We start from the raw sequence: 55,106 nt of genomic DNA, 5'->3' as shown, positions 1-55,106 counted from the left end.
ACTTTCCTTTTCCAGTGCACGTACACATAGACACACTCATATATAAGATTGTTTTTCTATTTAGTGAAATGTGCTAAATCATTCATTGGAGTTCAAACTCTGTATTATCTTCTCAGGGATGGCTATCCTGCCCAACTACCCAACTACAAGAGGGGCAGTTTTTCTTTGGAGATATGTTTATATGATATTAATCACCACAAGGTTTAGCCACTTCATAATCTGTGCTTTTGGGGGGTAAGAACTTTGCCTCACTTACTGTGCATCAGACTTTGCAATAGGACATAGGATTTTTACTGGATGAGTAAATAAGTTAATGTGATCAATGTATATACTTAAGACACAGAACAAAAACCTTTTACCTCTAGATGGAGAAAATGATTAAAAAAAACACACACACACTAGATTGAGTTAAAGAAAAATAAAGGACAATTATTTGAACAATGTGAATGTGATTTAATACATGCATCTGGGTTTATAAGAGAGCTATAATACAGTGACTGTCTTGTATAAGGGGCAGAAACAAGACAATGGTGAATGTGCTAGTTTTCAAGAGGTTAATGAGAAATCATGACCTACAGTTAAGTGGTCATAGTTCAACTACTACTTGAATGTATCTAAGCCCCCAATTCTCCAGGCTCTAGCGAATTGCATTTTCAACCAGAAACAATGCTCATTAGCGACAAAAGAGCTTATGAAAATACCAGATTTTTTACCCAAATAAAAATTCGATTTAAAAAGTAAGGCACTAAATTTAAAAAAATGCATGTATCCTCAGTACTTGTATTTTTCTATTTTCAAAATGCTTGTGGTCACTTTTTAGGGAAAAAGCAAGAACATTTAGGCAGAAATGTATAAAACTGGAAAGAAGAAAAATAGTCACAAGGTTAAAAAGTTAGAAAAAAGCTGAAGGGAAACCAACACAGCTGCCTAGAAGCATGGAGAAAAGCCTTTTGGGAATCTATAATAAATGAACATAGGTGATTAAATTTAATTCAGTAGTTGATGGTTCCTAGGGGCCAAGCCTGCCTCTCAGTACATAAAATATATAACACTATGTTGGCTTAAACATCCGCTGCCAGGCTATAAGAAACACACTTAATTCCACCTCTAACCATCTTTCACATGAGAAGTAATTTATTAAAGTCCTTGCCCTTTCCTTTGCTATACAGCTTGGGTTGCCTGTTTCTCCTCTATCATAATGATATCATTTTCCCCTAGAAATGGTGGTTTTCTCAAAGAGATTTCCATGGGCAAAGAATGAGGCAGAATGCTTTATCATTCTTTTATTACTGTGGCCTTCAGCATATTCGTTAAAATTACATAAAAATGAGAACTATCATTATTTCACTCAGTCAACAGTTTTTGAGTCCCTACTATGTGCCAGGCCATAAGGACATAGAATTGGAGAGTTGAATAAGGCAATAACTGGACCCTGGGCGAGTTTACATTTTAGAGGGAAGAGTGATATGAAAAAAAAAAAAAGAAAAAAATAGTATAACTCTAATGAGAGGAGAAATTCTGTCTTTGTGTGCTGGATTCTGAATGATCAACCACAAAAATACCTAGAGAATTTTTTGGCTGGTTTCATGTTGTAGCTGTTTGTCCGTTTTTCTTCAGAAAAGTGGAGAGAAATGGGTGAGGATTTTACACTGCCTAGATAATTAGAAAACCTAAATCCAAAGGACATAACCTAGTTACTGTTACTGCAAGACAAAGATGCTTCTCGAACAACTGATTTGCATGTTATGAAGAGAGGGACTCTGCTTCCTCATGACATGGCATATAGAATCACAATGGGTTTCTTAGATTTTAAACAGTTCTTATCAGTAGTTATCCCGGCCCGCGGGATCGTCGAAGCAGGCCCTGGAGGGGGGAGTGGGAATTTGGGGGACAAGAGACACGAGAAATGGAGACAAGACAGTGCTCTGATCAAGTCTCGTTTAATGGCGGTAATGCAATGCCTTATATACACTTGGAGGGGAAGGGGTTGGGCCAGAGGCGGAGATGATCTCCTCGCGGAGGGTGTGGCTAGGTAGGTATTGGTTTCTCTGGTCGGAGGTCATGTTGCGCCTGCGCTGTCAGTTGGAAACTTTCCCAGGCGCGGGATGGCGCCTGCGCTACAAAGTAACAATTTTCGCCGGCGCGGGGAAAAATAGGTGAAGAAGAAGCAGGAAGAGCGCCATCTTGTGCTGGCATATGAGACAGCAGATCAGGGAAAAAGGTAAATCTAGGGAGGAGGTAGAAGGTGGAAATGAATAGAGCTCAGGCGTTTTTTAATTGTCAGTTATTATTCGCTATGGCCGGGGCACGCAGCTCCGGACAAATAGTAGGGCACAACTAGCTAGACCCTGGTGAATGGCTGATTGATTGATAACTGCCCCAAACCTATCCATATACCTCAACCTTGGATCACCTTTTTATTTTAAAGAACTGGGTTTAGAATTTCCAAAATGAATTGTCGGTCTATAAGTAATGTTTTTAACATAGTCAAGAAAACTGCAATATTAATTGCAAATATCTGGATATAAAACAAGTTTAGTTTATCTGAATGTATCAAAAGGGCTACATGTTTAGAATTATACAGTTTAAATTCCCTTCTCCCTTGCCTTGTGGCCATTTATTGGAGAGATTGCTTAAATTTTCTTTGAATCTTATGCATTTTGGCAATATTATAGGCTCACCTCAAAAGAGCAGTCTGTGTCTTTGAGTACACACGTTGTCAGCCGTGTCTACAGCACCTGCATTTATATATTAAATAGAAAATATTATTTTAAGATGCAATTTAACAGTGTAAATTCCCATAGATTTAAGATTTTTAAAAAAGCAATTATTATCAAACTCTTAAAATCTCTTAAAACCTGGGGATGTTAATTTTAAGCATTGCTATCACAGCTTATTTAATTTCCCACCCAACTATCTTTACAGAGCAATAGATTACATTTTTATATTTGTACGTGGAATTGTCATATCAGTATAAGATTTTAGCTCAATACTGTCTCGTATTCCTGTTACTTAGCTTAGTGCTGTGTTTCATAAAATCTCTTCCCCTTATAAAAGGATAAAAGGTAAAACATAAATGTCCTTCAAACATGATTCAATATTTTATCCTAAAATCTTTCCTGTCAACTCTTTCTATCCTTGACACTGCAATTAATTCCATTGTCCATTTTTGGATTTACAAAGATACTGATACACTTTTGTTATAAAAAAGATCCTCAAGAGGCTCAATATTGAATGATGAATGGCAGATCTTACTGCTGTACAAGCTGCCCAATGCAGAACAGAGTTGGGACTATGGAAAATAAGGTTGATGAGAAGAGACTTTGAACTGTACCATTTTAGAAAAGGAACAATTTCTCAAGCTTTATCTTTATGAACAATTGATAATATTGTTAAAAAATCTCTGAGTATTAGCTAGTGATATCTGGACTTGTGCACAGGTAATCACCGAGCTGTCTGGAGGTTGTCTGGAACACACGTGGGGTACCCACCTGTGATTATGGCATCCAGCTACCTAAATTGACATATTAAGATAGGTCTCTTTCTTTGATATAAAATGAATAAAATAAAATGTTTAATTGACTATAAATATTCTTTGTTGTTCATAACATTTTGTTGCATTTATTCTATGAACAAAATAAGAGGTGTATTACCATAATTATAAGAATTTAAGAAAAATGATTTATTTTAGTTCCTAACTCTTAGTTCGAAGGTAAAACAATTCAATGTGAGTGTCTATAAGCCATCTTAACAGGAATCTCCTTACAGCCACAATCTTGAGTATGGAAGAAATCAGATATTTCTATTACTTTTTATCCCCCCTTAAATTAAATTAAATGTAGAATGCTTTGTTGTTAGATCACCAGTTGTATTAGTCTGTTCTCACACTGCCACAAAGGTACTACCCCAAACTTGGTAATTTATGAAAAATAAAGGAGGTTTAATTGACTCACAGTTCCACGTGGCTAGGGAGGCCTCAGGAGACTTACAATCATGGTGGAAGGGGACGCAGGCATATCTTTTATGGCAGCAGGTTAGACAGAAGTGATAGCAGGTGAGAGAGAAGAGAAGTGACTACCATGTATCAAATCATCAGATCTCATGAGAATTCACTCATTATCATGAGAACAGCATGGGGGAAACCACTCACATAATCCGATCACCTCCCTCCCTTGACACATAGGGATTGCAATTCCAGATGAGAGTTGTGTAGGAACACAGAGCCAAACCATATCACCAGGATTTTGCAACCTCAATCTTTATGAATGATTGATATATTGTTGACATATCTCAACACTACTGACATGTGGCCAGTATTTTTTGTGTGTGGTGGTGGCTTTCTTGTGCACTGTATGATATTTCACAGCATGCTTGGTCTCTACAACTAAACACCTGTAACAATACCCCACCCCCATTTGCCACAACAAAAAATGTTTTCAGAGAATGCCAAATGTCTGCTGGCAACAAAAGCATTTTGAATTGAAGAAAACTGCGCTAGGCTGATAGAAATGTCAGGTCCCTATCATAATCTGATTTCCCTTGCATCTCCTGTAGTGTTATGGAAAGGCCACCAAAACGTACAAGAGTACGCCATTTGGAAAGATATCCATAGTCTTGGATGGTTATCTCTAAGACATTTGCATGACCCCCCAAAAGTTAAATGACTCCTTTTAGGCCATGCTGGGGACACAGTAAGCCCTGCCACAGCTGGAAAACCCCATGGTTAGGGCCATTCTCCCCAGTCTTATTCCACAACTATTACCCTCTGATCATTGCACCTTCCCAGGTCTCTGCCACAAAGCAGACAAGGAACCTATTAGTTGAGTAAACTGCTAACCTCCTCATTCACAAAAATCTCTTTCTTCTCATCCATCTCTCAAAGACCTGACCTTCTTCTCCTACCTCTTCCTAAACACTTTGCTTGCCTAATCTTGGCAATAAATATAGACTTAGAAATTAGGGATAAGGGCAACTGAAAGCAAGCACCTTCATTTTACATAGTGCTGACGATCTTGGAGCAATAAATTACGAGGGACATGATCATTGCTTTAGAGTGGAAATGAGGGAAAAATACAAAGAACATAATATGTATAACTGGTAACTTTGAAGGAGGAGCAGATACTTGTGATTCCAGAGGCCATATGTGGTCCTGAGGAAACTGTTGATTTCATATTTCTGAATGTTCCATCTCTGTCCTTGGAGACAAGCAAGCTACCTCCCTCCTGCCCAACAATGGGTTTTAAGAAAGACAAGCTTCCTGTAACATCCTGGTGAGCAATATGAAGAGAGTAGACTCCTCAGCCCAGTTAGAAATTGCCATTTTAAAAAAATGTGAAGTAGGTATTGAAAACCCTGCTGTGAATGAGGTGAGAAAGCAAGGTGTTTGGGTATGCGCTTTGGAGATGTCAACACCCAGTTGTTTCTCATGCAATTTCGTTGATTTCTCTGGGACTCAGTTTCCTCCAACATACTGATAAAATGTCCTACTTTATAAGGTGGTTTGGCACTTAAATAAGCACGGAAAGCTTCGAGTGGTGTTTTCCCTAGAGTCAGCACTCCATAAATTACGTCATTACTCTATTGTTTCCCTGATAAAAAGGATTAAATCCTCTTACAATGCATCAAGCCATCAGATAGGACTAGAGAAAAGGCAGAGACGAGTAAACCCAGAGTGATATGGAATAATGATCTTAGTGAGAATTTTGAATCTATTCAGGCCTCTGCCCAAATCTTTTCCTGACCTATTAAGTCAAAGCCTGGCTTATGTCTGTGTCTAATCTGCCACTCCTGACCGCTCAAGGCCTAATTTGTCAGAGGCAAAATGCACCTGATAACACAGCATCTAGTTTAGCTTCAGTGTGGGCTGACCTCAGATAATCCCAATACCTGCTTTCTAATACCTACTTCTACCTGATCCCAGCCCAAGCATATGTTGACACCGGCTATTCCCTGAGCCTTTGGGCCAGTAGCCAAGAAGCCAGGGACAGCTAATGCTTAGCACCTGGTTATAGATGCCTTGGAAGAAAGAAAGCTTTTAACTTCATTTTGCTCAGATTTTTCAAATCTTATCTCACCAATGAATCGTTTTTGCATTTTCCATCTATATTCTGTGGAACTGTGGTTCTAAGGTATATAGTTAGAAATATGCCATCTTATGGTACCCTTTCATTTTGATTAAAATCGCTCTGTTCTCTAGTCACTCTTGTGAATCTTAACTTTGCAAAATCTATAGGTTACTTTTTCATTTGTCTTTTGCCAACCTGTGCTAATTATGACTTGATTTCAGTATATGTCTTAAGTCTGTTTTCTGTTTATAATAGCATACCTGTAACCAGAAATTTATAAATGAAAGTAATTTATTTCTCATAGTTATGGATGCTCAGAAGTTCAAAGTCTAGTGATTGCATTTGGTGAGGGACTTCTTGATGGTGGGGACTCTTTGCAGAGTCCCAAGGCAACACAGGGCATCACACGGCAAGGAGGCTTAGCTTGTTAGCTCAGGCCTGTCTTCCTCCTCTTATAAGGCCACCAGTTTCACTCCATGAAAACGCATTAATTCATTAACTCATTAGTCGATTCATTCATTAATCCATTCATACAGTAATCCCTAGGACCAGAGCCCTCATGATCCAGTCACCTTTTTTATTTTGTTATTATCATTTTTATTTTTTTGAGACAGAGTGCCGCTCTGTCACCCAGCCTGGAGTGCAGGGGCACAATCTTGGCTCACTGCAAGCTCCGCCTCCCAAGTTCATGCCATTCTCCCACTTCAGCCTCCTGAGTAGCTGGGCCTACAAGCACCCACCACCACACTCGGTTAAGTTTTTGTATTTTTAGTAGAGACAGAGTTTCACCGTGTCAGCCAGGATGATCTTGATCTCCTGACCTTGTGATCCACCCTCCTCAGCCTCCCAAAGCGCTGAGCCACTGCACGCAGCCAATCCAGTCACCTTTTAAAGGCCCCCACCTTACAGTACTGCCAAATTGGGTACTAAGTTTCACATGAGATTTGAAGGGGGCAAACATTCAAACCATAGCACCACACACTCATTAAGTTGTCTGCATTGGTTCCATGGATTACAGTAATATTCAGTCTCATCATTGTTTTTCCAGATGAGCACCCTAACTCAGAACAAGTGCTGGTTTACATGCCACGCACTTACACCATCTCTCTTTAGCTAATTTTTTAATTTTTTTGCCTATTCGTATCTCACTTGTATCTAACTCTGAGATGAAGGAGAGTTGGAGGCAATTAGTGCTTCATTACTTAATCACTTTGGCTTTAGTAATGGTTAACCAGGAAAGGTTCACATTAAAACACAGTTAATTACTAAGTGCTTTTCTGAGATGAATGAGCTACTTGTGCCTCAAGAAAAGAAAAAGCAAATACTGTTGGTTTTGTGAAAGAATTTTCAGCAGTTTCAGAATTTATTATTTATGAATCAGACAGAAATAGCTAAAATGTACTCATTTATTAGATATTTCCGGATGCAAGATTTTTCTCTCTCCTAATCTAAGTTCATTTGGTTTAGATGGGGTAGCTACTTGGACATGTAACACAGCTCTCCAAAACAAAACATTTATACCCTCCCAACCTCACAATTACACTAGTGTGTACTGGAATTTTTTTTTGGTTTGTTTTGTTTTTGAGACATAGTCTTGCTCTGTCACCCAGGCTTGAGTACAGTGGTGTAACCTCAGCTCGCTGTAACCTCCACCTCCCAGGTTCAAGTAATCCCCTGCCTCAGCCTCCCAAGTAGCTGAGATTACAGGCACCCACCACCATGTTCTGCTAATTTTTTTTTTTTTTTTTTTGTATTTTTAGTAGAGATGGAGTTTCACCATGTTGACCAGGCTTTTAAACCCATGACCTTAAGTGATCTGTCTGCCTTGGCCTCCCAAAGTGCTACGGTTATTGGCGTGAGTCACCACGCCCAGCCTGAAATGGTTAAAAATGTTGCAAGCTGATATGGTTATCTGTGTCCCCACCCAAATCTCATCTTGAATTCCCATGTGTTGTTGGGGGGACCTCGTGGGAGGTAATTGAATCATGGGGCAGGTCTTTTCAATGTTGTTCCCTTATAGTGAATAAGTCTTATGAGATCAGATGATTTTATAAGAAGGAGTCTCCCTGCACAAGCTCTGTCTTTGCCTACTGCCATCCATGTCAAATACGACTTGCTCTTCCTTGCTTTCCACCATGATTGTGAGGCCTTCCCAACCACATGGACTGTAAGTCCATTAAACCTCTCTTTATTTTGTAAATCACCCAGTTTCAGATATGTCTTTATCAGCAGTGTGAAACAGACTAATACAGTAAATTGGTACCAGTAGAGTGAGGCACTACTGTAAAGATACCTGCAAATATGGAAGCAACTTTGGAACTGGGTAACAGGCAGAGGTAGGAACAGTTTGAAGGACTCAGAAGAAGACTTGAAAATACGGGAAAGTTTGGTACTCCCTGGAGACTTGCTGAATGGCTTTGACCAAAATCATTATTATATGTGCAATGAAATCCAGGCTGAGATGTTCTCAGATGGAAATGAAGAACTTGTTGGGAACTGGAGCAAAGGTGATCCTTATTATGTTTTAACACAGAGACTGGTAGCATTTTGCCCATGTACTAGGGATTTGTGGAACTTTGAACTTGAGAGAGATGATTCCCGGTATATGGAGGAAAAAATCTCTAAGCAGCAAAGCATTCAAGAGGTGACTTGGGTGCTGTTAAAGGCATTCAGTTTTATAAGGGAAGTAGAGCATAGAAGTTCAGAAAATTTGCAGCCTGACAGTGTGATAGAGAAGAAAATCCCATTTTCTGAGGAGAAATTCAAGCAGGCTGCAGAAATTTGCATAAGTAATGAGGATGTTAATTTCCAAGACAACAGGAAAAATGTCTCCAGGGCATGTTAGAGGTCTTCATGGCAGCCCTTCCCATCACAAACCAGAGGCCCAGGAGGAAAAAATGGTTTTGTGGGCTGGACCCAGTGTCCCTGTGCTGTGTGCAGCCTAGGAACTTGGCGCCTTGTCTCCCAGCAACTTCACCTGTGACTAAAGGGGCCAAAGCACAGCTTGGGTTCTTGCTTCAGAGGGTGCAAGCACCAAGTCTTGGAAGCTTCCATGTGGTATTGAGCTTGCAGGTGCATGGAAGTCAAGAATTGAGGTTTGGGAACCTCTGCCTAGATTTCAAAGGATGTATGGATATGCCTGGGTGCAGAGGCAGAAGTTTGCTGCAATGGCAGGGCCCTCATGGAGAACCTCTGCTAGGGCAGTGCAGAAGGGAAATGTGAGATCAGAGTCTCCACACAGAGTCCCTACTTGAGTACCACTTAGTGGAGCTGTGAGAAGAGGGCCACTGTCCTCCAGACCCTGGAATGGTAGATCCACCTACAGCTTACACTCTCTGCCTGGAAAGCCACAGACACTCAACACTGGCCCATGAAAGCAGCTGGGAGGGAGGCTGTACCCTGAAGAGCCACAGACGCAGAGCTGCCCAAGACCATGGGAGCTCACCTCTTACATCAGCATGACCTGGGTATGATACATAGAGTCAAAGGAGATCATTTTGGAGCTTTAAGATTTGACTGTTCTGCTGGATTTAGGACTTGCAAGGGACCAGTAGTCCCTTAATGTTGGCCAATTTCTCCCATTTGGAATGATTGTATTTTCCCAATGCCTGTATCCCCATTGTATCTACTAAGTAAATAACTTGCTTTTGATTTTACAGACTCATTAATGAAAGGGATTTGCCTTGTCTCAGATGAGATGTTGGACTGTGGACTTCTGAGTGAATACTGAAATGAGTTAAGACTTTGGGGTACTGTTGGGAAGGCATAATTGGTTTTGAAATGTGAGAACATAAAATTTGTGGGGCCAGGGTGGAATCATATAGTTTGGCTGTGTCCCCACCCCTGAATCTCATCTTGAATTCCCACATGTTGTGGGAGGGACCTGGTGGGAGGTAATAGAATCATGGGGGCAGGTCTTTCCCATGCTGTTCTCATGAGAGTGAATAAGTCTCACAAGATCTGATGGTTTTATAAGGGAAAGTTTCCCTGCACAATCTCTCTCTTTGCCTGCTGCCACCCATGTGACTTGCTCCTCCTTGCCTTCCACCACGATTGTGAGGCCTCTCCAACCACACGGACTGTAAGTCCATTAAACCTCTTTCTTCTGTAAATTGCCCAGCTTCAGGTATGTATTTAGCAGCACCATGAAAATGAACTAATACGGAAGCTATACCAATGAGTGTCAGCCCAGCCCTGGGATTTTGCTAGGAACTGTTTCAAAATAAATGCTCTCTCTTGTTGGAGTTGCTCAAATGAGAGACATACGTAAAGAACAGTGCTTGAATTGACACCATGAGAGAGCCTGCACCAACACAAAGACAATCTTGGGCAGAGGGTATAGCCAGACCGAGTTTCAAAGATGTTGTCTGAACCTCTGTATCATGCCATACCTCACAAGAGTTACCTTCCTTCGGCCTTCAACTAATTGCTTTTGTCAATCATGAATAAAAGTGCCTAGCTGTACAACTGCTAATGTGTACATTTAGAAAAAACCACTTGAAATACAAAGCACAGGATAGTGAGGCAAAACGTTTTAAAACAGGAAAACTAGCAATACATACATGTAAAGTAACTTCTAAATAGTCCTTTTAGAGTTCTTACCTTTTATATCAGAGTTCTTGGATTATGTTACCCATCATCATATACATGCCATTAGAAAATGTGTATGTTTTGATAAGCAAGGACTCTTGCATATCTTTGAGACTCTCCTTTAGGCATCAAAATGATTGTGCTGGATATTATAGCCAGAAGATAACTTTTTTGAATGGTCAATAGAATGCTATGAATTAAGTGATGGGAGTTATCCAATTAAATTTGTCATTTTGGACACATTTTAGAGAGGACAATACTCATATAATGAGCAGTGGCATTTCAAAAATGAAAACATTAAAATTGGACATTTGTAAGCATTTTGTTCAAATTTAGGTTGATATATCCTATTTATTATTGTATTATTTTATTATCACTTAACTTGTTAAATTTTGCATTTCTTTAGAAAAATGATAAATTATCATCAAACTTGCTGTATAACTCTCTTTGCTACCTATCACATAAATCTACAGTCATTAAAAATATTCTACTCTGGAGAAAGTTAATTTAATGTACTTCATATTGTTGTCTTTTGAAGGAAAATACTTACTGTCACTCAAATGTGTAAAACAATCTGCTTCAATTGTGAGCCAAATATGAGACCCAAACTTCCCTGTACTATTTGTATGCATGAGCCACCAGTACTATAAATATATGTTAAGTTTGTTTTCCATGGGAATTTCTGATTATAAAGATGTGGACCAAATAGCAGGTGTAGATGGATAACTCATAAAATGCCAGAGAAGTGTTTAGGTTGGAGACAGGAAGTTATGTGATAATTGTGGGAGGAAGTTATAATTTAAAAGATGTATTGCTTATACTACACCAATAATTTAAAGATAGTCTTAAAGAAGCAGAATTTAAATTAGATAGAATATCATAGAGAGAACTATACAAAGCTAGGCAGAGCCGCAGGTAATAGCAAAGAGATCCACACGCCCACGCCCACACATCTACAAGTGAGCAAAAATCACAATTCATTCTGTTTCCTATTTTAACTTCCTTTATTCCTGCTCATTTTGCACACTGATAAAAAATGAAATACAAATGATATTCCAATGCCTGAGTTCAATTGTGTTAAAAAAAATTCTGAAATATATTAAAAGGAAAACACCCAACTCTTGAGAAACTACATCAAGGCATGAGTTCCATTGTCATTGTCATCCTCACTGTCACCATCATTATCATCATTGCTGTCATCATCATGATCAATCATCATCAGTCATCTTGCTCAATGAATATGTATTTGGCTACATGACAAATGTCAGATGCTTAAGGTTGCTAAATGGGAATAAAAATGCAGCAAGGTAAAGGGATTACAGAAGCATTTTTTTCTTGAATTAATTTTACCTAATATTAATCTAAAATAATATATGCTAATGGACATCATTGACTTAGGCTTTGTCAGACATTAAAAAGGCATAATTTACAGACTTTTCTTTGTCATTGTCTTTTGTAAGAGTCACACCCCTAAACATAATAACTTCACAACTGTTATATGCAAGATGTTTCTCCCTCTCTACTAGTCAAATATACACAAACTAAACAACACTGGAATTTATTTTAGGTGGACAGGCATCAGCATCAAGTTGACAGCAGTGTTGGAAAGACTTGATGGAACACACATTTTCATTTACTATTTGTATGAGTATAAATGTCTACCTTTTCTGAATAGAAATCTGAAATTATTTATCAATGTTACAACGGCCATACTCATTGATCTAGCAATTCCACTTCTAGAAAAAGATAAAAGCATAAAGGGTACGTGCAAGAAATTTATTGCATAATTTTTTGTGACTGAAAAGAAAAGAAAGAAAACACAATCTCTATGTTACTAAATCCAATGAATATCATTATGTGCTCATCATACTTGATTCCTCAGAGGTGTTTGATGGTGTTGTCATCAGAATGATTACTCTAATTGTGTGTTATGCCACCACCCTCTTTGGCTACTCTTTCTGTCTCCTTTGAGGGTAATCTTTATCCAGTTTAGAGGCTCTGGAGCCAGACTATCTGCTCTTCTGCTTTCTAGACACATGACCTTCTGAGGCATAATTTCTACATTGCCAAAAGTGTACAGAAGTGCCTGTCTTCATAAATATAAGCTATATTATCAGTATTTTAAATATTAAGGTGTCCAAACTTTCTAAGAAAATTTTAGGCCTTTTTCTCTTTGTATACTTTACCTCCTGTAAAATCTCATAATATGTATGGATTCAGCTTTTGTATATTTGAACTATTTCTATCTCTTGGCTTCACCTGTCTGGAAAACTTTAAACTCATTGATATAATTTGGCTGACACGTGTCCCCACCCAAATCTCATCTTGATTTCCCACAAGTTATAGAAGGGACTTGAAGGGAGGTAATTGAGTCGTGGAGGGAGATCTTCCCTGTGCTGTTTCCATGATAATGAATAAGTCTCAGGAGACCTGATGGTTTTATAAGGGGGAGTTTCCCTGCACAAGCTCTCTGCCTGCTGCTATCCATGTAAAATGTGACTTGCTCGTCCTTGCCTTCCACCATGATTGTGAGGCCTCCCCAGTCACAGGTATGTCTTTATCAGCAGAATGAAAAGAGACTAATGTACTCATGTATCCAACCTCCTACTTAATGTTTCCACCTCTTTGTTGGTATGATACTTCAAGGGCTACCTATCCAATCTGAGCAAATCTATTCTCTGCCCTGAGCCAGCCCTTCCCATATATGATTCTCTTCTAGGTTAATCTATCACAGTGCATATGATCACCATTTGGGTGAGAGATACTTGAATTCACTACATGCAATAGTGAAAAAGGGGCTAAGCACTTGGATTAGATTTGAAATTCATACATGGAATTGATGGCATCCTCAGAGAGAGTAAATTGAAGATAATTCAAGGTGAAACTATTTACAATGAATTGGCCATAGACTGGGATAATGTAATTCCCAGACCTAGTATATCACCCCTAGGCCTAAAGGGGGTAATAGAAAAGAGCATGTGCCTGATTCAGAAGAAGGGAAGGGGAGCGGGCCACCAATAGGCATTATGATGTTTGGTTAAGTGATGCAATCAGTTCACAATGACTCACGGGGAGAAAGCTGAGTAAAACGCAAACAAGAAGAATGAATATGAAGGAAATATAGTGAATATAATGAAAATAAATTATAAAAGGAAACAAATGAATGCTCTGGCCTCACTCTCTTCCCTCCCTCCAGCCCCTTGCCAGTGCTTCTCATTGGTTAAATTCAAATCAAAACAAGAGGACAGGAGAATTTATCTCTGTAGTCTCTATAGAACAACCTCCAGGGGAGGAAGGGAGAGAGAGGGTGGAAATTGATATAGAAAAAGTATATGTTTTTAGCACAATCCTCATTGTCCCTATTACCCAGCACACTTCCTAAAACATCTTCAGTTGAATGAGTAAAAGAAGTAGCACATTCTTTATGGACACTGATTTTCTTTTTTAAAATCTCCATTACTGCATCTTTTACTCTTTGTTCAAGATACTGTCTTCTTTGTCCTAGATTATTTCACATGCTTCCTAACAGATCTTTCTGCTGTTTCTGCACATACTCGAGAATTCTTTCTTTCTTCACTCTGTCTCTGTCTCTCTCTGTCTCTCTCTCTCTCCATTTCCCCAGAGAGTGACATTTTCAAAATGCAAATCAAATTTTGACACTGCTTTGTCTAATATTTTCCATTACCTTTAGTTTTCTATTACTGCAGGCAATTACCAAAAACTTTATGACTTAAAATGACATCAATTTATTATCTTAGAGTTTTGTAGGTCAGTAGTCCAAGTAGACTCAACTGAGTTTTCTGCTCAGTGTCTCAGGAGGCTAAAACAAAGGAGTCTTCCGGCTAGAATCTTATCTGGAGACTCTGGGAAAGAATTCATTTCCAGGCTCATTTCTGTTTTGGGCAGAATTTCATTTCATCAGGTTTAGGACTACAGTCCCTGCTGCTTTGCTGGCTGTCAGCCAGGGGTTGCTTTTCGCTTCCAGAGACCACCTAGACTCTAGGATGAGGACCCATTCACCTTCAAAAGAAGGAATGATTCATTGAGTCGCTTGCATGCTGCACATCTCTCTGGCTTTTATTTCTACCAGCTAGAAAAAACTCTAAAAGCCCTAATGTGATTAAATGTGATTCACCTTTTTGCCAAGTTAAGTAACATAATTATGGTGAAATGATATCTCATCATGTTTAGAGGGTCTTCAGACACTCAAGTGAGAGAAAATTCACAACAGAGAGGGTCATTTAATGTCATTCCTAGGATTCATTTACAACATTGCTCTCATGATAAAGACCAAAGTTCTTACCTCCTTTGTGATCTTCCCTTGTCCATCTCTCCAACCTCATTTCACGTCATATTTTCCGTTTTTTATGTGTATTTGACACACATGCCAGCTTTCTCAAGGTGTCTGCTGGCTCTTAGCCTCTCAAATATTAATTCCATGGGACAGCAATTGCTAATACCTCCCCATTGTTCAAACTTCCTCACCTCCAAACTCCACAGAATACAGTCAATAATGCTGAAATATACGTACCTGGTGTTTGTACATAGAAAGTGGTTTAGAATAATATGTTCAAAAATATTAGAGATTATCTGTGTAGTGGGTTTGTTCACAATTTATAATTTGAGTTCCAAGCTTCCCACATGTCTGATATGTGTTATAAGTTACCTTTATCATCAGTTAAAGTTCATTTTATTTTAAAGTTTATGACAATCATGGAACACACAACAAATATTTCAAAGGTATTGTCTACATCTGAATCAGCAGTAATTAGATATATACTATGACATTATTATTATTTATATTTCTCAACTATTATAAAGTTCAATGACATGCACAGAATAAAAGTAAGTTAATGGTGATAAGCCATACAAATTCCAGTCACTCTAAGTAAATGGTAGAAATGTTTTTCCTTCATAATATTAACTACAAAATCATCCCTTTATAATTTCTGACCTAAATTTTAAACTTAAATATTAACTTAAATCAGTTAAGTTCACACTATCTTAAAACTCATTACAAATGTAAACAGATACTTGAAATTTCAGTTAGGTCTGTTTCATGGTTTTATGTACTTATGTGGAACTTACTATAGATGATGACATAAATATTAACTGGCATAGAACATTTAAAATTAAGTAAAACCTATAGATATTCAGTCATATCACATTAGATTCAACAAAGTTTTCTGGTTGCAGTGAAAAGGGAACACTTTTACACTGCTGGTTAGAATGTAAACTAGTACAACCACTATGGAAAACAGTGTGGAGATTCCTTAAAGAACTAAAAGTTAGAACTATCATTTGATCCAGCGATCCTACTATTGTGTGCCTACCCAGAGGAAAAGAACTCATTATACAAAGAAAGACACTTATGCACACGATTATAGCAGCATAATTCACAGTTGCAAAAACATGCAACCAGCCCAAATGCCCATCAATCAATGAGTGGATAAAGAAATTGTAAAATATATATCTATATTTCATATATATATATATATATATATGTGAAATTATGGCATTCACTGCAACCTGGATGAATTGGAGACCATTATTCTAAGTGAAGTAACTCAGTCATGGAAAACCAAATATTGTATGTTCTCACTCATAAGCGGGAGCTAAGCAATTAGGATGCAAAAGCATAAAAATGATACAATGGACCTTGGGAACTTGGGGGAAAGGTTGGGAGGGGGGTGAGGGGTAAAAGACTACAAATTAGGTACAGTGAATACTGCTCGGGTGATTTTGGTGCACCAAAATCTCACAAATCACCACTAAAGAGCTTACTCATGTGACCAAACACCACCTGTTCCCCAAAAACCAAAGTAAATTTTAAAAAATAATAAAAAATTCCTCTTAAGTTACTGCATAATTAATACACAGATAACTTTTTCCTTTGAAGGATTATATTATACACAGAAGGCCTTCCTCAGAGCATGAGAAAAAGAAATGAGGGGCAGGAGGCAAAAGCAACAATTTTAGTTTCTCATTTCTTTGTTAGACACATTACATATCCATAATAGAAAACTGCAGCACGAGCAAAATGTATCTCAACTGCTGGATCTAATGTGAAAGAACTCAGAGCGAAAACAAATGAAATTTTAAATACTCAGTAAAATGTGATGGATTCCTGACATGTGTGACATGTGAAGTTTGAATAATGTTTGATTTAAAAGGACAATGAATTGTTACTACTTTGTATTTTTACCCTAAATAACACCCCACCCCCACCTCTTTCTCTCTCTCTCACTCTTTCTCTCTCAAACACATACACACACACACACACACTCTAAAGGTGAAGGCAGGAGAAAAGAAAGAAAACGGGATAACTCACCTTAATGTCCTCTTCTCAGATTTCAAATTAAGGAAACATTTATCAAGTGCCTCCAATGTACTAGAAATTGAGCTAGTCCCTGGATATGCCATGGTGATCGCAATGCTCATAGAGGTAATAGACTAGTGCTCAGCACTTGCATGTACATAAGTCATATTTAATCATCATGACAACACGATCAGGTAAATTGTCTTCCTATTCCAAAGATGAATAACCAGTCAAAGGTCACTTTAGCAATTGTCAGTGGTTTTCCAATTCAAATACTCCTAAAGATACACGTTTTGAAGTTCACTTTTTTCCTGTTGATTTATTTATCATCTCAGACATGATTAACTTAAGCAAAATTGTTTTAAAGTTTGAAAACATTCTGCTGGTTCATTCTTTTAATATGTTGTAGAGAAAATCTTTTTATTCAAAAGTCTATAGCATGACATTTGCTTTTATTCATTCATTTGTTTATTCTTCTTTTATGAGGCGCTTATCTGGGGCAGGCTTCATAGCAAGCCTAAAGGAATTATAAGGTAAGTTTCTAAAGTTTAGAAGATTACCATGCAGAAAGTGGGAAGTGAAATACACATAACCCAGATGTCAATCAGTTTCTAAAGTCTGAACCAAAGTGAGATCTGTTTAAACTTTATAGTGGAACATTGCTAGTTTTGTTTGTTTGTTTGTTTTCTTACTTTTTTTTCTTTTGTTTTTGTTTTGGCCATAAAATATTTATAACCCCTCTTTTGTACATAATATCCCAATATCTTCTCAAGATTCATCATCTTTTCTCAGTTGTTTTAATGTCAAATGACTGTGTCTCTAGCTTTTATTGTGAACATACAGCTCAGGTCAGGCCTATCAAAACATCCTCTTCATGTACACATCTTTTTGTCCAGAGATAATAAGCATGCAATTCAATAGAAACCAAAGCACTTCAGTGAAACGTCTCTGGACCTGCTGCAACGGAATGGATAAGCTTCTCTGCTCATACTGTAGGTAAGAAATGCAACACAGCCTATACCCATTTTGCAACGTTGAGAATAGAGCAAGTTCGGAAGAAATGGAAAGAGAGAAATAAGGTTCTGATTTTAGTTGTGTTAAAGTCAGAACTACACATGATTTCTTAATTATCACTTTATGCCAGACTTTGCCATCGTCCCTCCTACAATATAATTTTATGTTAACCCTTTTCCTCATCAAACCACTTATCCAAGCTTTACGTAGTGGCCTTTTAAAGGAATGTGAGTCTAAAATTGAGAAGGCATATATCATGGCACCATATACCATTTGATTTAAAACTGTACAGTAAACCTCATTGTTTTGTGTGTTTGTGTGTTTTTTAATTTTTACGTCCTGCATGGCCTACTACCATGTATTTTCTTCTTCACTAACTTATCTTTCTCCTACCTACATTTCAATGCAGATGAAGTTGTCAGATAATTAAAGGGTGTTGGGTAAAATGTGAATTTAAATAAATAACAGATAAGTTTGCAGTTAAAGCATGTCCAAGTTATTACATGGAACATACTTGTGTGATAACATTTATTTACTTAAAATTCTAATGAATTGAGAACCCTCTATTTTTATCTTTTAAGTACCACAACCCTAAGAGTGGAGTTATTTGCTGTCTCCACCCAACACTTGCCCTGAGGATCTCACTTACCAAGTATTTGTTTCAACTTTTTCTCTTCTTATATTATTAAAGAAATATGTATTCAAATCTCTCATTTAATTATAGAAGTAGTTATTATAATTTATGCATAGTAATTTAAGGTTTTATTTTTCTCTACATCCTGGCACAAAAGAGCACATTATAAATCAGTGAAGTAGATGAACTCTACAAGTAAGTTCTCTTTTCTATTTCTCCATCCTTTGAGGCTGCTTACATGCTGCATTCCCTTTTGTTCACCACACTCTCTCTAACTGTCCTAAATACTGCACACACATTCATTCTTCATTCAGCCAACTTGTCCAGTGTTTTTCCAACTGCTTCCTTTTTTATTATTAAAAAACAAACAAACAAACAAACAAAAAAAAACCCCGCAAAACCTAGCAAAGTCACAACGAAAAAAAGAAAACTACAGGCCAACATCCCTGAAGAACATAGATGCAAAAATTTTTAACCAAATACTATTAAACCAAATCAAGCAGCACATCAACAAGTTAATTTACCGCGATCAAGTAGGCTTCATTCCTGGAAAGCAAGGTTGATTCAACATACACAAATCAATAAATATGATTTACCATATAAACAGATTTAAAGACAAAAACGATATGATCATCTCAATATACAAAGAGAAAGCTTTCAATCACATTTATTCATGATAAAAACCCTCAATAAACTAGGCATCAAAGGGACATACCTAAAAATAATGAGAGTCTTCCATACAAACCCACAGCCAATTTTATACTGAATGACAGAAGCTAGAAGCATTCCCCCTGAGAACTGGAAAAAAACAAGGATATCACTCTTACTTCTCCTATTCAGCATAGTACTGGAAGTCCCAGCCACAGCAATCTGGCAAGAGAAATAAATAAAAGGCATTAACATAGGAAAAATTAAAATTAAAAAAAAAAAATCACTCTCTTCACTCTCCGAGTCTAGACCTAGAAAATCCTACAGACTCCAGCAAAAGCCTCCTGGAACTGATAAACAACTTCAGTAAAGTGTCAGGACACAAAATCAAGGTACAAAAATCAGTATCATTTCTATACACCAATAACATTCAAGCTGAGAGTGAAATCAAGAATGCAATCCCATTTACAATAGACACACACACATACACACACACCTAGGAATACAGTTAACAAAGGAGGTGAAAGATCTCTAAAAGAAGAACTACAGAACGCTGCTGAAAGAAATAATAGAAAACAGAAACAGATGAGAAAACATTACATGCTCATGGACTGGAAGAATCAATATCATTAACATGACCATGCTACTCAAAGCTATCTATAGATTCAGTACAATTTCTATCAAACTACCAATGTCTTTTTTTTTTCACAGAATTAGAAAAACTATTTTAAAATTCACATGGAACCAATGAAGAGCCTGAATAGCCAAAACGATCCTAAGCAAAAACAAAACCAGAGGCATCATGTTGCCTGACTTCAAACTAAACCACATGGCTACAATAACCAAAACAGGATGGTACTGATACAAAAACAAATAGAGAAATGAAACAGGTTAGAGAACATAGAAATAAAGCTGTGCACCTATAGCCATTTGATCTTTGACAAAGTCAGCAAAAATAAACAGTAAGAAAAGGATTCCCTATTCAATAAATTGTGCTGGGAGAGCTGACTAACCATATACAAAACAATGAAATTGTACCCCAACTTTTCACCACATATAAAAATTAACTAAAGAAGGATTAGAGATTTAATCAAATCATAAATATCCTTGAAGGAAACATAGGAAACACCATTCTAGATATCTGCCTTGGGAAAATTTTTGACTAAGTCTTCAAAAGCAATTGCAACAAAAACAAAAATTGACAACTGGGACTCAAATTAAAGAGCTTCTGCACAGCAAAAGAAACTCAACAGAGTAAATGTACAACCTACAGAATGACAGACAAACTATGCATCCAACAAAGGTCTAATATCCAGAATCTATAAGAAACTTTAGTTCAACAAGCAAAGACATTTCTCTAAAGAAGACATACAAGCAACCAACAAACATATGAAAAACAACGATCAACATCATTAACCATTAGATAAATGCAAGTTAAAGTCTCAATGTGATATCATCACACACGAGTCAGAATGGCTAGTACTAAAAAGGAAAAAACAATAGATGCTGGGAAGGCTGTGGAGAGGAGGGAATGCTTATATACTGTTGGTGGAAATGTAAATTACTTCAGCCACTGTAGAGAGCATTTTGGAGATTTCTCAAAGAACATAAAACAGATCTACCATTCAACCCAGCAATCCCATTCCTGGAGGTGTATCAAAAGATAATATATCATGCTACCAAATAGACACATGCATTCATATGCTCAACCCTGCTCCATTCACAATAAGAAAGCCATAGAATCAATCTAGGCGCCCATCAATGGTGGATTGGAGAAGAAAATGTGGTACTTATACACCATGAAATACAACGCAGCCATAAAAAAAGAATGAAATCACATCCTTTACAGCAATATGGATGCAACTGGGGGCCATTATCCTAAGCAAATAAATGCAGGAGCAGAAAACCACATACCACATGTTGTCACTTATAAGCGGGAGCTAAACATTGGGTCTTTATGAACATAAACATAGCAACAATAGATACTGAGGACTTCTAGAGGGGGACAGGAGGGAGGAAAGGGTTAAAAAATCTTTTGGATACTATGCTCACTACCTCAGTAGCAGGATCAGTCGTACCCCGAACCTCAGTATTTTGTAATGTACTCATGTAACAAACCTGCATACGTACCCCCTGCTGAATATAAAACAAAAATTGAAATTATTAAGAGAAAAAAACACCTCTTCTTAGGAACAAGATTTTTTTTACTAATTTCAATCAAAATAAGATTCTACTGTTTTGATACTTGGATCTGAAATTTCTCCAGAAATTATTTTTATCTTGCTATATGAATAGTGTTTATTTAAACCTGTGGAAGTCATCTGTTATTTTTAATAGGTCCATAAGTTTGAGAGTTTTCTTTCTGTCTAGCTTAGATTGAAAAGGTTTTAATTATCTTTGCCTATTCTGGGAAAGGAATTTGCCAGTCTCCTTATTTCAACATCTCACACATAGAAAGTCTACTTACTTATACACCTTTTATCACCACTTGTAAATCTAATCCTTCCCAGCAGTTAAAAAAACAAACAATAAGCAAACAAAAATTTCTGATCCATCATATCTCACATATTTCAATTTTTTAAATTCTGCAAGTTAAGTTGTTAGTCCAGAGGTAGATATTTTGCATATTTCATCTTTATACTGATGAGTGTGCTCTATAAGACATTAATGAAGGTTTTCAGAAAATTATTATTGCAATCTCATACACCATGCAATTTAGGGGAAGAATTTCACTTAGATATCATGGCTTTCATGACTCACACTTCTCTAATGCCATTCTTTTGATGTGCTTGTAGCAATACACAAGTTTCTTTCTTAAGAGCTAAACATTACTAGGAGCTAGGCAGGAAAAAGGTATTAAAGATCAATATCTGTCTTAAAGAAAGAGTTTAGAATCTTCAAGTGAGACACCCATTCACAAGTATTTATATGATTATACATTTTAGGTGAATAGATGTGTCTAGAGAATGTTTGACAGTTGGAAAATTTTAAGTAACTCATCGTTTCCTGTAGACCATTTCCCATACATATTTCTTTAATATTTCCCCCCTTAAATCTCAAGGCTGTTTTGTTAAGTTTGTTCTAAGGCTTTTAGATTTTGTTCATTTCTGGTGACTCAATAATAAATGTTCACTGAGTGTACAGAAAGTAGTAATCCTCTCCCTGAGACTTTGTGGAGGAAGATTCTTCCTGTCAAAAATAAAGGCAGTTTGTTCTGAAAATAAATTACTATTTTGTCTGCCAACTTTGGGTGGTCTGCTGTTATTAAAGACCAGATTATCAGGATTCATTTTAGATGCTTCGAGAGCTCACAAGTGGATTTCTCTGGGGCTTGTGAATACAAGGAGCAGTTTGTTATGTCTAGGGGACCAGAGCCCTGAATCTGGGAGGTAGCTTTGATTGACAGCTTTATGTTTTTTAATTCTGTGGGAAAAAACAAAATCCTAGTTTCAGCATGGTTTCTGTTGTTACATTTGTTTCTTTTATAAAGTATTTTGACACCAGGTAAAACTGACACATTAAATATCGATACAATCATTTGATATTTACTTCCATAAAAGCCTTCTAGATCATTCTGAAGTAGGCAAAACTATCAAATTATCTAGCATTTAGAACCTTCTTTCTTTCCCACCTGTGCCGGTTCACCATTATTCCCTGCAGTGGACTGAAAGTTTGTGTTTCCCCAAATTCATATGTTGAAGTGCTAATCCCCAATGTGACAGTATTTTGAGGTGGGTCTTTAAGAAAGTAATTAGGTCATGATGGTAGACCCTTATGCATGGGATTAGTACCCTTTAAAAAAAAGATGCAAGAGAGATAATTTTGCCACCATGTGAGGATACAACAAGGTTTTCCTCTGCAAACCAGAAAGAGGGCCCTGCCCAGAAACTGAATTATCTGGCACCTTGATTTTGTACTTCCCAGTCTTCAGAACTGTAGTGAATAAATGTTTGTTGTTTACTTCTACAGTACTTTTTGTTATAACTGCCGAAACTAAGACATCTCCCAATTTTAGAAGCCCATAGATTATTTTAGATTCTCCTTTGACCAAAAACTCCTCTTTGAACAGCATGCTAGGAACATTTAGCTTAATAATACCATAGATATTTATTGAACACCTACTATGTGAGAGTAGTGCCGGGAAATACCTCTTGTATTTGAAAACAACATGGCTTAAAGTACAACATTTTTTGTAACAATTTGCACTTAAATTGCTGCATTTTAGGAACTCACACACCGTTTAAAAAACATGCTTTATGTGCAAGTACTACTATGGTTATTGATTCAGAAATCATATCAATTGTGAGGCAGGGGAGTTTGAAAACCAATCTATGAATGCACCTACGCAGCATTAAGATAAATCCTGCAAGATCAACCCAGGTAAGTCTCAACACTCATACTGAAACCCAAATGAAGAGGTACGAGTTTTTTCTACATTCTCTTTTGCCCATCCATTCTCAGAGAAATGTCTGTACTTTGATCATATTATCGTACCATTCTTCTCTGCACGATTTAAGTTCTAACCAGATCATCTTTGTATCATTGAGAGATATTGGATAAAGAGTAACACACCTTAAATTTCATATGAACCCTTACTAAAATAAAAATTTTACAGAATTTTTTTTATTTTCCATTTTTGTAACATTTTCAACAAATACAAACTGACTTTATAGCATTTACCATGTATCAGGCACTATTCTATGCCCTCAGTACATAACGTAAAGAAGACAAAGCTCATGCTTTTTGGCACAAACTTTCTAGAGAAGTCAGAAAATGAAGTTTTCAAACATATGTGAATTTGGCAATATAAAAGATACTTTAAGAAAAAGAGATCATGCTGATGATGTTATTTACTAGACACATATTTATTTAGTGTATATTACCCCAGACATGGTTCCATACTAAAAGGGTAAGAATTGCATCTTTGAATCTTTCATGTCTGGTATACATACTTTTACTTACTAGGCATTTAATGAATATCTTAGGAAATAAATTTTATTCAGTTTGAAATAAAAGGAAAAAATCTTACTTTGCTTTTTTGGTTGAGAGATTACTTCTTTCAACAAACACCGAGTAGTTTCCATTCATTTATTAAGTCATTCATTTAGTAAATATTAATCACTTAATATTCAGAGAAAAAGAAGTGGTAAACTATTTCAAGTGCTACTGAGAGAGTTGAAGATTGAAATATGTCTATTTTATGTAACACTTTAGAGGCTAATGGTAATCATTACAGAAAGGAAATAACTTGTCTTGCGGAGATTGGAACCACATTGGAATAACATGTTTTGAGGACCAATGAGATATCATTACACATCTATCAGATTGGAAAAGAAATGTAAAGAAAAGAAAATCAAATATTGATGAAGATATAGACACACTGGAATTTTCCTGCACTGATATCAGGAGTATAAATTAGAACAATTAATGAGAAATTGTATACTATCTAATCTGGTTAATGCTATGCATGTTTTTAAGTTCAAACATTCTACCTCAGAATAAAAATTGTGGAAAGCTCTTAAACTTGTACACAAGGAGACATACAAACAAATTTATTGAAGAAATTTTAGTATACAGATATTAAGAAAAATACATCTTAAAACATGCTATTGACTATAAAAGGCAAGATGCAGAGTTTTATTTTATATAAAGTTTTAAAAATACACAAAATTGGTGCATATATAGTAAAAGCTTAAAAAGATTAATAAATGTAGTAATATTAAGAGAGGGAAGAAAGAGGATATCTGAGAGGAGAATCTAAGGAACAAAAGATTTTACTATCTGCAATGTTTTATTTCAAAAGAAAGAATGAAAAAAGAAGGACAGAAAGAAGGAAGGCAGGAAGGAAAGAGGGAAGGGCAGGGGAGAGGAGGGGAGGTGAGAGGAGGAGGGAAGGGAGGAAGAGAAAGAAAGAAAGAGAGAAAGAGAGAGAGAAAGAAAGAAGAAAGAAAGAAAGAAAGAAAAAAGAAAGAAAGAAAGAAAGAAAGAGAAAGAAAAGGAAAGAAAAAAGAAAGGAAGGAAGAAAGAAAGATAAAGGAAGGAAGGAAGAAAGAGAGAGAAAGACAAGAAAGAAAAACAAGAAAAGGACGAGAGAGGAAAGGAGCAAGAAAGAGGAAGAGAGAAATGGAGGAAGAAAGAAAAAATAAAAAATGTTGAGCCGGGAAAAATAGATATTTACGTACCTGAAGTTCTGTTTATTTTTAATATATAATTCTACTATGCTCTACTTTTATTGTATATTTGAAAATAATTCATTATGAAAGAAAGATTAGGGTAAAATAACTTGACACATGTGTAGGCCGTTCCTTTCAGCTTCCTTGAAGAGATTGGTCTGGTGACAGAAAAGATGGTAGCATTAGAAGAGGAAGACTTTTGTGTTGAATGGGGAGAATAAATGCTTTGTAGTGAGAAATCAGCACCTGAGAAAATACCCCTTCCCCAATTATGAGATACACAGAGTTTGGGGGTGGGGTGGGGACAAAAAGCAGTCCCCAGCAGGGGAAACAGCCATGTTAGGGGATGGCTGTTACAGGTAAAGCAAAAATATAGAACAAATATTCAAAGAAAAGACTGTCAATATGGAGTGAGTCACACGCAAGTGAATACAATTTCTCTTTTGAGGATGCATCCATTGAAAGCACTCAAGTCAGAGGTGTTCACAAAACACAACATTTTTCCAGGACGAACTTTGAGAAAATAGTTGAGAGACTAGGATGCAAGGCAAGGCAAAACAAAGCAAAACAGCAAAAGACACAGAGAGTCAGAAATGCTTTCTTTTCTTATATAATCTTGAATATTAAAATTAATGTATAGAATATGAGTGTTCTTGGACAATTAATAGACAACCACAGACAGTAGGATCAGCCCCCTGCAGCACATCTTTTATCACTGTTAAAAGGCCATTGGAAGCAAGCTGTACCATTTTTGTCTTTGTTTCTCCTATCTTGAAAGGAAAACACACCAGGTAAAGCATATGCTGAAACAACCTCCATGAACGTGAAATACGTGTTAATTTTTTACATGACTACAAGTTGAGCATAAACAATACATGTACAGGTATTACGCAAAATGAAATGGCTGATTGTATCATTAAAAGTAGCCTGTTTTGATTAAACATTTTTGACAGCCTATGATATTCTCCTATGATATTTATTTTCCTAAGCTTAATTTATCTTTATGAAAGTCTGCTCTCAAAATATTCATTAGCAGATAACAATGGAAATTTATAGGGCCACTGGCCTACAAGAAAAACCATATTATTTCATAACCTGCCTCATACTGGAATCATTCCACAACTTAAGTGGGAATTATAATAACAACAGTGGCTACAATTCATTGAGGACTATTCTAAGCGCATTTCACTTCTTAATTTATTGCATCCTTATACATTTACCAGGTATATACAATTGTGTCAGTTCACGGAAGAAATGAAGAAGATGAGCACATTCCCAAGATGGCGTAGCTGTTGTGACTCAGAGTAGGAATTAGAACCGATGTCTTTCGGATGCTCAGCTCAAACTTGCTATTGTGCTATTGTATATCCTGTTTTAGTCTATGATGCAAGAGCAGCAGCCGGGAGCGGTGGCTCAAACCTGTAATCCCAGCACTTTGGGAGGCCGAGACGGGCGGATCACGAGGTCAGGAGATTGAGACCATCCTGGCTAACACAGTGAAACCCCGTCTCTACTAAAAAAAAAAAAAAAAAAATACAAAAAACTAGCCGGGCGAGGTAGTGGGTGCCTGTCGTCCCAGCTACTCGGGAGGCTGAGACAGGAGAATCACTTGAACCCGGGAGGCGGAGCTTGCAGTGAGCTGAGATCCAGCCACTGCACTACAGCCTGGGCGACAGAGTGAGACTCCGTCTCAAAAAAAAAAAAAAAAAAAAAAAAGAGCAGCAAAGACAAGCTACCCTATGTTCTATTTAATTAGGTGACACTTAGAAAGTATTTTCACTGATCGTTGGAGCAATTAGAGGCGAAATTAGAGACACTGCTAGAAAACTGCTGATGGAAATGTGTGATGTCTCAGTGAGAAAAATATGGCAATATAACATAACCTTAAATGGAAATTATCTTCCTGTCTCAGCTTTCTTCTTTACAATTGGTTTTGATATTGTTTTATAGGGAGACTTCCTCTGCAAATCTGATAGCAATCATTGGTCAAAAGTAACACAATTCTGAGCGAATCCCTGATAAAAGAATGATAATAGTCCCAATAATATGGGCATTTGTCAGGAGCATCATCCATAAAGACAATCCCCAAATGAACATAGTTAAGGCTTAGTTTTCTTGGACAATTAAAAACAGTAATAACAAAAACTTGGGGACAATGGATTTTCTTTCCCATTGTCTCTCTGAATATTAATCACCATTAAAGGTGACTCTTCTTTTCAAAATATATACTTTGATAATGGATGCATAATCATATCACTTAAAGAAATCTGACTGCACACATACTTAGCTTCCCCTCAAAAAGAGTACAAGGTTTTCCTCAGGGCTTGATTTCTTCATTAAAATTGTGTATTATATAATTTAAGCTATGCTGTTTATTGAGATCCTGGAAAGTAAAGTTGGTGTGGAGAAGGTCTACAACGTAAATAAGAAAATGACAGAAAGTCTTGAAAACTCTGTACAGATCCATAACTTATACACAAACTACTCAGAATGCTCAAGTAATAAAAATAATAACTGATTCAGCAGTCAAAAAAATTATAGGTATACCCGGATATTTTACTAATTGAAACCTGGAAAAAGAAGGCAATTTTGTTCAAAGTAACAATGGCTGCAAAAATAAGATCAAGAGTTTGAGCTACTAATAATAAATCTCTCCTAAGTGGATTCCAGATGTTAGTCATTGTAACTAAGTCATGGCCAAAGGCAATCAATCTCGTAAAATGAGTGAGTAGTGAACAGTTCTTTAGACCTGAAAATAGACACACGATCTACCCTTTGTAACAGCAGCAGCCGTTCACGTAGTCATAGTGCTGGTAATAATAATGATAATACTGGCATTCACCCACGAAGCGATGCTTTTAAGCAGAAAGCAAATGTGCCAGGTCCAAAAATATTATCTTTAATAACTGTAATCTTCTGGGATTAGACAGGAATACTCAAAATATGTGACTCTACAACCTGGGGATTTACTACCGATTATGTTTTTTAATCTTCTGTGGCCCATTTTCTTTGGAGTACTCTATCTTTGCCTACACTTTAGGCCCCAGTGTGTTGTAAATGGTGTAAAGGGAAAGCTGTGTTTGATTAGGAAAAAACAGAAACCATTTCTCTTATGATTTGTTAGCATTAATTTTCATTGCTTACTTGTAAGAATGTCTCAGGTTTTAGTTTAATTATGTCTATTTTATAAGATACTACAATAAGAGGACATGTTTTCTGCCTATATATATCTATATGAGCTAACTTTCTTATAAAATGTAGTCTGAGATAATATTCTGATCTTGAACTAATATCTTGGTCCATAAATGGGCTCAATGACATGAAAATAAAGGGAAAAAGAGTGAGAAAAATATTACAAAAATTGTGTTTAAATAAAACTAGTGTTTTGTGATGAACTTTGTAATTGTTTAGCTATTATACAGTTCTATTTTTGTCCAATGATTAATTTTCAAAACATTAATTTCCTTAAATTATAAAAGAGTTAACCAATACACTGTATGTTTAATCTTGTTGCTAGTGTATCATCTCGACCAAGTTCACTTGCTGGTGGTGGGTGCTCAGAGTGTATCTGATGTCATTAACATCTTCAACCCCTATCACCATGACCACTACTGAAGTCTCTGCTTTCTGAATTACTTATTTCGAGATCTCAGATGTTTTTGCCTATAATAAACTCATGAATTTAATTAGCTTTTGTTTTAATATGTAGGTAATTTACGTTATCTTTTTTTAGCTTCCATATTAAACAATACTGTAATCACAGGAAATATTTATATTGAAGCTACCATATGACTACATTGCATAGGAAAATTATACACTACATTGTGTATGATACAGTATATACACAGTATACATATTCAGTATATACAGTATATATACACAGTATATAGAAATTGTACAGTATATATATTTTATATTTCCTGCCTTGCGTAGGAAAATTATACAGTATGTTTGAGGGTTATTGAAAATCTGACCTACAGATACGTGCCAATGACTTTGAGTGTATACCACTCAGTCTCTGTTAATAGATGGTGGAAAAAAAAAAGTTGGCTGGGCGAGGTAGTTCACGCCTGTAATCTCAGCACTTTGGGAGGCCAAAGCGGGTGGATCACGAGGTCAGGAGTTCAAGACCAGCTTAGCCAAGACTGTGAATTCCTGTCTCTACTGAAATTACAAAAAATTAGCCAGGCATGGTAGCAGGTGCCTGTAATACTTGGGAGGCAGAGGCAGAGAATTGCTTGAAGCCAGGAGGAAGAGGTTGCAGTGAGCTGAGATCTTGCCACTGCACTCCAGTCTGGGTGACAGAGCTAGACTCCATCTCAAAAAAAAAAAAAAAAAAAAAAGTCAATGAAATAAAGATTAATGTCACAACTCAGATTTAGTGAGAAATCTTACCTACCTGATGAATTTGAAGACTTGTGCTTAAGGTGGAAAAACAATATTTTCCAGCCAAAGAAACAATGGACATTCAAATAGTAGAATTTGTGCAGAAAAATTTATAGGCATAAGAATTGGAGGTTGGGATGATTTATTTAAACCATAAAGAAAGAGTGTCTTCTGGATACATGTGTTTGATGAAAATGTATCCTTACCATCTCAAAGAGGAGTCATTGAGTTTCTTTGCCTGAGCCACAGTCACTTCTGAATTTTAGAATTCATAGGCATTTTAAGAATTCATCAGTGATATAAAAATGTATTTGGACTGGATCCTAAGAACCAAAAAGATGTTTCTACTAGCAAATTAAACCATTGTTTCTACAAAGAACCACAGAACAACTAAATGATAACATTACGATTATTGAAAAACATGTTTATTTTAATGAGGTGAAACGGTACATGTACTAGAGTCAGATTGGCTTGAAACTTAATTTTACCCTAGCCTTCTCAAAGGTAAGGGAATAAGTAGCATACTTTTATTTAAACAGAGTTAAACTGATCAATAATGCTGAAATTGTGACTCATATTAGAACACATTGAAAAGTAACACTTACAACACTATTACAGAGTAATACTTTTACAGAAACATATTAATTCAACTTAACTATCAATAGCAATTTATGTAACTGTTGAATATCACAATTTACTAAATTTCATTTTATAAAGAGCAGAAGAAGCTATTTCTTATTGAAGTTTTCATTTAAATGGCATTTATTTCTTATGACATTATAGGAAACTGAATTGCTTTTTGAAACAATATTAACCAAAAACGCATAAATCATTTAATAATCATTTATTGTTCATTAATATTAAATAATCAACTGACTTTTAGATGACTCAACAAGTAAGTGTAAACATAAAATTCATAAGTGGTTGCCACGGGAAATGTTTACCTTATTTGTGTAATGTTATAAATGCTAAGGAGGACATGATGTGTGTATGTTTGGCGTTATTATGTTAGTTATGCAGTAAAATCTGACACTATGTCAAAAGAATAGTCTGATGTATTAGTGGTTCAGTATAAGACACAGCCAAAACCCTAGGATTTTCCCTAGAGATATGTGATGTATGTAAAGCAGATGTAAATGCACAATAATTGTTATTAGATGCACAAATGCTCATTAGGAGATAATCAATTACCACAGTTAGGGTTTTACAGCCATTTGCATATTAGACCAGCAGTGGCATAAAGGTTACAAATGAAAGACACACACTACGTTAAAGTCTGTGTATCTCCCTAAACTTGATTGTTCCTAACTGGATGTTCTCTAGGATTGTATTCAAGCATATTTTACATAACTCACACAATATGTTGTGCTACTTCTTAGTGATAGGAACATTGATGTTGTAGATTTCAAGGACAGTAATACTTTCATCTAGTAATCAATCTAAAGAGTTTTAATCAATCCTCTAGTAATTAATCTAAAGAGTTGTAATCACTTTCCTCTAGTAATCAATCTAAAGAGTTTTAATATATTTAATCAATGTATTCTGCAGTTAGAACCTGACATGTTAGGATTAAGATAAAGTTCACCCTTTAATTGTTGTGTTTTATAATCATATCTGCTTCTGTATATATTTTATTAGCAACACATAATTTATTTTGCTGTTCTGGAACAAGAGAAAACATTTATTCCACAGCCTTTGACTATATGTTTCACTTATCACATATATAATTCTCCCTCTGAAAAAGTTTTCACAGATGACATAGACAGCATAATTAAATAGGTCCAAATATAAAAGAAAAAAATGATAGCAGGTTAACCTTTATCTTGTAGTTTATTTTAATCTAAAGCTGTTCAACTTGAAGAAAAAAAGTGAGTATTTTTGAGGATAAAAGCGATTTTACTGGGGTCAAAATAACGTGCTGTAAGCCACTTTTAAAAGGAAATCATGCAATCTCATAGTTTAACAAATTGGAATGTTTAGCTTATTCGTTACTATTCATTTTTTAAAATAGTTTGTCAACTTTAAAAATTGTCGAAAATATAAGCCACACTAATTAACAGAAACATCACTTTTAGAGACATAAAAAATAATAGACGTACAGCCTGCATTAACAATGGCACAAAATGCTTAAGCCTTAAGACTCTAGTGTTATAGCCAGACAGAATATTTTTTTACAAAGTTTTGCAGACAGATGTTCATGTTGATAAAATAGAAAATCGCTTTTAATTCACACCCACTGTGGAAATCATCACAATGTTTACTCAAACAAAAGCAAATCTTCTTTTATATCTTTTACATCCTTCATATAGAATACATTTCTTAAATCTGTTTAAAAATTGGAAGTTTGACCATCAACTTCAAGACAATAGGCTGAACATGCATAATTAACTTTCCTTGCTTCCAACAGAAATCACAGTAAATATATGTTAAAGAGTATATATCTAGTGTAATGTTCAGAAGGAAAGCAGAAACCACTAGCAGAAAAATGACAGAGTTTCAGCAATGATTAACTGAGCAGTGGAAATAACAGCCCAGAAAATTCTGAGAAAATTTCTCCACTGTCCAAAACAGTCCTGTTTGTTAGGCTCCAAACTCATGTTAGCAAGTGTGGAATGTGTGTGTGTGTGTGTGTCTGCGTGTGTGTCTGTGTGTATGCATGTGTGTGTTTGGGTCTGTGTGAAAGACCATAATAAACAAATAGAATAATTAGCCACATAAACCAAAGGTAACTGAACAACTGGAGGATATTTATTTTAAATCTAATGAATATCCTATGAGAGACTGAAGATGATAGTTTTCTTCCACTAAAATCAGTACCATGCTGTGATGAAAGAGAATAAAATAAAATGAGAGTAGGTTCTTAGGAATTAAAATATACATTTGTTTAAAAAAGAAACAAAATCCATTTTATGTAAAGATTAAAGAAGATAAGCTTTAGAAAATAGTTCAAATTATATTTTACCAATAAAAAGAATTTCCTCTTTCAAGTATGATAGAATAAAAGAGGCAGATTTACACTTATGCTGTAAACAAATGAAACGTTGAACAAAATATATGAAGTAATTCTTTTCAGACATTGGATTACAGGTGTTACAGGACTGTGACTCCTGAAATAAGGATGTAAAATCAGGTGAGTCACAGGATCACTCCAACTATCAATGTGCAGATACATTTCAGATGGGGGTCTTGCTGAGTTTTAAAGACAATGATCAGACCTCAGGAAGCCACGCAGAAATCTGTATAGGGTTCATCTTGAGTTTTGCTCAATACTAAAACCTTCTTATATAAAGCAAAAAGCCATGATGTTGACCTAAGAAATGCCAGAATGCTAAGACTTCAATGATTCTCAGTTTATGCAGGTAATAAGGCATTTAAGTTCTGACCACGTGTAGAGTCTTCATTGGTCACTCAGATAATTTAGTAGAGACCCTAGAAGGGCCAAACCCTACTGTGGCTTGCCTATCCCTAGGGTGAATATACAAGACCTGGCTACCAACACTTAAACTCATGCCTCGGAAGAACAAATCAAACCACAAGTTACTTCACATATTACCAGAAAAATAATAGCACTATTTTATTTAAAAGGAGACAGAAAAATTTAACATACAATAGCATAAAATCCACAATGTCCAAATTCAATAAAACAAGGGAAAAATCAATCAATCAAAATAGTTTTGGAAATGATAAAGTAATGGAATAAGAATGCAAAGTGTTAAAACAACTGTTATTATAATCAGATATTTAAAAGAAAGATGAACATATAAGAAGAAAAATGAAATAGTTAACAAAAAACCTTCTAGAGATGTAAAATGCATTATCATTTAAAACTTAACTGGATGGAATTAGCAGATGATTAAGAATTGCAGAAGCTGAGAAAACTGGAAGACATAGCAGCAAAAAGTAGCCAAAGGAAAGCATAAGGGAAATAAAAAGATTAAAAAACAAACAAAAAACCCAAACAATCAACAGGTAGTTGTGAGCCAATATAAAGCAGGTTAACATATACCCACTACAATTTGTGTATAATTGTATATACACACACATATATATACTTGATGTATTTTGTGTATATATACACATATATATCTGTATATGCACATGTATAGTACATATATTTGTATATATATTTTGTACAATACATATTTATACATTTATATATTTTGAAGTTTGTGTACTTTAAATATATAGTGAAATTTATTTATCTTGAAATTTGATGGAAACATTAGACCTACACACCTAAGAAACTCAAAGTAGCCCAAGTAGACAAAAACGAATGAGCAAACTAAAAAAACAAAAACCAAGGCAGTTTCAAATTAATTTCTTAAGAGCAAATAAAATTTAGTAAAAATAAAATGAAATCTTCAAAAGTCTCAACCCAAAAGAAGGCAGGAAAAAAGAACAAAATAATAAGTTAATAGATAATAATAGCAAAATTATAGATTTAAAAGCAAACGTATTCATAATTGCATTAGATTCAAATAATCTAACCATTTTACTTAAATGGCAAATATTTTTAAACTGAATAAAAACCCAAACCCAAATTACATGCTATCCCTACAGAACTCGATTAAATATGAAACAAGAAGACTAAAAGAAGACGAAGAGTATGCAATGCATACACTGAAAAGAAGGCTGAAGTTACTAAATTATCATTAGAAAAAGCAGAATTTAAAAGAATGAATATTATCAGGAGTTTTAAGGGACATTTCATAAAAATAAAACAGTAAATTCGTCAGGCAAACAGACATAACCCTAACAGTGTATGTCTCTAGTAACAGGGTTTCAGAAAACCTGTAGCAAAAACTGAAAAACTGCAACTAGAAATAGATGCATCCACTAATTATATTTGAAGACTTTCACACTTCTCTTTTATTATTTAATAGAACAAGTTGGCCTGAAAAAAAAATTAACAACTAGCTAAACAATTTACAATTATTGACACATTCTTACACAAGTAAAGTTCACATTCTTTTGAAGGGCACATGAAATATTCACCAAAACAGAACATATGCTGGGTTTTTGTATTAGAGTTCTTCAGAGAAATAGAAGTAACAGGTTCTCTCTGTGTGTGTATGTATCTCTGTGTGTGTGTATATGTGTATTTGTGTGTAGAGAGAGAAAGAGAGGGAGAGAGACATTTATTTTAAGAAATTGACTCATACAATATTGTGGAGGCTAGCAAGTCCAAAACCTGCAGAATAGGTTGACAGGCTGGGTACTCAGGGAAGAGTTACTGTTGCAGCTCCAGTAGTATAAAAGCAGGCATCTGGTGGAATTTCTTTTTCTTCAGGAGAGGTCAGTTTATTTATTTTTTTGCTTGAAGGCCTTCAGCTAATTGGATGAGTCTCGTTCACTTTATGGATGGTAATCTGCTTTACTGAAAGTCTACTGATTTAAATGTTAATCACATCTAGAAAAAAAAAATACCTTCACAGAAACATAAAGAATAATGTTTGACCAACTATCTGGGTATTACGGTCTAGCCACGTTGACAGATAAAATTAAGCATCACAGCCATAAAACAAGTTAAATACATCAAAAATGATGGATATCTTACAGAGTACATTAGTGTACTCTCTAAGCAGAATAGACTTAAATTACAAATAAAGATAAATAATCTGAAAAACACAAAATATTTAGAAATCAGACAACACATTTCTTAATAACTCATGGCTCAAAAAAAGCAAAAAGAAAATTAGAAATTGTTTTGAAGTGAATAAATTGAATATATAAAATGTAAAAAATTCTGTGGCACAGTTAAAACAGTTATTAGAAGAAAATGAATAGCACTAAAAATTTTTTTTAATTTCTTTAAAAATTGTCTAATTGTACATCTAAAGAAAATAGACAAAGCTGAGCAAATAAATATAATATAAGTAGAAAGAAAAGAATCATAAATATTATAGTGTAAATCAATGGAATAGGAAATGAACTATAGAAAAAAATCAGTGAAGTTAAAGATTTTTTTAAATAAGTAAACAACAGTACACCTCTAGCCATATGGGTTAAAAAAGAATACAAATTACCAATATTAGGCATGAAAAGAAGACACCATGATGGATCTCTAAGATATTAAAGGGCTATAGAGGACTATTATGAGCAACTGTATGCTAATAAAGTTAGATGAAATTTTCATATTTTATGACAGCCATAAATTACCAAAAGTAACTCAAAAAGAAATGAAGAATTTGAATAGAGTTATATCAAATGAAAAATGTGAATGTTTAATTTCAACATTCCCACAAAGATTTTAGGCCCAGATGACTTCACTCATTAATTTTTTCAGATTTATGGAAAAAATAATACTAATCCTACACAGTATCTTTTTAAATACAGAAGAGGAGAGGTTTATCAACCTACTAATGAGTTTGAAATTACCCTGATGCTAAAACATGCTGCCTATCTCAGGAGTATATTTACAGGAAGCCAAATATTGTTGCTATTTTAGAGCTTAGAAAGTAATTAGATCAAAATAACCTCAATAAATAGTATACTTAAAAACCTGTGAAAAGATATGTGATTCTCTAATTAAATAAATTTAAAAAAAAAACCTGGAACATAAAAATCTAAAAAACAATTTTTAAAAAGTAGTATTAGAAAGTAACGTTAAAAAAAAAAAAAGACTTGCATCCTCTGAAGCCACAGCCTGAGCTCTAGGTTGGCCCTTTTTAGCCATGGCTGGAGTAGCTGGGATGCAGGGCAACAAGTCCCTAGGCTGCACACAGCATAGGGACCCTGGGCCTGGCCCACAAAACCATTTTTTCCTAGGCCCCCAGGCCTGTGATGGGAGGGGCTGCCGTGAAGACCTCTGATATTTTCCCCAATGTTTTGGGGATTAACATTCGACTCCTTGTTACTTATGCAAATTTCTGCAGCTGGTGGCTTGAATTTCTCCTTAGAAAATGTTTTTTTTTTCTTTTTCTATGACATTATCAGGCTGCAAATTTCCCAAACTTTTATGCTCTGTTTCCCTTACAAAACTGAATACGTTTAACAGCACCCAAGTCACATCTTGAACGCTTTGCTGCTTAAAAATTCCTTTCACCAGATACTCTAAATCATCTTTCTCAATTTCAAAATTTTACACATCTCTAGGACAGGGCAACATGCAGCCAGTCTCTTTGCTAAAACATAACAAGAGTCACTTTTGCTTCAGTTCCCAACAATTTCCTCATCTCCATCTGAGACCACCGCAGCCTGGACTTACTGTCCATATTGCTATCAGGTTTTTGGTCAAAGCCACAACAAGTCTCTAGGAAGTTCCAGACTTTCTCACATTTTCCTGTCTTCTTCTGAGCCCTCCAAACTGTTCCACCCTCTGGCTGTTACCCAGTTCTAAAGTCACTTCCACATTTTCAGGTATCTTTCCAGCAACGCCCCACTGTACTGGTAGCAATTTACTGCATTAGCCTGTTTTTATGCTGCTGATAGATACACATCAGAGACTGGGAAGAAAAAGAGGTTTTATTGGACTTACAGTTCCACATGACTGGGAGGCCTCAGAATTATAGTGGGAGGTGAAAGGCACTTCTTACATGGTGGCAGCAAGAGAAATATGAGAGAGATACAAAAGCAGAAACCCCTGATAAAACCATCAGATCTAGTGAGACTGATTCACTATGAATCAGGTTTCTCCTCCTGCAACATGTGGGAATTATGAGAGTACAATCCGAGATGACAGTTGGGTGGCGACACAACCAAACCATATCATGCCAGATACCCTAAATCATCTCTCTCAAGTTCAAAGTTCCACGGATCTCTAGGACAGAATAAAAAGGCCACCAATCTTTTTACTAAATTATGGCAAGGATCACCTTTGCTCCAGTTCCCAGTAAGTTTCTCATCTCCATCTGAGACTTCCTCAGCCTGGAGTTCATTGTCCATATCACTACTAGAATTTCGTTCAGAAATATTCAACAAGTGTCTAGAAAGTTCCAAACTTGGCCACATCTTGTCTTCCTTAAGCCTTCCAAACTCTTACAACCCCTGCCCATTACTCAGTTCCAAAGTCTCTTCCACTTATTCAGGTTACCTCTAGATCAGCACCCCATTCCTGGTACCAGTTTTCTGTGTTAGTTCACTTTCACACTACTATAAAGATACTACCTGAGACTGGGTAATTTATAAATAAGAGTTTAATTGACTCACAGTTCTATGTGGTTGGGGAGGCCACAGAAAACTTATAACATGGCAGAAGGCAAAGGAGAAGCAAGGCACATTGTACATGGTGGCAGGAGAGAGAGAGTGAGAAAGTAGTGCCACACTTTAAAACCATCAGCTTTAGTTTTATAGTGACAACACACTCACTATCACAAGAACAACAAGGAAGAAACAGCTCCCATGATCCAATCACCTCCCACCAGGTCCCTCCCTTGACATGTGCAGATTTCAATTTGAGATGAGATTTGAGTGGGGACACGGAGCCAAACCATATAATATGTATGTATATACACACACATATATATAAAATATATATTTATAGGCAGTTTATAAAAATAGTGATGTATTTTTAATTCTCATAAACCAATTTTTGTCCCCTTGGGGGAAATATTATCTCTATTGAAAGGCATGATTTATAATATGAGATGATTTTGAGTAATTTAAGCCTTTCCAAAAAACATAATACATTCCAGTTAAAACTAGTCATTACATATACATATAACACATATAATATATGTTACATATTATAAATGAATAACATGTATATTTTATTAGACCATAAAATAATTTTTGAATTATTTTTATTTTTCTAAGAAACAGTTTTTATATAACTTACCTTTGTTTCTTGGTGAGGCCCACTGAGTCTTAAATATGAAATGCGTATGAAAACAAAAACATAAACATGACTATAGCATTGTAGTGCTAACTTTTTCTTCTTACCTAGATAAGAATCAAAAGAGACTTTTGTACAACTTGCTTTTTGAAATTCAGTGTCTGATAATCTTGTAATAATAGAAAAAAAATAAGTGAGCTTAAAATGACTGAAATTGAGAAATTTTGGCAACTGATAACAAGGTCTTCAACATAAGTATTAGCCATCAAAATCAGCTGGGACCAAGGGCCATGGCCCCCTACATCTGAGTCATCTGGACTGATTATTAAAAGTAAAGATGCTTGGAACTCTTTGCATACCTAGTATATCAGCCTTCTTTCAAAGTTGAATCTAGAAGTCTAAATTAAAGCAACAACAATACAGTTTCTCCAGGAAACTATATTTACTCTAATCTTATGTACAAATGCTGAAATTAGTGTAAAAAATTGCCAGCCATGCCTGACTTAGAATTTACTAATTATCTATGGAGGAATAAAAGGAAATTTCTATAAAACACTAAGATGTAGTATCTATAATCTGTGTAGAGTATTTTGCTGAAATTCATGTTGAGGGAAGCTGCTTGACATGCCATGGTGTGTTAGGTTCTACTTGCATTGTTGGAGGCCAAGGCAGGGGGACTGCTTGGCACAGGAGTTTGAGAACAACCTGAGCAACATAGTGAGAACTGATCTCTACAAAAGAGAAATTAAAAATTAGCCTGGTATGGTGGTGCATGCCTGTAGTCTCAGTTACTCAGGAGGTTAAGGTAAGAGGATGGCTTGAGCCCAGAAGGTGGAGGTTGCAATGAGCTTAGATCATGCCAATGTACTTCAGTCTGGGCAACAGAGCAAGACTCTGTTTAAAAAAAAAGAAAGAAAGAAATACATGAGATTGTGTAATATAAAATGCAAAGAGGTTTTAATTGGCTCATGGTTCTGCAGGCTCTACTAAAGCATGATGCTGGCGTCTGTGCACCTTCTGGGGAGGCCTCAGGAAATTTACAATCATGGTGGAAGGCAGAAGGGCAGAAGGCACAGTCACCTGGCCAGAGCAGGAGCAAGAGAGCAAAAAGGGAGATGCCACCAACTTTTAAATGACCATATCCCATGAGAATTCACTCACTATTGTGAGAACAGCACCAAAAGGATGGTACTAAGTCATTCATGAGAAACCACCCAAAGAACACAATCACCTCCCACCAGCTCCCAACTCCTACATTGGAGATTACAATTCGACATGAGATTTGGCAGGGGATACATATGCAAACAATACTACACTGCATGTGTTCACCGGGCTACTCCATCCACACTGAAGCCCAGCAGGTAGACCAAGCCTTAAAGATTAGTCAGGCTTACTTACTCTTGCCTATATACACTACATATAGCATAGCTTTAATTATTCCCTCAACCATCATGCATTGAAAATTTATTATAGTATATAATATATGATATTATATTAGTATATTATATATACTAATAGTTATCTTGATGTTCTATTACAAAATTATATTACAACAGTATAACAAATAGTAAAGAGATAAGATCACTCTTGAAATATATAGTACACTGTTATTCATGAAATAGCTAAAGGAATTCATTTTTTTCTTCTCAAGAAGCAATACCTAAAGATTAATTTAAAAACAGTAGTTAAGTAGTTGGTTCAAGGTTGATTAAGAACATGGCTATCTTTGGTTTCCTTTTTAGCCTCGATGGAGTAGAATAACTGAAATCATAGATAGCTATTAAATGGCACGTAAAAATATTCCTGAGAAGAACAGAAGCCAAAGATAGGGAACATTCTCTGGAAAAAGAAAGAAATAGAACAAAATACATTAATAAAATGATCCTTCCCTGCAATTGAGAAATTAGACTTAATGCTTCCTCTTTATAAGCACTGTTGGCATGACTCCACCTAACACTAGTTATTTTCCTATATTTTACCAAAAAGTAAATGCCTTAGGAAGGAAAGAATTGAGAACATTTAGAAATAGTTAAAATTTTACTGGTGTACAAGTCTAATGGTTCAATGGAACTATCAAATATTTGGGTTCATATTTTTCTTATGATCATGTGATTCCAATATAAATTATGTAGCTGAAAAGGCTGATAGCTCTGACACACAAACATTTACCCCCAGTGCTATGACTTTACAGGTGTTATGATATGATGCTATAACTTTATATCATTTTTATACATTTTAAATTTTGTATGTTTATAAAAAACACTGTAATCCAACATCTTTTGACAATTTTGCTTATTATTCACTAACGTGAATGAAATTTCAGGCATTTTGAACTTTTACCTTCCCCAGGGGTTGTCTGGGGCTTGGACAGCTGAGCCTCTCTTTTTTTTGAGGGGCCAGGAGTATATTAAATCATGTATTTGATTTAAAGCTCTGAGGTTTAAAATAAAGTGTGAGACTCTTAGTGCTAGGGAGCTTCTCAGCATGAGCAACATTTAGTAATAATAGAATGGATGAACCACAACGGGTCCGAAGCTTAGCATAAGTAAGTATGCAAGATCTTGTATGCTTATTCTGACTTCTTTATTTTGGAAATGAACCAAGAACACCCTCCGCTGGGAAATTACCAGTATTCAGTAACTCAGTAGTGGTGAGAAAAATTATGAGAATCTGATTGCCATGTAACCTTCTTAGCTGTTAGCCCCAGTTGCCATCACCATGCAGTTTCAAGAGTGTTTTCAGTTCACAGCAACTCCAGTTTCCAGTTTGTTCATGATTCTCAAAATGATTCAAGAGACTTCTTTGTAAGTGTACTTTCCATTACTATGATGTATCTTAAACTACTTTTCTTTTTACTGTGCCTGCCTTCTCAGTAGGAACTATTCTGTCAGACATCCAACAAAAATCATATTTTAATCACATTTATAATGTCTTCCTGTAGTTGGGGAATAGCAGACATTGAACTGACTGACTTAAAGGTGAAAGAGAAAATTAGGCTTTGCCTCCCTTAAAGCAGGAGTACATTCCTACCATAATGACATTTTCAGATTGCTCTGCACTTATAAATAACACCAGTTCACATCAGGTATATGCACTAAGCAGTCCTTCTCCAAGTGATGAAACGAATTCTTCTCCACACAACATTCAATAATCCAGTATCCAATTCTTTTATTTCTATTTGTGACCTATAACTCAAACATGCCAGAGTCTATAAGTAAAATAATTAAAATGAAATAAAATTGAGGTTAAATTTGTCCCTTTATAAAGGATCCATTTTGGCAGTATAAATAACGTGTAACAGATTTGTGTTAGATGCACAAAATAGGCAGAAATTTAAGCAAAGATAACTTATTTTGTATATTAGCTTAAGTTAAACTAAGAAATAGAGGAGAGAATGACAGTAAGAAAGTGTGTGTGTGAGTGTGTATGTATGTGTGTGAAAGTGAAAGAGAGAGAGAAGGAAGAGATAAGAGAGAATAAGTTACCTAAGAGCATTGGCTCTGTGAACTTTAGTGGATAAAAGATTTGAACTAAGTAAGAGCAAAATTTTAAAAAATTAGCACTTTTTTTTTTAAGAAAACCCATAATCCTAGACATTAAGCCATCACTGAAATTGCTCCATTTTGATATTCTGTGAAAGAGAACTAGTGATTTCAAAAGACTGAGGCTTCCCTGTGTATTACAAAAAGAAAAGGGTGGCGAAGGAAAATCAGATCAAAGGAAAAGGATGAGAAGTTCAATAATCAAAGAACCTTAGGAAATCAGGAACCCCAGAAAAAATTCAAACTCGAATGTACATGGCACAGAGAGCAAACAACATTTACAGTTTCATTTGTTAATGCTATGTAACTCATGTATCTACTATTGGATACATGAAGAGATATATCTTATTTCAGAAAGAAATGAGATTAAGCATTAATTATCATCAGAACTTCAGTTTAACAAAGAAATTTTCTTCTTTTTCTTTTCTAGACTGTTCTAATAAGCTCTTAGTTTCCATTTGGAAGTCAAAAACAGCCTTTACAATTATACAATCATATATGTTATTCTCGGCTGCTATGACAGAATACCATAGATTAACAATAGATCAGTGACTTAAACAATATAAAATTGTTTCTCACAATTCTAGAGGCTGCAAAGTCCAAAATGAAGGCCAGGAATATTCTGTGTCTGGTGAGGGCCCACATCAGAGTTTGCAGATGGCTATCTTCACCTTGTATTCCCATTTTGTCTAGAAAGTTATCATCTCACTCATGTTTCTTTTCATAAGGACACTAAACTAATTCTTGAGGGCTCTGTCCCTATGACCTAATTACCTATCAAAGTCCCCATTTCCTAATACATCACAATGGGAGTTATTATTTCAACACAGGAATTTTGTGGGGACACAAATATTCAGTCCTTAGCATATGATTTTTAATAGTTATAATTATTATAATTCAGGCAATACTTTATAACAGAATTTTAGCTTTAGAGGCAGAAATGGTATCGTGTTTTACTGCTGACCTGTAGATGGGTTAGAATTTTTAAATTAATGACTAATTTGTGAAGACTTTATAGTAACTAATTATTCCCCCTGTATCTATATAAAATCTGCAAGCAGCTTGGGACTAGTAATCATGTTTTACAATTTTTCATTGTTGTTTCCATGACAACCCACATAGTGCAAGATAAAAAGTGGAGATTTATGAAACATATTGTATTCTATATTAGAATAAAGATCAAGTATTATAACAGATAAAGGATAAAACTTTAATATGCATTTCTTATTGAATTATTTCCCAAAAATATGCTTCTGATCTTAAAAAATAATTAAACTTACACATCCAACCAAGATGGAGTAACAGGGAACAAATTTACCTCTTTGCCTGAAATAAAAAACTAAAAAACGATACAGAAGAAATTATGAAACAATGATTTTTATACATGTGAAAATAGCTGGTGCAAGATAATAATTCCCAAGAGAAGGGAAATTAAGTTATGTGGAACATTTATCCTAGGCTAATGGCTAAAAAGTGTTTTCAATTCACAGTACAGAGAGGGGAAACACACCACACACACACACACACACACACACACACACAGGTTCTAGTAGTTACCCCAAATTAGTAAAAATTAGGTTTAAGTCCGGGGAGGATAAAGCAGCTAGAATTCATAAGATAGAGTATTGCAGAAAACATTCCGCAAAGAGAATGTTACAGAAATCTTCAGAGTGATCCTCATTAGTCTTTGGCTGAATACAGGTTAGCAGATGGATGTATGGTGACTGAGTTTAGAAAAAGAAACAAGTAAAAGGATGAGAGGGACAATTCCATAGAGAGAAAACTGGACTAAAAGTAGTCTGTGTTCTCACCTGTCATAGGTGTAAAAATACCTGTGAATTCCTGAGATGTCAGTAAGGATACTCAGATGGGTGTAGCCTCATTAGTGCAGAAAAATAGCCTTAGAGTAAGGGCTACTCTGAGCCTACCTAAGAAAGCTTAAGGCGAGCATTAAAAGGATCAAAGTGTTCCCAGATAACTTAACTCTATCCCAGAACAGAGTTCAAGAATATTTATAGAAATGCAAAAATATCTAACAGCCAATGATGTAAGATTCCAATGTCTGTCATCAAATACAAAAATTGCTAGGAGTGCAAAGAAGCAGGAACTACAGCTTACTATTAGAAAAAATACAACAATTAATAGAAACAGATATGAATTGTATGGGCAATATAATTAATAGGCAAGGGCACTAAAATATTTATCAGAAGTATGTAAGATATGTTGAAGAATATAAAGAAAAGTTTAAGCAGAGGAATGGAAGACATCAAACATAAAAATTAAGCTTCTAGGATGAAACCTAAAATACATGAGGTTGGAAAATATATTGAATAGGATCATACCTGATGAGGCACAGGAAAAGAAAAGGTTATTGAAATTGAAAGTGTGCTAAATATTATGCAAAATAAAATAGAAAAATAAATTGAATATTAGTAAATTCTAGGAAAACTTTAATTAAGCTAATATATTAATTGGAATCCCTGAAGGAGGTAAGAGAGAAGAGGAACAGAAAAAAATATGAAGATATAATCACCGAAAACTTCCCAAACTTAATGAAAACCATAAACCCACAGATTCAACCTCAATGATCTCCAAGTCTCTAAAACAAGAAGAAAACCACAAAGCAACACTAATGAAGTTGCTTAAAACCAGTAATGAAGAAAAAAACTTAAAAACAAACAGGAAAAAAATACATCATGTAAAGTATCAAATATAAGAATGGTAGCATACTTCTTGGCAGAAATAATATAAGCTAGAATACAATGGAGAAACATGTTTAAAATAATGAAAGAGCAAAACTGACAATGTAGAATCCTATACCCAGGAAAAATAGCTTTCAAAAATAAAAGTAAAAATAAAAAACATATTTAAAAAACTGAAATCATGTAGTACTATCAAAGCTGAAATAATTTATTATTATTAAATATTAATATTTAATAGTATCAATGAATTATAAGCAATATTAAGAAAGTCTATTTAGAAGAAAAAAGTCAAATGGAAATCTGAATCTACACAAAAGAATAAAGAACACCAGAAATGATACAGAAAGATACAGACATAAAATTTTAATTTCTACATAATAACTAACTGTTGAAAGAGAAAATAGTAATGTATCATAATGTTTGTAAGATCTGTAGAAATAAAATTGTGAGAAAAATAGCACAGATGTCATAAAGGGGACTACAACTTGTCCTGTTGTAAGTTTTTTACACTCTCTATAAAAAGATACAAAATTCTATCAAAGGATATTGTGATAAATTCAAGAGGTATACTATAAACCATAAGCAACACTAAAATACCATGACAAAAATTTACAACTACTAACTAGTAGAAGAAAATACTGAATCATAAAATTATTTCATTAATCCCAAAGATGACAGGAGTAGAGAAAAGCAAAGAAACAAAAATCATATAGGGTTACAAAGTCTAGAGATCTAATGCATAACATGGGGACAATAGTTAATAAAATTGTACTGCACTAGGGATTTCTGCTAAATAAGTAGATTTTAGCTGCTCTTCCCACAGAAAAAGACAGCTATGTGAGATGATGGATATGTTAATCTGCTTCATTATAGTAATCATTTTACTATCTGTATCTCATAACATCATGTTGTACACCTTAATATACACAATAAAATTTACGTTTAAAAAATTTAAAACTTTTTTTTTTTTTTTTTGACAGAGTCTCGCTCTGTTGCCCAGGCTGGAATGCAGTGGTGTGATCTTGGCTCATTGCAACCTCTGCCTCCGGGTTCAAGTGATTCTCCTGCCTCAGCCTCCCAAGTAGCTGAGACTACAGGCGCTCACCACCATGCCCAGCTAATTTTTGTATTTTTAGTAGAGACGGAGTTTCACCATGTTGGGCAGGATGGCCTTCATCTCTTGATCTCATGATCCGCACTCCTCGGCCTCCGAAAGTGCTGAGATTACAGGCGTGAGCCACTGTGCACTGCCAAAAAATTTTAAACATTTTTAAAAGATTATGTAGAACAAATAAAAACGAAAAGTAAGACAGCAGTTTTATGCTTAACCATATTAATCTTGACATATTAAGTGAAAATAGTGTGTCATGATTAAAAGGAAGATATTTTTAGATTGAATACAAAAGCGAAACCTAACTATATGCTGCCTAAAAGAAGTCCATTTTAAATATAAAGATAAAATAAGTAAATGGTAAAATAATTTAAATATATATACCATAGCTAACACTAATTAAAATAAATTAAAATCAAGCTGGAGTGGCTACATTAATATCAAACTCTGTAACTGTGAAATGTTGTGTGTGTGTGTGTATATATATACATATGAATGTACGTATATGTATATATATTCTTTAGATAGAGAGGGGGAGAGAACAGATGATAGACAGATAAATAGGCAAGTAGATAGATCTTTGCCTTTGCTTCCTGAAACATAGCTTTTAAAACTCTTCCAGATAGTGGTATGGGAGGAATCCATTGGTAAAATTTTTCATCTTTGATCCTGGGTTTCTGTTACAGAGTTACAGAATTTTTTTGGATTTCGGGATTGATAGGAGTGCCTTCTGTTCTAATGACTCTTGATGACTCTTGGTGGGCTCTTAGATGGGAGTTCATCACCAGAAAGGCCAAGCCATAATTAGAAGTTGGGAATTTTCAGCCCCACTTTTCATCTGCTTTTGGAAGAAGAGAGAGGCTGGAGATTTAGTTAATAGTAGATTATGCCTATGTGATGAAGTCTCCATAAAAATCCATAAGTTGAAGGGAATGTGGAGAGCTTATGGGTTGCGGAACATGTGGAGGTGCTAGGAGGGTTGGGGATGGAGAGTAGAGGTAGGGATTTTAAAGACAGGTATAAGGGAACTTAGGCCCACACAGAGATGGGCTCTGATGTGCACACACAGTAAGGGCTCAAATAAGTCCTTGCACCCATGTGATGACCATTGGAGCTGCTCCCTCTCCCAGGCAACAGCTAGTCTCCATCTGTTCTTGCCTTATGCCTTTTTAAGAAGTCCCTGAATAGAAAAGTCTTATGCTTAAGCTCAAACAGGGTGTTCTTTATTAGCTGAACTTTGGAATAAGAGACAGAAAAAGAGCTGAAGTCGTGTACTTCAAGCCAACTCCTTAAATCATATGGGCACAAAATATTCCAGAGATCACAGCAGTTCAAGCTACACATAGCAGTAACTCACCAAGTCAGGTTTTTTAATTATCTCAAAAACTTGAATCAACACTGAGTACTATCAAAAGCAAAATGAATATACATTAATCACAGAATATTTTAGTCATGGCATCTTTCATCCCAGAAAAGGTCACAACCCATGGGTCTGTTTCTCATCACACTTAACCTGAGGAAACAGGAGAGCAAGTAGCTTTGAAGAGATTGAATGGGAAAATGTTGAGTTTTTAATCTAGACAGAGCTACACAATCGTTGCAAAAAGTAAGTGCTTTCTCTTACTGGGTCTTGTTTCTAGAGTTGCCGTATTTGCTTCCCCCCAGTGATAAAGAAATGGACAACAGCTTTTATGCATGTTCATTAAGATCATGGGCGAAAAATAAGTCTTGAGAGAAACTTGAAACTAGTATATTTTATAGTACATATACTATAGTATATACCAGAATATATCCTATAAAATATACTACCTAATAGAATATTATTAAAAAATATTATTTTCTCTGCCAAAAATGAGTATGTTTAGTATACTGAGTAATTGATTGATTATTTCTGGCAATACATTCACGGGAAATCAAGCCCACCATGCATCACTCACGGTACTGATGAATTGATGATTTAGACTAAACAGATCGTTACATTTTCTTGCTCTTCAAACTAGGGCATAGGTAAAATATTTTCTATTTCTTTCTACTCTCATGGGAAAGTGAGCCAAAGGAGAGACTGAGGCATAACAGAAAAATCTTATTCTCCTGAGGCATTACATTTTCTGATAATATTTATTATCAGATTGTTTTCTCAGATAAAAGCATTGATTTTCAAACAATGCTCACTAAAACTTTTGTACTTTTAAATATTTATTCCAAGCCTTTTGCAAATAAAGAAGTATTTTCCCTCAGTGAATCAAATTCTCTGTTGAGTTTCTGAATTGCTTTCATTACCTATAAATATTAGAATTTAATTCCAGGATTTCATTGTGAAAAAATTATTGAAAATTATTTGAAAATTATTCTATTAAAACAAAGATGCGCCAGGCGCGGTGGCTCAAGCCTGTAATCCCAGCACTTTGGGAGGCCGAGACCGGCGGATCACGAGGTCAGGAGATCGAGACCATCCTGGCTAACACGGTGAAACCCCGTCTCTACTAAAAAATACAAAAAAGTAGCCAGGCGAGGTGGCGGGCGCCTGTAGTCCCAGCTACTCGGGAGGCTGAGGCAGGAGAATGGCGTAAACCCGGGAGGCGGAGCTTGCGGTGAGCTGAGATCTGGCCACAGCACCCCAGCCTGAGCGACAGAGCGAGACTCCGTCTCAAAAAAAAAACAAAAAACAAACAAACAAAAAAAAACAAAGATGCATGTGATTGTAGAAAAAAGGCATATATTCATTTGCTTTTACAGGTCAATCAAAATTTGGAAAAAATTTTAAGTGTTATAGCTCTTTTAGAATTTGTCTAGTGGGCTTTCTGGGTTTTTACCAGAAAGTCCTTCCAAAAAATTATTGAAAAAAAGAAATTGTGTGCTTATCCCCAAAATAAATAACTCACTCTTCTCAGCCTTTTATTATTCTGTGTGAGACTTCATTTGAATTTTTTTTAATAAAAGCAGAAAACTTGATTCTTTAGCAAATGTGGGGATACAACAGTAGGTTGGCTACAAATTTATTCTAAAATATTTAATGGACCGCTACCCTGATGTAGGCCAAATAGTAGGTGCTGGGATCGGTTCAGTGTCTGTTTTAGAGTAGATCTCAGTCTATAGAATGGGATAGAGATGTAAGCAAATGCAGTTACGACATTCTCTGGCCAGTCACACACCATAAAATATATTTTTCTGATTTTAACTAAAATGTAATTTCACCTTTATTCCCTCTGTGGTGATGGCGATGTCATAGTGAGGTAGGGGACAAGTAGGACTCATCTCCCGGACCAGATTGAAAACTGGCTAAAACTGACAAGTGACCCTGAAAGCAACCCCTGCTTGTTGTTGCTCCCCATCAGCATAAGACATTCCCACCAGCACTGCGACAGTTGACAAACTCCATGGCAACACCCAGAAGCTACCGGTCATTTTCTAGAGAGTTCTGAATAACCCATTTCTTAATTTGCATGTAAATAAAAGTGGGCATAAATACAGCTACCTAAAACCCATAGAAGTACCCCTAGGCTCCTTTTCTCAGTGCAGTGCCTATGTGCTAGCCCTGTTCTGCAATGAGCAGTCACAGAACTATTAGCACTGCCGCTTCAATAAAGCTACTTACTTCTACTACGAGGTTGTTCTTGAATTCACTCCCAAGTGAAGCCAAGAAGCTGCCCTACATCACTGGCAAGTCAACCAGTAGCTTGAGAAGAAGTGGCAAGAGGCAGTAAGGTAGGGACAGCGGACAAATGATAAGATGTCAGCAATAGGTGTTGGTCAGCGAGGCAGCAAGGCAACTGGCAACTCAAGCTCCAAAGGTTGTAGTACTGAGTCTGTAACATCAAAGAGCTGCTAATACTGAAGAGCTGGAACACTAACCAAAGGCTCTTTTCAGGGCCATCATCTTTCCTGACAGGTAGTGGAGCCAAGCTAATGGGCAAGTGGCCACAGTACTGCTGCCTTGTGGGGTACTCACTGTTCTGGCTGGTGGGTGATGGGTCTGCACGGTGGTCTACCTGTGGCAGCTGAGCCTATCCAAGCTGGGGGGTACCTGAGGAGACCATCACCCAGTTCTTATGTTGGAGACTGGTTGGCACCATTTTGGCTCTTGCAGGTGAGTGTCCTCTCTGCCACCCCCTTCAATTTCAGGTGAACCAGGAAACAGAACCTCTGTCTAGGTGGTCAATTTAAAGTCCCCCATCATTTGGGTGCCCTGGACAGAGGCACATCCTTTTGCCTCATCCCTCAATCCTTTATTCTCTAATGCCATTTTATTATTCCACCAGCCATTTTATTTTCTGCCCTGGATGTGTGTTTCATTTGCAATAATTTTGTTTTCACCCCCTGCAAGCTATATTTTGACAAATGTTTAAGGCAGGACCCTTATTTGTGAGAGGTGCCCCAGTATATTGACTCTAGGTCACTGGAGTTATGTTGTATTGTGACCCCAACTTGGCATTTGGGGCTCACCGTTAGCCACTGCTGGACGTTCTGGAGTTTTCAGCCTTTGGTGAAGAGACCATCATTGGCTCTTACTTGGTTACTCTGGGTTTTTTGGCAATGGTACTGTTGTCCACCTCACTGGATGCTCCAGGATTTTCAGCACTGACATTCCCTCTAGAATTGAGGGGAATCCCCCCATTCCCCTAGGGGAATCTTGGTCTCACTTTTTTTGACCTGAAGTTAGAAGTTGTTATTTTCTCTAACAGCCAGTTATGGGCCCCTCCCTTGTGCTGTCTTCCTTTCTGTCCAATAAACCGCCTTGTTCAAGCTCATCTTGGTTAAAGGGGCCAGGGTTTTTGGTTTTCTTTTCAGTTTCTCTGCTACTGGGAGAATTCCGTGGCAAGTCAGGGTCTTCAACGTCTCCCCTTGAACAATGCTGTTCACCCCTTCCCATTTTCCCTTTCACAATCACCTTCTCTTTCTTTTGGTCCCTCTTTGTGAAAACTAAGATGTTTGCTTTGCTCTCTGTAGCATTTAGACTCATCATTCTACTGCCCACTCATAGTGCATAATCCATTTTTGTAAAGCTGTGTTACTTATACTTACACTTTCTTTGCAGAAGGTGGGAATTAACATGGAAAATAACTAGGCTTTCATTAGGCTTATGCAAACTAAAAAAAAAAATTCTGTAGAGACCCTTATTTCATATGGATACAACAGCGAGCGTCTTAGAGGACTTGCCACTAGTGTGTCTTTTAGGCAACTGGAGCAAATTCAAATTAGATGATTTAAAGAGGAAAACAAAATCATTTTCTGTTGCAACACTGTTTGGATCCAATACAAATTGGAGCACCAAGAGGTTTGGCCTAGACAAGGTTTTTAAAGTTATAATGCTATTTTACAATTAGACTTATTCTGTAAAAGGAGAAGGAAAATTGGAAAAGTTCCTTATGTGCAGGCTTTAATGACTTTCTACCAGGATTCTGACTTACAGGATAGCTGTATGATGTGTCTGGCTTATAATACTCCCAGGCACCAAGAAGTTGTCTCAGATATCTTATATAACTGTCTCCTAGCTGCTTCCGCTAGAAGGACTACACTCCCTTCAAATCTTCCCCAGTCCCCTAGTTCTGAGAGAGGACCCACCGGTTATCCTGCACAGGATTCCACCCCAAGGTGATCAGGCACCCATCTCCCTCATATCTAGCTCTAGCCCATAGCTCCCACTGCCTGAGGAAATCAGCCCAACCAGTACCACCATGAGTGCATCCCATATCAGCCCTTAAAATTGAAGCTGTGTTCATCATGGGAGGGAGTCAATGGAGATGGAGGAACACAGAGTATATGCATCTTTTTCCATGTCCAATTTGATTTTACGCAAGGAGAAATTTGGCTGGTTTTCAAAGGATCCAGGGAAATTTGCAGAAGAGTTTATTAAATGGGCCATGTCCTTTGATTTACCTTGGCATGGGTTGCAAATATTATTATCCACTTGCTGTACCAAGAAGAGAAACAAAAATATTCTAGGTACTGGCCATAAAAATGCAGATGGAGAGGCCGCTCACAACCAAGGCCATGACATTTATCATACTGGGGAGATGGAGTTGCAGATCTGCATACTCAGTGGGATTACCAGAGGGGTTCCCCATATCTCAAATGCTGAAATCACATGCTAACTTGTTTAGTAGAATGCATGAAAAATTGTGTGGACAAGCAATTAATTATGACAAAGTTAGAGAAGTCAGGGGAGAGACGAAAATCCTGCCCTGTTTCTGGGCCGCTTGGTTAAGGCACTCAGGAAGTATTCTAATGTAGACCTTGACTCCCCAGAGGGATTACCTCTCCTGGACGCACATTTTAATACTCAATCTGCCCCTGACATTAGGAGGAAATTACAAAAGGCAGCAGTGGATCCCCAAACCCCCATGGGCCAACTCTTAAGCATGGCCTTTGGAGTTTACAACAATAGGGGTAAGGCGGAGGAAGAGATAAAAACCAAAATAAATAACCCCAAAGTGCAATTGTTAGCAGTTGCTTTATGCGCTCTCTTACCTCAGATTTACCCATCCTGAGGATATGTTTCAAGATCGGCATCTGGAATGCCCAGACGAGAGCCTCCGACTCACTGGGCCCTCGGTCAATATCAGCGTGCCTTCTGTGAGGAAGAAGGCCACTGGAGGAAGGACTACCTCTGGCTTAAAAGGGAGTCTGAGCCACCCAGATCCATAATAACCAAGAGAACAGAGGACTGTCAGAGCCTGAGTTCCTCTACACCTCTCACTGTACACATTACCATCTCCACAGAGGAGCCTCAGGTGACACTTGACAGCGAAGGTAAAAAATACTGAGTTATTGAATATGGGAGCAGCTTTCACAGTTCTAACCCATTACTTAGGGCCACTGCCTTCCCACTCCTTTACCATAACAGGGATTGACGGCCAGCCAAAATTTAGGATATTCACTTATCCCCTTCCTTCCACCGTGCAGGACCATACATTTTCTCATAGTTTTCTGCTTATGCCTGAGTGCCCTGTCTCCTTACTGAAAACAGAATTATTTTCCCAATTTGGCAAGCCTCGGGCCTCGGGAGAAGACAACAGGGCAGGATGGGACACTTCTCCTAGCTCTAAGTGCTTGCCTTAACACAGGAAAAAAAAAAAAAAAGACTCTTCCGTGGCATATTGCTTCTCAAGTAAACAGCTCTGCTTGGAATACGAAAGTTCCGGGTACAGCTGTTAATGTACCCCCAGTCCAGATTATTTCAAAACTCACCGTTAATTATTCATGTAAAAAATATCCTTTGAGACCTGAGGCAAAGACGGCATCCAGTCCCTGATACCAAATTTTCTAAAGTACAGATTGCTATAATCCTGTCAGTCCCCATGTAACACTCCCATTTTGTTTGTAAAGAAACCAAATGGGGATTATAGATTTGTTCAGGATCTGAGGGAAGTTAAGGAGGCAGCAGTGCTAGTCCACCCAATAGTTCCTAATCCTTACACAATATTGACCCAAGTCCTTGAAGATGCTAATTGGTTCTCAGTATTAGACTTGAAGGATACCTTCTTTTGCATACCTTTACTTCCAGAATCTCAGTATATTTTTGTTTTTGAATGGATTGATCCAGACATTCATGCTGCATCTCAGCATACCTTGACGGTCCTTCCCCAGAGTTTTAGGGACAGTTTCCATCTCTTTGGCAATGCATTGGCAAACGGGTTGAGGGAACTACTGTTAACTAATGGATCCCTGTTGCAATATGTGGATGACCTATTAATTTCCAGCACTATTAGGGAAGACTGTGACAGGAACGCAGTGCAGGTCCTTAATGTTCTTGGAAAATAAGGATATTAATTATCCCCACACAAGGCTCAAATTTCTATACACAAAGTTAAATATTGGGGTTTATGCCCATTCCTGGGACAAGGACCTTGGCCCCAAAATGAAAAGATACTATCCTGGCACTCTAGCCCCTTCAGATGAAGAAACAGTTAAGAGTCTTTTTGGAAATGACTGTATTCATTGGATTTGAATTCCTGGGTTTGGGCTCATGCCAAAACCACTCTATGAAGCTCTATAAAGCAGTGATCATGAGTCTTTGAATTGGAATAATACCTGTCAACAGGCATTTTTAACCCTAAAAGAAAAGTTGGGAACAGCCCCTCCTTTGGGACTTCCAAATTTAGAAAAGTCTTTCATCCTCTATGTGGCTGAAAAACAAGGGAGAGCTTTAGGTATCATAGCTCAAAGACTCATGTATAATCCCAGACAAGTAGCTTACTTTTCTAAATAGCTAAACCAGGTGGCGGCTGGATGGCCAGAAGGCTTGTGAGCTGTGGTCACCACTGCTTTATTAGTAGAAGTAGCAAGTAAGTTTATGTTGGGACAACAATTTAAATTATGCAGTAGCCTGGAAAATCAAGTACACAGTGTCCTAGAGGTGAAAGGACATCGGTGTCTAACAGGGGGCCAGTTACTCAAATATCAAGCCATTCTGCTTGACACCCCAGATGTTATTCTTAAATTATGTCTACTCTGCTACCCTGCTGCCAGATTTCACATCCCAAGAAACAGATCCGCAATTCATTCACTCTTGTGTGGAAACCGTAGAATGGACCTCCTCCTCTAGCAGGCCTGACCTCAAAGATTAACCCCTGCCCAACCCTGGTGTTGAGTGGTTAACAGACAGAAGTAACTTTATTCATGTGGTAGTTAGAAAGGTAGGTTATGCTGTGGTTAGACAGAAAGAACTCACTGAGGCCAACGCTTTAACTCCCCAGACTTCTGCCCAAAAAGTGGAAAAATTGCTCTAATTAAGGCCCTCCAACTGGGAAAAGATTTAAGAGTCAACATGTTTACTGACTCCAGATATGGATTCCTGGTGCTCCATGTTCAAGCAGTGATATGGAAGAAAAGGGGATTATTAACAGCCAATAGATCCCTCATATAACATCACTCTGAGATGTTGGAACTTTTAGACATTTGCAATTCCAAAAGGAGGTAGCAGTTATTCACTGCAGGGAACACCAAAAGGGAGACTCCCCTGTTATTAGAGGAATTGTCCTGGCAGACAGATCAACCAAGGCCACAGCTAAGGAAACACTGGCATTCCAGGTTACTGCACTAACACCAGGAACTCCGACCATGCCAGTGGCACCATGCTATACACTTGAAGAAATTAAGTGGGCAGGACAGAAAAGGTTATAAAATGATCCCTCAGAGTGGTTGCTAGA

The 55,106-nt window shown here is 36.4% G+C and overlaps 1 long non-coding RNA gene and 1 other non-coding gene across 2 annotated transcripts; one reads left to right on the top strand and one right to left on the bottom strand.

The window, feature by feature from the left end:
- Positions 1-10,089: 10,089 nt before the first annotated feature.
- Positions 10,090-44,963, bottom strand: LOC103886401. Its single transcript, XR_649971.4, has 3 exons — positions 42,724-44,963; positions 38,606-38,709; positions 10,090-11,936 (listed from the first exon to the last, which is right to left on the bottom strand). It is a non-coding gene; the product is annotated as an uncharacterized LOC103886401 (long non-coding RNA).
- Positions 44,964-48,719: 3,756 nt separating this feature from the next.
- Positions 48,720-48,782, top strand: LOC116276055. Its single transcript, XR_004185503.1, has one exon. It is a non-coding gene; the product is annotated as a U7 small nuclear RNA (small nuclear RNA).
- Positions 48,783-55,106: the final 6,324 nt, after the last annotated feature.

This window comes from Papio anubis, chromosome 7 (assembly GCF_008728515.1).
Source record: "Papio anubis isolate 15944 chromosome 7, Panubis1.0, whole genome shotgun sequence".
Lineage (NCBI taxonomy): Eukaryota > Metazoa > Chordata > Mammalia > Primates > Cercopithecidae > Papio > Papio anubis.
Note: the sequence above shows the minus strand (reverse complement) of the source record. Positions and strands in the feature narration are given on the sequence as shown.